Here is a 72,089-nt window from a genome sequence, read left to right as displayed (position 1 = left end):
ATACCCTGGGTCTGGCTGCAATTGGTGGATATGGACAGGAGGTCTGGCAGTAGCTTTCTGAGTGGTGGAAGGCACAACATGCAGAGGGAGTACTCATCTCTGCAGCACTGAGAATCAGAACCACACCTGCGATTCCAATAAAGACTAGCAATGCTCACAGACAGAGGAGAGCCCAGGTGAAATAATCACTGTGGAAGGAAGGTAGTGAGAAGTGCTGCAGCAGCATGATCAGAACAGGTCCTCCAGGCAAATTACACATACAGATCCATGGAGACAGCTGGCAGTGGTAAGTCAACAGGCAAACTAGACAGGTTCGTGACCCTCTTTAAGTACACTTTTTGAAAGGTCAGGCTCACACATGGCAACAATTGACACATTTGCACTCACTTCGAGGATTTGTGATTTTTCGAAGCACACAGTTGGTTCTGGTGTCTTACTTTTTTATACATCTACTACAAGCAGAAAGGCTTAAATCATCACAACTAGAACCACCAGTCATAAATTAAGGCCAAGGACTTATCCTATCCTTGCCAATTCGTGTAGTGAATGGCATATTGCTAATTTTTTGTTTCTCTAATGCTAACTTAGCTATAGATTTTTTTTCTTTAACAGGGTAAAAGTTGATTTTATATGGCCTTACTTAAGCCCTGGGGCATTGGCCTTCATAGATGACGTTGATGGCCTTGCATCAACATCATCATGACTGCTGCCGGCAGCTACAAGACTGGTATGTGTTTCCTGTGCTCCTATCATGTGACTGTCCTCCATACTCACTGCGTTCTTGCAGCAGTGTCACCCAGCAATTATAGTGCAGCTAAGTTGCTGCTAACGCACACAACCACACAAAAAAATATTTTTAAAACTATGGAAGAGCACCCCTGAATGAGGCAGCAGCCCCTTGATAAACAACACAGGCAGCAGCCCTGGTGCAGCTACGATGCTGATAAGTGTGGCTAACGTGCATACACACACACAGAAAAAAAACACTTTTATATTATTTTTTTTTACATTAGGGAAAGCACCCCTGAACGAGACAGCAGCCCCTTAATTAATAACACAGGCAGCTACCTTGTTGATAAATGCAGCTAATGTGAACAAACACACAGAAAAAAAATGTTTTATTATTTATTTCATTTTTTTACACTGGGTGAGAGAGCACCCCTGAATGAGGCAGTAGCCACTTGATAAATGACACAGGCAACACCCCTGGCACAGCTACATTGCTGATAAGTGCAGCTAATGCACACACAGAGAAAACAAATATTTATTTATTTATTTTACACTGTGGGGGAGAGAACCTCTGAATGAGGCAGCAGCCCCGTATTTAATGACACAGGCAACACGCTTGGTGTAGCTATGTTGCTGATAAGTCTGGCTAACAGGGCACACACACACAGAAAAAAACCCACTTATAAATATATATATATATATATTGCACTTGGGGTGGAAGACAGCCCCTGAACAATGCAGCAGCCCCTTGATTATTGACACAGGCAGCATGCTTGGTGCAGCTACATTGCTGATAAGTGTGGCTAACTCATATACACACACACAGAAAAAATGAAACAACTTTTTCTGCTTTTATCACATTGGGGGTAAAGAGCACCCTTGATGGACAGAGCACCCCCTGGACAACACAGCAGCACCCCTTTATGGACTGCAGTGACACAGGAGCCACTGGAGCCCCCCTCTTCTTCTGTCTGCAGTACAGCTCCTATAGACAACAATACAGCCCTTATTGACGACAGCACAGCCCAGCCAGCCCCTATGGACAACAGCAGCCAGCCTCTTTGACAACAACAACCATCCCCTATGCACAGAAACAGCACAACTGCTATGGACAACAACAGCATAGCCCCTCCCTAGTTTCCTCTTCACTCTAAACACCCGGAATGAAAATGGCGGTGAGCGTGGGGACCTTTATAGGATCCAAAACCCCATGAGAATCCGACAGTGGGAGTCTGACATATTGCTTCCTATGAGATCCGAGTATGGCGGGAAAATCTGAATCAGACTCGGTTCTCACCCCAGATCCCAAAGTTCAGGTGGGTCTGGTTCTCGGGAAACCGGACCCGCTCATCTCTAATTTAAATAGTTGTATAATGCAATAGTGACTTATTAAAATAACATATATAAATAGAAATAAGAATAAATTAATAAAATGAAAACTAAAATAAGACATGAGGACTGAGGGTCTGATTCAGACCCGCTCGCTATGGGTGATTTTTGACCATCTGCAAATGCGTGAGCCAGTCTGTGTGAAAGTGAATGCTCAAAGCCCGCTTATAGAACACTACTTTGAGTAGCAGGTAGTGCCATTTGTGGGTGGAAACAGGAGAAGATCCTGGAAAATGGGGTAGTGAATGTGTGAACACAGGTGTGTCTGAGAGTCAAAATGCCATATCTTCGGCTTGCATACTGTATTTAGCATGGCAGCACAATTGTACATGTCACCTGGGTGTATTTCAACCTGCAGAGATTGCAGTGCTTGTGGCAGGGTAGGGTCTACCTCAAGGGCTGTGAGCAGCTCTGATGGTTCTCGATGTTACTGATTAAACATACACTTCCTGGAAATGACGTGTGTTTAACAAAGAAAAGTGGGTGTCTTTACACCGGTGTGCGATCACTCTGCCATCGCTCTCTAAGACATATAGGGCATCCTTAAGCCTGACCATGCAATCACGGAATTTGCATACCCGGCTCCAGTCGGCAGCAAGCGATTGCAGCCTAGTGAGCAGGTCAGAATGAGCTCCTGATTTCAAAGACAAAAGAAGGGGTGTTCACTTGGATCGGGACATCTATTATTTACCAATTAATCACAGTGTGCACTAGAAAACAGAGGACACACTTTGCTTTTGCTGTTTGATGAGGAGGTTCATTGATCTGTAAACTCCATGGACATAAGTATATGTAACTATTACAATTTTTTGCGAAAACCTACATTTCTTATTATATTGCATTTTTATATTGAACAATTTGAATATACATATGTTTGTAAACTATATTTTATATGTGTAATTTAATTTATATTTATGTGGTTATATTTATCAGGTTTATGTATGTACTGTGTAATCCCAATTTGCTTAAGTTAATATTATACAGAGAACTCTGTGGGTGTTTTGCATTATATCATGTGGTGAAAAGTATAATTGGGAAAGATTTATAAGGTAGATTGTGAGTAGGCATATGTGCTGGACCTTTTTGCAAGATTTGGATTTGGCTCTGATTCGTCATTCAGCTTTGCATTTTAATTTGACAAACCTGCAGTGACTGGTTTTGGATTTGAATTTGGATTTTTTACAAAAATTGACAAAAAAGTTAAAATGACATAATTCAAGCTTTTTTTTGTTCCTATAGTATTACTAAACAAAATAACATGAATTTCCAGTCACTTCCAGTCAATTTAGACCACCTCACAGCTTACAATATTGTTTTCACCATTATTGGCCAAAGGCTGCAGTGAGCTGGCTGGTTACTAAGCAAAAGAGCAGCAGAGTGGCACAGACACAGTTTAAAACACATCTATGAAACATTACCACACAGCAGTGGCAGAAATGAAAGGCAGTGCAAGATCGAATTGTACCCCACCCACCCTTATGTTGGTTAAAAAAGACATGCACACTGTAACAAACCAAGCACTTCAGCGACAGGGACTACCACTTTTGTGGCTAAAGTGCTTGGTTTGCTTAGGCCCCCACAAAACAAGCTACCAATCGGCTTAAGGCAACAGCTCTACAGTGGCAAGATGTCATCATCTTTGCCATCCTCACCCTCATCAGTGTGGACATCATCCTCACACAATATTAATTCATCTCCACTGGAATCCACCATTACAGAAGACTCTGTACTGTGATGTAATTGCTGGGAAAGATCTTCCTCATGGAATTTCCAGTTCATTTTGATGAATATCATATTTTCCACATTTTGAGGAAGTAGCCTCCTACGCCATTCACTCACAAGGTTCCCAGCTGTGCGGGAAAGTCTCTCTGAGTTCACACTGGAGGGTGGGCAGCTTAATGCAAAGCCAGTTCATACAAGGGCCTTCAAAATGCCTTTTTTTTCCAGTACTTGAAGGGACTCTGTGACATGTCTATTTTTATGGTGTCATGAAAATAATCCTCCACCATTCTTTGTATGGTGAATGTATAAAATGGAGTTATGGTAGAGGTGTCACTAATATTGGGCAATTCTTTTAGTCCCGACCAGATGTCAAAGTGTATAATTGACCACTATTTGCATCACCACTGGGTCTTTTGGGAAAGGTGATTTTTTTTCTGGCTGCTGCTGAAGAAATTGAATAAAGAGTTGTCATAGTGCTTGTGACACTTGCCAACTTTCTCACCAGTAGCTCTTTGCATCTTTTAAGATCTGGGTCAGTTGGAAAGAAAGACACAGCATACAACTTAAACTTAGGAACAAGCATGGTTGCTAAAATGTAGTGATCAGATTTCAAGATCATGGCCACCTGTGGATCCTGGTAAAGCGAATAAAGAACTGGGGTGCCTCGGGACACTTGCACGGGTGCCTCCGGATGGTGGTCCAGCACCAAATCAAATAATTTATGGTCAGTGTAACGTAAATATGTTGACAAACAGCAGCACAATCCTGTCCACCACCACATAACTGAACCTAAGGATGACATTTAAGCACAATTTACTTCACTTTACTAGTTTACTTAATTTTTTCAGAATTTCTCAATAACAAACCTTTGGCTTAGGGGTGCCGTGAAAGATACTCAAGGGTCCCATGATTCCAAAAAATTTGGGAACCACTGGCTTATATATTTACCTTTCCATGTGCCTGTTGCAATTTGTTTTATTTTTTTATACATACTCACATATGTTATTCATTTAATAATAAAAAGTATTATATATCTGTCATGTCCTATATCATATTTAAAAATTTGGATTATTTATATATATTAAGATTATATTATTCAAGCATTTTATATTTACACACTAAATTAATTAAAATAAATATTATAGCAATAATATTTTATAGTGTAGGGGTTGCCTAAGTACAGCACTCTAGTTGTTGTGGATCTACATATCTCAGTATACAATACCACAGTTACAGCATGTCATAACAGCAAAACTGTGGAAGGGCATCCTGGGGTGTAGATTCACAGCAATTGATGTGCCACACAGATTCCCTGGAGAAGTCTTTCACAAATGAGAAAGATTCCTTTAATATGCCGAGGATGTAACATGCAGAGACAGTGGTTATCGCTACCTCTGTCCCTGCGAGTTACACTTAGTACATGACCAAAACAGTTTAAAAAATTAAAAAGTCTGCAGTGAGATGGACTGTCAGTAATTGCTGCACTGTTTCAATTATTGATACATTGGCCCCTAAGTTTGGGACACATTAGTCTCTTTATACATAGTTTACACAATAGCGAAAAGTTTAATCCATTTTATAAAAATAACTACATCATGTATGAACTGAGGAAAGCAATATATCATATTTCTATATGACTATTTATCTAATTTAGCCCTAAACACATCACTAATTCTGGGCCTTCCTCCAATTTTAAATTTGGGTCAACAACGGCACTTTGCCTGTGAGGGGGCGGGGCTTAATTATGCAAATCACCAGCCCCCCCACCACCTCCCTCCACCCATTGCCACCCTCCTGCTTCTCTTACCCGGGCTTCTCCCAGGAAGAGGAAAAAAAAGGTAGGCGAGTATGCTCTAGTGGGGTACTCAATACAAATCCTGATGGGTTCATCACTGGCATACTGTATATTCTCATATCACTACATAGAGGATTGCAGTCACACATGCATAAGCGTGTGTGTAGACAGGAACCTGGCCCTGTCATCGGCACTTGCTGAGAACGCGTGTTTTTTAATAATTAAAGTATAGTAAATAATTTACCTTTTCTGCCTTCATATTAGGATTATTCGCTGGTCACACCATTAATACAGTATATACAGATATTTTCCACTGAAAGTGTATTATGGTCAGCGCTACAGTTTCTTGAGCTGCTAGTATCCAATTCATTCAGTACATAGAATATGCTTGCTGTCATCATTCTACTAATTTAATGATCTCTTTGTCTCTAGCTTAGTAATGCACATGCTGGGCTTAATCCTTAGATATACATATGTAAATCTAATATGTACTGTATGTAAAATTCCAATTTTTAATGATCTATTAATGCGCAGGAGTTGCGATATTCATGTTCGGTTCTGGTCCAGCGTTGACACTCACAGTGCCCCAAAATCCTCAGCAATATTGAGTTGCTGCTGGTGTTTGGAGATGGTAAGGTCTAATATCCCAGAAAACGGGGGCTTGTGGGCCCCATTTTCTCGGCCTGCCAAAGCGACATGGATGCAGACTCACTCACTCTGGCAGCATGAGTTGACATCCGGAATAACCTCACTGTTATAATACAAATAGAAAAGGAAATACCTGCACAGACTTCAGTTGATTAGGATTTTTTATTTTGCTATTATTGTAAACATTAGTTTTTATAGGGAGGTGCTCCTAGATATAATTAGGTAATTATTCAATAAAGACACAGTATTCCTATATAGGGCATTCACAAACTATTCATAGATCCAATATGACAATATTTCAGTTCAACAAGGGATATAGAAAATTAAAATATAAATTTAATTAAATACTCTTAATATATTGAGGCTAGGAATATATTTGATAATACAAGTTCAAATGTGAATATGTGATAGAAGTATAAACTAAAAGCTTATAACTCTCAGACGTATTATAGTCACATTATTTCAAATACTCAGTGATTTATCAATTTTACCCATAAAGTAGAGATGTGCACCGACCCCTGTGTTTTGCTTTTGGATCTGGATTCAACTTTGTGTTTTGGCTTTAGTTTTGCAAAACCATCCTCACGTGTTTTGGATCTGTATTTTAAAAATAAAATAAATAAATAAATCAAAAACAGCTAAAATGACATCATTTTGACATGATAGCATGCAATCCAAAACCCAAGTTTGATTTTTAAATCCGAACCAGGATTTGGTTTGACACGTTAATGCAAAGGGATTCTGAAGTCAGGCTTGGATTTACTCAGAACCTCTAAATTCGGTTGTTGTTGTTTTTAACATTTTTGTTACAAAAATTATAATGACAGAATACACTTACTTATTTTGTGCAAATGTGGTCTGGTCTATTAACATTTAAACTACACAGATTCAAAATACCTTGCCCATAGTGTACCAAGTATTGATAGTTCTAGACTGGATGATCTTTGTAATAGGTCGGTATAACTTAGTGTAATAGGTGGCATGGGTCCCACTGTGAGGAAGATGGGACAGACACTACAGCAGAGGGGGGGACCTTTGGGAGGTAAGCATGTATGTAGCCATGGGAGAGAGGAGGCAGGATTGAGCACATGGTGGGGGGTAAGAGCAGGTAGCGTGATGGGGGAAATATAGCTTTATAGAATAGTGGAGTGAGAAGGGGTGAATGGTACAGAGACGTGGTAGGATGGATCCAGGGTAAAGTAGAACCTACCAGCTAACAGCATGGTGGAGTAAAAGAACAGGGGTTGAAAGATCAGACAGAGTGGGGGAGGGCAGAACAGAGATGGGGATGGAGGATCAGGGGGCATATACTAAGGTGACTTTTTATGATTAATGAGTTAATGTGAATATAGTATGTATTTTAAGGTTAATAAAAATGAGACTCTTAGAATGTAATACATGTGGCATCAGGGGTTCAGAGATAGATGTTAACGATCTGAGCATCAATATATCACAGCTCCAGATAATCAATATTTTTGTGAAATTAACACTTAATGCCATTGTGTTGTTCCACAGAGTCAGTATTGATTACCACTGAGACAGAATTTGCTGTTCTCTGTACAGAATTGATGGGAACAACCTTTTAGTAGTTAAAGTAATATCCACACTTATTGCTTTGAATATAATTTGCCAAAACTGATATTAATTGTGAAACAATTGTTACTATTTACTTATTTTCCTATTGCTAAAGTGCATATACTCTCCTATTACTTTAAGTAAAGATAACTTTATCTCACTTTCCTCTATGTTGTTCACTATGTTGGGATCTCCTGCCTCTCTGTTGTTGTGTGGGGAAAAGGAACTACAAAAGGGTGCTACTGATGTCTGGTGCTGGAGCAAGAGGCTGAATCCTCAACTTCTGCACCCTGCTGCCTCTTAAGTAACACTGGGCCTGTACTAATCACATCTTATGACATCTGTAAGGGTATTTTACAATATGTGCTCGTTATGTGGTGATGTGATGTGAAAAAAACATCAGCATTCTTGTAAGTGAAATTTCTTTGTGTGCTTTCCATGTACCTTTGTACCTTTATGGCTAAATAGGACTTAAGTTGTTTTGTACAAGTAATGCCACATGCCTTTGTACCTGTAAGACTACATAAGCTTAAGATGTTTTGTACAAGTAAGGCTACATACCTTTGTACCAGTATTATCCTAAGCTGATCTGTACCAATCAGATGTGTTTATGTTAGTGCCTTATATGGTAGGAGTATTCTAGAGAGCCAACTTCTAATAATGTGTTAAAACCTAGTAAATGGGGCAGCTCATTAGCCTCAACCTGTGATGGTGCTCAGTCAACTTCTCATGAAATACACCTGTCAACAGACAACAGGGCTCCCTGGAATTCTCAGAATGCTTGAACTGTACATCTGAAGCTATATAAACAAAAAAACATATTTAAACTGTCATAATTGCTGTAAGTGTTTATTTATTATTCACTTGCTAATACATTGATATTCATAGACCAATAGTTTCACTGGGAACAACATCTATAACTATTTGTGGGCCCAGAATTTCCTTATTTATTTTTTCAAACTATTAACACACAGTGCTACAGAAAAGAAACAAGTGAGAGATTGCCGGAAAAGCTTTATCCTCTGCACATTTGCCAATTGCCATTTTAGTTTTTTTTTTTATTTGTATTATTATGTGATTAAGAAAAATATTAACAATTACTACAAACAACTTTTTTTATATATAAATTTTATTATAAGATATGTACGGTGTGCGGAGAAACACGTTGAGGACATTGAGTACTAGCTGAGAATATTGAGCCTAGCGATTATTACCACTCACCCCTGGGATTCAAACATACAGGCTTCCCCGGCTCATTTACTTATAACAGCAGCTACCCCATGTGACCCGTGCAGCTTCCTGGGAGTGAGACACTCAGAGGACTGCAAACAGAGAATCCACAGAGAGGGACGGCGTAATACCATGCCAGGAGACAGTCCAACACTGCTGGAGCAGACAGCACATGAGAGCCGCTGGAGCGGCAAAACTTTCAGGAGGACAGTGAGTATGGTGGAGGACTGAGTGATCCATACTCCACATTATCATGCAGCAATCATTGTGAGTGAGTGTACACCCAAGCTATTTAGTTTCACTGCACCGTTTATCTCAAATTTCATTAATTTATTGCTACAATTGTTGCTTGTGCATTCAGCGTTCATTTATCAAAAGGGATCGGATACATTGTCATCGATTGGGTCCCTTCTGACTTTGGGCCTGATTCAGACCCACTCACGAGCGGCTGTCCGCTCGCAAGTGGGTCGATGTTATGGACTGAGCATGCGCATGACGGAGGGAGCTCCGTCGTGCGCATGCGCCAGACACGACGAGCGAAGGAAAGTCCTTCGCTCGTTGTGTCTGATCAAAGGGGGCGTGCTGTCGATGTTGATTGACAGCACGCCCCCTTTGGTAGGCGTGTCGGGGGCGTGCCTCCCCGACGGGGGCGTTCCCACGGGAACGCCTCCCGTCAGAAGCCGGCCCACTGACATCACTAGTGATGTCAGTGGGAGTGATTTTGGCTCTGATAGAGCCAAAATCACTCCGGAGCTTGCGGTTGAAAACCTCAACCGCAGGCTCCGGCTCGCAATTTCGATGGTCGCGATGGTCTCGACCATCGCGGCCATCAAAATGCACGCTCGTATAGCCTGTGGGTGGTGACCCACAGCTATACGAGCGTCCAGAAGGACACTCCATTTTCATGGAGGCCGGCCCTCATTCAGAGCGTGCGCTCTGCTCAGAGCGTACGGCTCTGAATGAGGGCCTTTGTCAGCTACATTTTATGCAGATGTATTGGAGTTAGCTGTATATCTACCAGCTGAGATCTATCCGAGAACTCTCTATTATATAATTCATATATTTATTTATTTTATTATCTGACATTGTGTTGTAAGTATATGTAGTACATATATTTTTACTCCCGGGAGTTTCATTATATGCTCTTGGATTTCTATTTCTATTCAGATATATGAGATTTTAATAAAGAATTACTTAATACTCCCCGCTGTGTGTTAAATAGGTGCTGCCCACTTCCTTGTGTGTACCAAGGGGGAAGGTTTAGGTTTAGGCACTAACGGGGAGTGTGAAGATGCAGGGTGGGGAGGGTTAGGGTGCAAGAAGGGAGGGTTAGTTGCAGAAGGGAGAAGGGTTAGGATAATTAAGTACTCCCTGTTGGGACACTGTTTCATACCAAACTCAACCAGTTAATGGCCACTACTCAGACCTCCTAAATATTCCCTTTGACAGCAGTAAGTAGAATCAATTGCTTATAATCAATGAGATCACTCTCTACTTTTCTGTCAAGTAACTCGCAGGACCTAATTACAAATCCTTAATCAGTGAGGGTCTTTCTGGCAAAACTTTCATCATAAGTAAATGCATGCAGCCTATCATTACCAGCTGTGTAATAAGTGGCATTTAAGGATCCAAATACAATAAAGTATCCCCCTGGTTTAAGCAGCTTTGACATCTTCCTCAGGTTTCTGATATATTCTTGTTGGTCCTGACTAACCGCATCCAGCACCCACGCTGTGACGAAACAGTCGGCTTGTGGTTACATCACCGGATCTGTGAGGTTTTCTTTTCTGAAGTCAAATTTTACAATGTGTTTAATTGTTTCCTTTAACTTTTCTTCCTTTTCTTGTTCTTGGTCACTAAAAAAAATTAAACAACTACATTATATAATACAGAATCGATACGGGTGACTGACGGACTTCGGCGGTTCAAATCCCGATGCCGGAACACCAGCAACAGCAGATCCCAACAGGTAAGTTTTTTCACTATTCCTAACCCTCTCCCCCCTACCAAAATCCTCCTTTAGGGGTGATTAACCCTAAACTCCCTCACTAGTGCCTAACCCTAACCTCCCCATGTAAGTCCCTAAACCTACTCCCTGCACCTTACACCTAACTCTCCCAGGAGGGTGCCTAACACTAACCCCTCTTCCTCTAGCCTGACCCTCACCCTCCCAGGGGGGGTGCCTAACCCTAAGTCCTTCCTGGGAGCCTCTAACCTAACTCTCCCCCCGACATCTGTCCGCACCTCCCACCTGGCTTTCCATCATTTGGAATGCCAAGCGTTGGGATTTTGGCAGGTGGATAATGATAGATGTTGATATTTCTATGCCTATCATTAATCACATGCCAGGTATTTGGCATTTCGACCACCGGCATCCTACCACCGACCACCGAAATACCATATAATACACTAGGACCTTGTGACCATGTTAGACCTTTATGTTTTACATGAGTTATTTAATAGCTAATACACTAAAACATATTAAAATTAATCAATCATGTCAAAAAGCATAAAAACTTAACTTTACAATATGTTCTTTATGTGTTTGGTATCTAAATAATTTTCTTCATTTACCACAACATGCATAATTCAACTGGAATTGCTAAACCTTTAAGAATGCTGCCACCAACTAGGAAATATTTACTATCATCATGTAACTCTCTGTTCTCCATTCAAATCTAAAACGGTTATTCTTTGTTATGATTTTAATTTAAATTGACTCATCCTTTATGTTCTTTTGTGTTTAGTCACATTTTACCTGTAGCCTCCCAGCTCGGTAACAATCTTAGATGCATGTTTCCAATCAAAAGCCCCAGTGCGGGTGTTCACCCATTTGTTGAGTTCCATAATACAGGACTCTCTTAATTTTAGTATAATGATCTCCTTGAAAAAATCACTTGTAACAAAAAGATGATGAACAATGGATCCGATACAGATGTCAATCAAAGTTTCTCCTTTAATACAACCTGCATTGAAGATACAGATAAGAAGAGAAGCAACATTATATATAGTTACAGTGAGTTAGCAGCAAAGAAAGATAATGTGAGTCCCAGCATTGGTCACATACTGATACAGATTTCATGGTCTATGTTACATAGCATAATACTGGGTGCCTTTATCTTTGAAAATGACTGGGAATCTGAGAGTTATTGAGTTCTCACTGCAGTGTGAATAAAGTAATAGACACATGGTATACATAAGATATGTTAGCAAATATGAGAAAATAGCATCTGTGTGATATACCTATTGTTAACTATCTATATACCTAAAACATTATATATTATTCTTCAATTTTCTGTGATGCACTAAAAAGAAGATATTTCTATGATTCATAAGTTTACTGCCATTTCTCTGTATTGTGCATAGTTAGCGCTCTACCAGCTTAGGGCCTGATTTACCAACAAATTATATTCTTTTTATCAATTGTTACTAATTTTAAATGGTGCTCCAACCAATCAGCTCCTAACTGAGAGACAAAGCACCATGGGTGGGAGTGATGTCTGTAGTTAACATCTCTCTGTGAGGAGGAAAAGTTCCTATTATGCAGAGCAATTTATCCTGAATACACAACTGTTACTAATGCACTGTGCAGCTTCTCCATAACAAATACCACTGACTCATCTCTGAATGCACTTTCTGCCTCAAAATAACTTTGAAGATAGTCCCTGGAATCCATCCCATGCAGATGATAAAGTTTCAACTTGGGTCTGGCTTCCATTCTCTTGTCTTCTGTCACACAGGACGGGATGAGTCTCTGATCTGTATCTGTAGCCTTATAGTAATATATATGGTTGTTCTATTATATGCAGCAGGAGCCAATAGTCATTTACTCTCATTAGAATGTTCTCATACACAGCTGAATATAAATGTATCACTATGCACTGAAATCTTATGACAATTCTATATGGAGATTAAATATTTGATCTAACCAGGTGATTATGCCACAATGCTACAATGTGATATGAATTATTAATGTTTTGTTTCCCAATCTAAGTAAGTTTGTAAAGTCTAATTAGATATTGGTCTTTAAATTAAAAATATAGAGAATCTGGGTGGTTACTATGGATTACAGCAATTATTATTATTATTATTATTATTATTATTATTATTTTTTTTTATTATTTATATGACATCACAGTTTTTGCAGCACCAGATAATCAGTTTTACAAATTGCCACTTACAGTATTTTTATAAAATTTATGATGGACTAAATATAGATGCAGCAGCATTTTCAGTATCTAGAGATTGTTTTTTGGTTCCACATACTGAAATGTGTTTTGATCTTACCAGGATCAGTACGTTTCCTGCAATAAAGGTAAAGAGAGAACACGTGTAATTATTTACAAAGAAATGGATTTCAGCAATTGAATTTAGCCTCACTCTGAATACTACAATTTTCATTCTATTTGAATGAAACTTCCCAAGACTCATGGAATGAAGTTGTATATCTGTAGAGATTGTATTAGAATATAATTATGATCATGATATTATCAGGTCATATCTAGTCAGTTTGGGTGATGAAGTTTTGGGTCATTTTGAGGGTGTAGTGTTCAATGTCTATATAGAATATGATAGAACTGTATTATTCTTATGTCCAGTAGTTATGTCATGTTGAGGGTGTCGAGTCCTGTGTCTTTATAGAGTGTAATAGAAGTGTAATATGATCATGTACAATGTTTAGGTCATGTTGGGGGTGTAGTTTCCTATGTCTGTATAGAGTGCGATTGAAGTGTATTATGATCATGTGCAGTGGTCAGGTCATGTTGGGGTGTAGTGTCCTATGTCTGTGTAGAGTGTAATAGAAGTGTATTATGATCATGTACAGTGGTCAGGTCATGTTGGGGATGTAGTGTCCTACAGTACGTCTTTATAGATTGTAATATAAGTGTATAATGATCATGTACAGTGGTCAGGTTATGTTTGGGGTGTAATGTCCTATGTCTTTATAGAGTTTAACAGAAGTGTATTATGATCATGTTAAGTGTTTAGGTCATGTTGGGGGTGTAGTGTCCTATGTCTGTATAGGGTGAAATAGAAGTGTATTATGATAATGTACAGTGGTCAGTTCATTTTGGGGGTGTAGTGTCCTATGTCTGTATACAGTGTAATAGAAGTGTATTATGATCATGTACAGTGGTCAGGTCATGTTGGGGGTGTAGTGTTCTATGTCTGTATACAATGTAATAAAGGTATTATGATCATGTACAGTGGTCAGGTCATGTTGGGGTGTAGTGTCCTATGTCTGTATACAATGTAATAAATAATTATGATCATGTACAGTGGTCAGGACATGTTGGGGGTGTAGTGAATTTGTCCTGTATTTGTCAATATATATATATATATATATATATATATATATATATATATAATATATATATATATATATATATATATATATATATATTAACCTGTAACCCAGCTAAATACTTGAATAATCTGCACAAGATTATGTTTGTTTGTGCAGTATTCTCCTATGTTTCATAACCTTGGTATCATTTGGCTTTGTTGCTATGGTTACCGTTATGTTTCAAGGTTGCTATGGAGACTGTTATTACTAGTTCTGGCTGTCCAACGTCACTTCCGTGTGTGACGCCTGACTGTAAGCCATTGCTATGCCGCCTGAGGAGTGCGTCCTGGCTTCTGACTGCCTGGTGTTGCCTTTAGTTGTGACGCCTGGCTGTTGTTGCCATGACGTGCTTGTTGTTGATCCCGGTGCGTGTATGTGATGCTGGTATTCATCCACAGATGCAGTTACTTGTGCAGGTGAGTCCTCTTGTGTTAATTGGTTTACAGGTATATGAGCACAATTGGGGCTATGTGTATCTATGCTCTTGATGAAGGTGTATGTTTGACACTGAAACGGCTGTTGTCAGGCACCATACATATGAAGGGGACCTTTCTGACTGATTGTCTTTGCTTGATAAGTATCTGACTTGGCTACATCATTGTTTATGCTGCTAACAGGTCTCCTGATATATAAAAAACAAACAACTTATGTTATGGATGGATGTCACTTTTTTGCATTGGATATAAAGATGTTATTTAATTATTTAAATATGGATGTGCTGGCTCACTTAATATATATATATATATATATATATATCCATATTTTTGCTATTATATAGATAGATACAGTGGATAGATAGATGGATGAAATAACTTTCCTTCCATGCGCAGCATTTGTGTCCAGTCCAGATAATATCCATACAGTATGTTGAAAATGTATGGTTCCGCTCTCCCAGATGACCCTCTCCCAAAGAGTAAATTTTCTCCAACTAAATCATCATTTCCCAATGACCACACAACTCCCAGCACAACCAAATGCCTCAACTGCTTCCCACCGTGACAAAAACCCCATCACAAAGCCACAACAATATCACTGTATGGATGCAATTCAATTTTTAGTGCTCGCAGCTGGAAAATTTATGGCTGACAAGATGGGCCAAGTGGTTCTTATCTGCCATCAAATTCTGTGTTTCTATGTTTCTTTGTTTCTATAACTAATGGGCACCTGGAGGAGCAATTCAATTGCTGCTCCATTCGGGCATGAATAGTCATAGGAGCACATGGGAGCACAGATTTCTGCTCCCACCCTAACAATAGAGAAAGGTTGATTGGCTGCACATTAAAAATCACTTAAGATCCCACATAAAAATAAAAATAAACATTTATTAAAAATCAAACAATAATAATAAATACTCAATACAATGTACTAGTTAATAATTAATGTTCACCTATCACATACTGTATATTGTAATGCATATAGAATTGTATCTCATACTAAAATTAACAATATTGTATCTCAACTATGATGTACAGTAGTGGAGGGTGATTTAAAATGAGCTGCAATCCAATATGCTGCACAGAGATATGAATCTCCTCTCCACCAAAAAGACTTAAAATATACTGGGGTAGTTGTAAACTTCAGTTTCCGCAGTGAGTATGATGTATAGTATGTCAATTAGTTATTAAAAAAAGCACCTAAAATTTAGACAAAAGTACTTATGACTGCAAATTTTACTTGGATTGTCTGAGAACCCCCGAGGCTGGACAAGGTATTCTAAAAATGATTCAGTAATGCTGCATGGAAGAACGATGTCCTTTCTAAGTGACCAGCAATTTACAGAGTAAGTGATGCTCTGTCCTTGGTCTTCCAGGAGCCGTGGACAATAATGAGGGCAATCTGTGCTGTAGGTCTCATTGGTTTGCTGGGTCTATAAAGCCGTGCCCTCTAGCTCACCAGAGTAGTTGATGTTAGTGACAATCTGTCAGCACAGCAGGGGCTGTGTACTTGCCTGGGTCTCTGCTGCTCACAGAGATATGCAGTAGAGCGTCAGCATGTAGCTCTGGGAGGGCTGTGTACGTCCCCTGGATCTCACTGACTCAGGAGCGGTGGTGTGATGTCAGCAACAGCCCCAGCTGTAAAAGGCTATTCTGTTACCCAGATTCTTTTGTATAGCTTCACACTGAATGTGGCTGTGCCATATGAGTGTTCAGAAAGTAGCCTGATGCTGTATTGTTTCTAGTACAAATTGAGAGAAAAATAAACTCTGTATTATTGAGGGCACTCAAATATTGTATTACAAATTAACTTTTATTAGTCCATTTAAAAGATTTATGAAATATTTAAACCAACATATAAGATTAAAAATATTTTTGTATAGCTCAATCACTGGCTATATAAAAAGCAACAAAATATTGTCAGTAATAGTTCAAAATAAGAAGTTCAAATACTTCAGTAATGTGACGGCGATCACAATCAAATGAAATGTAGCAGAAATCTGCGCCGATCTATAAAAATGTATAGCCGTATTGTCACTAGTTGCTCTCATCCTCCACAGAATATACCGTAGATGGCTCACCGTGTTTCTATGTCTATGGACACCTTCGTCAGGAACATGTGATCCATGGATGTGAGGAATAGGTCATAACTGGCCTGAAGGGATATTGTGTAGCCATTTGGAATAATGGTTACTGTTAAAATTTATAAAATTATAGGAATTAGTTTTGTTCTGGTAGGTGCATGTTGATATGTATCTTTGATGGAGAGAGTGATATACAGAAAGTTAGTGGATTGGATACTGATGGTACTGGTAAAGGTGAGGTGATTTGGATTGTGATTGAGGTATTCAACAAACAAATTAGCTGATTCCTCATCTTCATCCATAAAAAAACAGGTCATCTATGTACCTGCCGAAGAGGACCAGGTTTGCCGAGATCTCACCACCCCAAATAAGCCTCTCTTCAAGGAGACACATATAGAGGTTGGCAAAGCTTGGGGCAAATCTGGTCCCCATAACTGTGCCACATGTCTGAATGAAAAATTGATGGTTGAATAAAAAATAATTATGTTTCAAAATAAAATAAATACTGTCCAGAATTAACCAAATAAAGCCAATAGAACATATCTGTTTTGTTTCTAGATGATGTCTTGTGGCCTAAATGCCCAGGTCATGTGAATTGTTGGTATACAGGGCCTGGACATTGCATGTCAAAAAGAGATGTGGGCTGCCACTGTATGGTGTTAATCACTATAACAGAGTAAGTGCTCTGTGGTATTTAGGATGTATTCTATTATTGGTGGTAGGTGGATATGTGTATAGATCTAAAATTTATATATATATATATATATATAAAGGCTAGTGAAATAAGTCTATTGAGCAATTACTGTAGGCAGGGTGTTCGTCCTGTGTTGCAGACTAAAGTCCTGTCCCACTGTGTTGACTGGAACAAATGTCCTTAAAAGACTGGTAGGCAACAACTTTAGGCAGGGTGTTCTGCTCTGGATATATTTGTCTTATATAAACAGGGTGATCTTGATCCTTATCCATGTGTTTGATCTTGGTTGCAGCCCGTGTGTACCTTGGGGATAATTGGTGCAGTATCAGGGTGTGTGCGTACACTAGTGTGCAGAGTTAAACAAAATATGGATGTTACTCACCAAAAGTTTTTTCTGCTGGTCTTCTGATCTCCACTGTACTGCTCACCTGTTGGTATTTGCATGCAAGTATTGGGGCTGTTAATAGGCGTGTTACCAATGAAAGTGAGGCAGATGCATAATCAATAACTCACATTTATTGAACATAAAACACTAGGTTCATGTAGTATACAGCTACAGTACTAAAGTATAGTCAAGTCAATGGGGTATTTCCTGATAGCTCTCAATTGGTTTCATCCAAATGGGGACAATGGGGACTTTTACAAGGGCATGTAGACATGCTACATGCCCTTGAAAAAGTCCTCATTGGGATGAAACACATTGGTAGCTATCAGGACATACACCATTGACTTGACTATACTTTAGTACTGTAGCTGTATACTACATGTACCTAGTGTTTTATGTTTCTAGACATCACCCCCTCCTCCAAATTGTGCGAGCAGGGTCTTGAGTTCTTTTAAAAATTTGGGATTTGGATCTTGTTCTAATTCTCTATAAAAAGTTTGGTTTCTTAAATGATGATACTCCTCCTCCAGATAATACTTTCTATCCTGTATTATGTGGCCACGGCCTTAATAATTAATGATTGATCCGACATAAGTTTTTGGAGTGCTATGCGTTCTGGACCTGATAGATTATGTGAATAATATGTTTTTTTTATTTTCATGTTCGTACATTATTTTAAAATCCTCCAATGTGGTTTTGTGGAAGATGTCTATTTGTGCACTTTTACTGTGAGTGGGTAAAAAGCAAGATTTTAGTTTATAAGGATTAATCTCTTTATTGTCATTAATACTAGTATTAATATCAAAAATAGTCAGAGAAGAAGGGTCATCTATTTGGTCTGCAGGTTGATTCTCATGAAGAAATTCATCCAATAGGTCTAAAATTGGTACATCTGTAGAATCAAGTAAAATGGGTTGGACTGTGTTTTCAATTTTCGATTTGTTTACTTGTTTTAGGAAAAAATATCTCTTTCTGTAAAGACAATTAGCAAATTTGTTAAGTTCTGTAAAAAGTTCAAATAAATTTGGTTTGTTAGTGGGTACAAATGTTACATTAGGCACCCATTACTTAGCTCACCTAAAATAACAATTAAATCCCTTTCCTCTACAAGTGTAAACAATAGCATCACTCACAAAGAGACTGTTCAAAGAAAAGCAACACATCACTGTCATACTTTGACAGAAATACAAATATCTTACAGAAAAATTGTAAAAAATGACAGAATTACCAAATGCCTCAAAGGACCTGACATCAATCTTCACCAAAGCCTATTCTGAACTATTTTTTCCTCCTATTCTATATGTTTCACCCTACATTATCTTCACTCATAACTATTTTGTCACAACAGGAGCCATTTTACAAAACATAGAAACATCTCTTGGGTGTGTGGTCACTCTCCGAAATATGCACACCATGGGTGGTAAATGCAGCATGTGTATATCAGAGTGTGACCACACATGAGTGGTGTATCTTTTATATAGACACACACACTGCCAAACACCACACATTATTGTGCATTAATCAATTACTTGGTTTGCAGCTACAATGAAAATAAGATGCTAAATTCAGGAAAAAGTATTACTGCCCAGAATCCCCTGCTCATGGCAAAGCATCTATTTTGCACCATTTGTCTTGCACTATATGGTACCAATAGGATAGGTGTATGAGTAAACATCTGTAACTAAGAATCTTAGTTCAACATTAGGTCCCAATGAGTCCAGTTGCTTTGACACAACATTCTGAAGGATAACAAGGAAAACAGAGTAGAGGGTATATTTACTAAAGTTTGTGTTTTATATGTCGAGTCAGATTCTAGCTATTATCTTCTGGATGGTGTTAGATAAATGTGAAGTAGAATCTGATTGGTTGCTTACTTCTAAAAACCTGCACTTTAGTAAATATATCCCTAGGAGTTTACACCCAGAGACAATAATTCAATTAATTACATTTATCAAATAGCTATAGTTCAAACAGACTTGACAGAATATGATTTCCAAACTAGTACCCAAAAATAACACACTGATCCTGGTCTTTTACCACTTTTAAAAACCCACCATAAACCTGTCATGGGAAAAATCCTCTCCTAGTGATTCTTGGTGTTCCAGTTGGTAGTCACTACTAGTATCCATACCCTTTGCTAACCAGTGTGGTGATTTTTCAGTCAAATGTGTATATTTCGTCAGGGGTACTTCCGGTGACATGGTATATTGACATTCTGATATACAGCACCCACCTATTTATAGTTTAAAATGGCATAATATATTATTTATAACAATAAATAGTACATGTTTTTGTCACACTATGGTGATGATGCGTCAAGCCTTGCCCAAAGCAAATATTCAGCTTCTGTTATTTAACTAACACAAACTTTGAATGACAGAATCTAATTGGTTGCTTTTTGCAAGGCTTGATACATCTCCCCGCATGAAGGAATTCCCAATGTCCCTTGCAACAGTGTACCCATGTACTATTGTCAGCTGTGTGATATGTGCTATTTAAGTATTAGACTTTTTTTCACCGCATCCAGCACCCAAGTTTTAGCTGACAGTAGTCTTGTGGTAACACTACTGCATCTTTGAGAGGTTCTCTGCTGAGGTCAAAATTACATTTATCTTTACATCCTTTTCTTGTTCTTGATTAATAAAAAAAAGAGTTATATAATACAATAGGCCATTGCTCTATTGTAAATATTATATTTTACAAGTCAGGTTTTTACTTATACATACAAATAAGATAAAAAGAAAAAATATGAGAAATAAAATTTGTAACTAAAAATCTCAAATTTTAAGTGTATAATATTTTAATAAAATATCTTATTTTAAACTAGGGATGAGCGGGTTCGGATTCCTGAATCCGATCTGAGGCCGACCCGAGTCAGGCTCGACTTTTCCCGCCTGACTCGGATCTGAAATCGAGGCAAAACGTCATCATCCCGCCTTCCGGGTCTCGCGGGTTTTGGATTCTATATAAGGTACCCGCGTCGGCGCCATTTTCTCACTCGACTGTGGACAGTGAAGAGGGAGGGTGGAAGTTAGGGCTGGCAGGGCTGTGTAGTGTAGTGTAGTGTAGTGCAGTGTAGTGTTGTGCTGTGCTGTGCTGCGATGTGCTGCTGTTGTCCATAGGGGCTGTGTCCACTCCTCCAAAGTCCATAGGGGCTGGCTGTGTTGTGCTGTGCTGCTGTTGTCCATAGGGGCTGTGTCCATTCCTCCAAAGTTCATAGGGGCTGGCTGGACTATGTTGTGAAGTCAGTTGTCCATAGGGGCTGTGTCCACTCCAAAGTCCTGTGCAGTGTTCCAGTCAGAAAGGGGTGCTATAGTGTTGTCCAGGGGGTGCTCTGTCCATCAGGGGTGCTCCCCCCAAGTGCAAAAAAAATATTTTTCTGTTTGTGAATTGAGCGCGCAGTAGCCGCACGTGCATCAACAAAGTAGCACCAAGCGTGCGCCTGTGTCATAAGTAAAGGGCCGGCTGGCTCATCCGTTAAAGGGTGCTGTAACCCCCAAAGTGCACTCCAAATAATATATATTTTTTTCTGTGTTTGTGAATTGAGTGCGCAGTAGCCGCACGTGCTTCAACAAAGTAGTGGCAAGCGTGCGCCTGTGTCATAAGTAAAGGGCCAGCTGGCTTGACCGTTATAGGGTGCTGTAACCCCCAAAGTGCACCCCAAACAAAATAAAAAATAATTTTCTGTGTTTGTGAATTGTGTGCACTGTGGCTGCACGTGCATCAACAAAGGAACAGCGCCAAGTATCCCATAAGTAAAGGGTGGTCTGGCTTGTCCATTAAAGGGTGGTGTAATCCCCAAAGTGCACTCCAAAAAAAATAAAAATATATATTTTTTGTGTTTGTGAATTGTGTGCACATTAGCTGCACGTGCATCAACAAAGTAGCGCCAAGCGTGTGCCTGTGTCATAAGTAAAGGGCCGGCAGGCTCATCTGTTAAAGGGTGGTGTAACCCCCAAAGTGCACTCCAAACAAAATGAAAAAATATTTTTTGTGTTTGTGAATAGTGGGTCTCATTCAGACCCTCTCGCGAGCGATGTATGCTCACAAGCGGGTTGATGGTGCCCAAGTGCACATTCGCATGATGGAGGGAGCTCCGTCGTATGTATGCGCAAGACCCGGCGAGTAACGGGGAAGCCGTCGCTCCAGGCCTCGCTCCAAAGGGGGCATGCTGTCAATGGTGAGTGACAGCATGCCCCCTTTGGTGGGCATGTTGGGGGCGTGACTGCCCAGATGGAGGCGTTCCCATGGGAACGCCTACCGTCTGGAGCCGGCCCCACTGACATCATTAGTGATGTCAGTGGGAGTGATTTTTGCTCTGATAGAGCCAAAATCACTCCAGGGCTTGCGGCAGATGAGACCCTACCGCAAGGGTCTCGTCGCAAGCCCAATGGTCGTGATGGTCTTGACCATCGTGACCATCATCATGGATGCTCGCATAAGCTGTGTGTGGTAACCCACAGCTATGCAAGCGTCCAAAAGGCCACTTCGCAAATAAAAAAAACATGCCCTGATTCAGAACGGGCGCTCGTTCAGAGCATCCAGCTCTCAATCAGGCTCTGTGTGCACTGTGTCTGCACATGCATCAACATAGGAGCAGCGCCAAGCGTGCACCTGTGTCCCATAAGTAAAGGGCCGGCTGGCTTGTCTGTTAAAGAGTGCTGTAACCCCCAAAGTGCTCTCCAAAGAAAATTAAAAAATATATTTTTTTGTGTATGTGAATTGTGTGCACAGTAGCCGCACGTGCATCAACAAAGTAGCTCCAAGCGTGCGCCTGTATCATAAGTAAAGAGCCGGCTGGCTTGTCCATTAAAGGGTGGTGTAACCCCCAAAGTACACTCCAAACAAAATAAAAAAATATTTTCTTTGTTTGAGAATTGTGTGCACTGTGGCTGCATGTGCATCAACAAAGGTGCAGCGCCAAGCGTGCACATGTGTCATTAGTCTTTTAAAGGGTGGTGTAACCCCCAAAGTGCGCTCCACAAAAAATAAACAATTCTTTTCTTTCTGTTTTTGTGTGTGAAATGTATGCGCAGTAGCTGCACGTGCATCAACAAAGGAGCAGCGCCAAGCATGCGCCTGTGTCCCTTAAGTCTGTTAAAGGGTGGTGTAACCCCAAAAGTGCACTCCAACAAATAAAACATTTTCTTCTGTGTTTGTGAATTGTCTGCACTGTACGTGCATCCTCAAAGAAGCAGCGCCAAGCATGCATCTGTCTGTTAAAGGGTGGTGTAACCCTCAAAGTGCGCTCCACAAAAAACAAAAAAATTCTTCTTTTTTTCTGTCTTTGTGAATTGTGTGCACTCTAGCTGCAAGTGCATCAACAAAGGAGCAGCACCAAGCCTGCGCCTGTGTCCCATAAGTAAAGAGCTGGCTGGCTCATTTCTTAAAGGGTGGTGTAACCCACAAAGTGCACTAGTCTCCAAAAATAATAAAAAAATATTTTCTGTATTTGTGTGCGCCTTAGACACATGTATATATCAATATAACATAAATGGAAGACCAAACTTTCTCTGAGAAAAATAAAATAGGGAAAGAACCACTTCCTCCTTCTGCTGAAGCTGCTGCCACTAGTCATGACATAGACGATAACATGCCATCAACGTCGTCTGCCAAGGCCGATGTCCAATGTCATAGTAGAGGGCATATACAATCCCAAATGACAAAGTTCAGTAAAATGACCTTAAATAAAATATTTAAATCATCTGAGGAGAAACGTAAACTTGCCAATATGCCATTTATGACATGGAGTGGCAAAGAACGACTAAGGTCTTTCCCTATGTTCATGACTAGTGGTTCAGCTTCACATGATGATGGAAATGAGTTAAGCTGGCAAAAGCACAGCGAAGAACTGTGCGTTCTAAGAAGATATCACAAATCCCCAAGGAGAGTCCAAGTGTGGTGGCGGTTGCGATGCCTGACCTTCCCAGCACTGGTCGGGAAGAGGTGGCTCTTTCCACCATTTGCACGCCCTCTGCAAGTGCTGGAAGAAGCACCCACAGTCCACTTGCTGATATGCAAATTGAAGATGTCACTGTTGAAGTACAACAGGATGAGGATACTGGTGTAGCTGGCGCTAGGAGGAAGTTGGCGAGGAGGATTCTGATGGTGATGTGGTTTGTTTAAATCAGGCTCCGGGGGAGACAGTTGTTGTCCATGGGATGAAAAAACCCATCACGGTCATGCCTGGGCAGAAGACCAAACATTCCACCTCATTGGTCTGGCAATATTTCTATCCAAATCCAGACAACAACTGTCTTGCCATATGTACCATATGTAAAAGTGAAATAAATAGGGGTAGGAATGTTAACCACCTAGGAACATCCTCCCTTATACGTTACCTGCAGCACGTTCATAAAAAGTTACTGTCAAGTTCAGAAACTTTGGCTAACACAGTAAGCAGTCCAGGGACACCGAAAATCCCTTCATTCTGTTGTTTCCAAGTGCCTGCAAAACACACCGTCAACTCCCTCCTCGTCAATTTCCTCCTTAGTCAGGATCGGAAGTAGTCCTGCAGGCCATGTCACTGGCATGACTGACTCTCCTATCCGGGATTCCTCCGGAGGATCCTGCATTGCTACGCCTACTGCTGCCGCTGCTGCTGTTGCTGCTGCTGGGAGTCATTCATCATCCCAGAGAGGAATTAGGAACACCACTACTTTTACTAAACAATTGACCCTCCAACAGTCCTTAGCGAGGAGGATGAAGTATGACAGCAGTCATCCTGAAGAAAAATGTATAACTGAGGCCTTGACTGCTATGTTGGTGTTAGATGTGCGTCCAGTATCCACCATTAGTGCAGTGGGAATTAGACAATTGATGGAGGTAGTGTGTCCCCGGTTCCAAATCCCATCTAGATTCCACTTCACTAGGCAGGCAATACCGAGACTGTACAGAAACGTCAGAAAAAGTGTCCTCGGTGTCCTGAAAAATGCAGTTGTACCCAATGTCCACTTAACCACGGACATGTGGACAAGTGGAACAGTACAGACTAAGGACTATATGAAAGTTGACAGCCCACTGGGTAGATGTATCACCTTATGCAGCAACAACAGCAGCATCACCAGTAGCAGCATCTCAGAAATGCCAGCTCATTCCAAGGCCGGCTATGCTGTGTATCACAGGTTTAAGTAAGAGGCACACCGCCGACAACCTCTTAGAGAAACTGAGGTAAATCATCGCCCAGTGGCTTACCCCACTAAGAATCTCCTGGGGATTTGTGATATCTGACAATGCCACCAATATTGTGCGGGCATTACATCTGGGCAAATTCCAGCACGTCCCATGTTTTGCTTACACAATAAACTTGGTGGTGTAGAATTTTCTGAAAAGTGACAGGGGCGTGCAGGAGACGCTTTGGGTGGCCCGAAAAATTTCTGGCCACTTTCACCATTCAGTGACTGCGTCCCGAAGACTGGAGTGCCAGCAAACACTCTTGAACCTGCCCCGCCATCACCTGAAGCAAGAGGTTGTGACGCGGTGGAACTCAACCCTCTATATGCTTCAGAGGATGGAGGAGCAGCAAAAGCCTATACATCCACCTATGACATAGGCAAAGGAGGGGGTATGCACCTGACTCAAGTGCAGTGGAGAATGATTTCCGTGTTGTGCAAGGTTCTCCAGCCCTTCGAACTTTCCACACGTGAAGTCAGTTCAGACACTGCCAGCTTGAGTCAGATCATTCCCCTCATCAGGCTTTTGCAGAAGCAGCTGGGAGAAAGTGAAGGAGGAGCTAAGACGGAGCGATTCCGCTCGGCATGTGGGATTTGTGGATGAAGACCTTCATTCGCTTTGCCAGGATTCCAGGGTGGTCCATCTGTTGAAATCAGACCACTACATTTTGGCCACCGTGCTCGATCCTAGGTTTAAAGCCTATGTGGTGTCTCTCTTTCCGGCCGACACAAGCCTGCAGAGGTGCAAAGACCTGCTGGTGAAAACACTGTCAGCTGAAGCGGAACGTGACACGTCAACAGCTCCTTCTTCATTTTCTCCCACAACTGGGGCTGCAAGGAAAAAACTTAGGTATCCTAAGCAACCCGCTGGTGGTGATACAGGGCAGGAAGGACCAAGTTTGGACATCTGGTCCAGACTGAAGGACCTGGCAACAATTTCTGACATGTCTACTGTCACTGCATATGATACTGTCACCATTGACAGAATGGTGGAGGATTACATCGGTGACAGCATCCAAGTAGGCATGTCAGACAGTCCATACCTGTACTGGCAGGAAAAAGAGGCAATGTGGAGGCCCCTGTACAAACTGGCTCTATTTTACCTGAGTTGCCCCCCCTGCAGTGTGTTCTCCGAAAGAGTGTTTAGTGCAGTCGGGAACCTTGTCAGCGAAAGGCGTACGAGGTTGATTCCACAAAATGTGGAGAAGATGATGTTCATAAAAATGAATTATCAACTCTTCCAGGGAGACCAGCCTCCAGAACGTACAGAGGGACCTGTGGTGGTGGATTCCAGTGTACACTGAAGAGGGTGAAGAATCGGTGGATGAGGAGGATGAGAATGACATCTTGCCTCCGTACAGCCAGTTTGTGCAGGGACAGATTAACTGCCAGCTTGTTTTGTGGGGGCCCAAACAAATCAATCATTTCAGCCACAGTCGTGTGGCAGACCCTGGCGCTGAAATGATTGGTTTGTTAAAGTGTGCATGTCCTGTTTATACAACATAAGGGTGGGTGGGAGGGCCCAAGGACAATTCCATCTTGCACCTCTTTTTTTTCTTTGCATTATGTACTGTTTGGGGCCTAGTTTTTCAAACTGCCATCCTGTCTGCCACTGCAGTGTCACTCCTAGATGGGCCACGTGTTTGTGCCACCTACTCGTGTCGCTTAGCATAGTCATCCAGCTACCTCAGTGCAATCTTTTGGACATAAAAACACTATTGTGAGGTGTGAGGTATTCAGAATAGACTGGAAATGAGTGGAAATTAAGGTTATTGAGGTTAATAATAGCATAGGAGCAGAAAAACCCACACATTCTGTGATTTTAGCTGTTTTTATGGGGTTTTTTTTCAAAAAGTACAGATCAAAAATACAAAACCCAGAACCCAAAACACGGAAGGGTGGTCTTGGCAAAACCAGTCCAGATCCAAAACACGAAGAATGATCCAGATCCAAAACCAAAACACAAAACACGAAATGTGGCCGGTGCACACCCTTATTTTAAACAGTAACAATCTTACTTAAATGTCAGTATAATGTTATTTGATAAAGTGTACTGTATGTATACTCCCATAATTAAGCTAAATGCTTAGTCCTGTAATTCTTTCATAATTCTGTTTAGAAAATGATCAACAACATTAGGACAATAGTTTAACTGGCAAATGAATCCAATTTATTATTGCTCAATATTTTGTTTTTAAATTTGGCCAGATTTATCTTTTTACATTTTTCTTCAAAATTAAATTTTTTATGACAGCTTTGGTACTATATTATTTTTAATAATGTTTCCTTTTAGGATACTGATATAATTTATTAAGCACTTACTAGATAATTATCAGAATAATCTTCTATTCAAAAAATAGTGACTTCTTAGAATCAACTGTTTTAGGAGATTCTAAGAAGTCACTACATTTGTCCTTGGCCTGGCAAAATTACAGACTTTGGGATTGCAGCCTACATTGACTAAGTATTATGTAATGATTATTTTATATTGATTGTTTTAAAGAAATTAGCACAGTGTGGGTAATTGTGAATATATATATATATATATATATATATATATTTTTTTTTTTTTATTTATTTTTTTTTTTTTTCGGTTGTAGTTTTGCACTCTGGCCAACAAAGTGTACATTGTTCAGGGTGCCTTACCGATACTTGTAGTATGGTGCTGTTACCTGGGATATTCTCTCCTTGTCCAAGAAAAAACCTTTACCTTGATTCAGATAAGCTAATTTTACTTTTCTGCATTATTTATTCCCTCTATATTTATTTCTTCTTTTATTTATTTATGTATTTCATTTGAACTGGCTATTCATTTCACTTTGCACATAAGATTTATGCTTATCCCATAAACCCTATGTTTACATGAAACCACTTTGTACATAAACAAGCGGAATTGTCACCCAAAGTCAATCCCCCTGTGTTTTTAGCTAATTAGTAGTATGTCACCAATACTACACTTATTGACACGGAGCTGATGCCCAATTATAACATTGGGCTTATCCGCAGACACTTATTGAAGTTTGACATTATTCACTGTCACTTTCTATTGTGAGAAATTTACTGTTGCCGAATCCACATATATCTTTGTATATCTTTGTATATCTATCTATCTATCTATCTATCTATCTATCTATCTATCTATCTATCTATCTATCTATCTATATCAAATTGTACGATTATTATCAAGTAGTAATAGTGAATAATCAATAACTGCGTTTAAATTATAAAGACATTGTGATAAATCAGGAGTGCAAAGCCGACTTCATTTGAGCCTGACTGATTACAGCAAATTGAATGTAAGCCCTGATTAGACCTTGTCATTACATGTAGAAGATTTGGGGTACAGTCAAATAGCTGAGAGATACACAATCATCAGTGAACCTTGTATCGCTAATTGTAAAGTGGGTCGGAACATTCCTAGATGTACAGCACAATAATACCATACAATCAAAGGAGTCATAAAACAATTGTTGGGCTTTTTAATATATGCTGTAATAATCCCATGTCAACCCTAGCTAAAAAATATATCTGGCACAGCAAGTGAGAGATATACATTAAGTGGAATTATACAGCAACCTCTCATATAATAACCTTGGTTAAGGAATATATCTGAGAGAACAAGTGAGAGATATACCCCAAGTGGAACTATACAGCAACCTTTTATATTACAACCTTGTATGCTGAGTACATCTGACACAATAATATCACTTTCAGACCAAAATCCCAGGTCCAACCCAGGTTATTGAACATGGTTAACCTGTATGACACCTGCTTAATCCTCTTTCCCACTGCACCATGGACCTGGATTATTCCCAGGTTGTCTCTGTTGACACTGCACTCAGGTTTGTCCTGCATGTCACTCTCTTGAGGAAGGCCTCTGCATCCACAGCCAATGAGCATCTTTTAAACTTAACTGGTGACCCCCTTTCAGACTGCATTGTATCTGGGGTGGCCCTGGGTTGGACCAGACTCGAAGTACTGTGACAACCATTCTGGGTTGACCCTTTCCCCCCAATCCATTACCCAGGTTACCCTGACAATGGTAAGTGTAGCACAAAGAAGCACTGTTGAAGCAATACACAGGAACTCCATCAGCTGTCAGAAGTTAAGTGTGAAAGGGTAAAAGTGAATGATATACACCAAGTAGATATTTTGAGTAGAAAGGAAACTGGTGTTAATTACCATATGAACTCTATGTAAATTTAATGTAAACTTTGCAATCTTGTTGTAGATTTATCCTGAGCTCACTGAGAATCTTCTCATAATAATCCCACATAAAAATCTCATCAAGTGCTGAATGATCTAGAACAGTGGGTTCTCACATACTGTAGGTCACATTTTCCAGATCACCCAGCAGGTGCAATAGTGTAGTCATTACTCACTGACATATTTTAAAAGATTCACAGGTGGATATAATTATTTCACTTTTGATTCTGTGATGAGTCCTGGAAAACCTGCACTGCATGGGGTCCTGTGGACAGAGTTTGAGAACGTGTGACCTAGATTGTATAAGTAGCAATTATTATCCAAGTGCCTGTAAAAAATCCATAACTCTCCATCCTGTAAACGGGACCTGGGATGGATGACCCGGGTTATCCATTTACAGTGCAGGGTTACAGTGGTTTTTCCTGTGTTAAACCCTGCAAACTAACCGGGTTGGATTACTGGGCCACTCCACCAGGGAATCCAATCCTGGCCACTTTTACACCTAGCATCCAACCAGATTAACCAGCAATAACCCCGGTTTTAGCTGTGGTGTAAAAGGGGTATTAGTTACTGAATATTGGAAAACAACTATAATGTATACACACTGATTGAACTTTGTGAGGACTTTCACTGAATAATACAGAAATCCACTCTTAATCCAAAAAGGAATTTCCTGGATCCTGTAGTATTATCATAAAAATCCTTAAATTCACTCTTTGGGCCAGATGTACTAAGCTCTGAAAGTGATAAAGTGAAGAGTGATAAACCATCAGCCAATCAGCTCCCAACTGTCATTTTTCAAACATAGCCTGTAACATGACAGTTGGGAGCTGAGTGGCTGCTCGTTTATCACTCTGCACTTTTTCACTTTTCAGAGCTTAGTACATCTCCCCCCTTTATGAGACTTTACTAAAATGCTCAAATAAATTGTAAAAACATATTGGGTGTATTTTGTGTATTTGAGGAATACATAAGACAAGTATCAATACAGGGTAATTAACCAAACAATATTTTAAGAGACAAACAGATGGTCTATTGTTTAAAATATTTTTTTTTTATTTTGTTTTAATCACTATTTCATACTTTATAAACATTTCTTACTACAGTTTAAATATATTTTGTTTTTTTTGTATTATTTGATATATTATTTTTAAGTAATTTAATAAAAGTTCTATTTTAATTTTAGTGCGGTCCATAAAGATCTCTGTTGTTCTTGTGTTTGAGGTGGGGCTGCAGCACAGTCCAATATTCAAATAGGGGAGCCACACCAACTGCCAGTGATATTTGGCATTTGGGGTGACAGTTGGCGTGGATCCCCTATTTGAATGCAGCCCCATGTCTCGAGTTGTCACTGCTAAGGACTTAACACTTTGACCAAGTTTTTTTCCATTTGGATATTTCACTTGCTTTTTATCTGGATTTTTCATTTTCTCGAACATGGCAGTTGAGGTTTTGAATGTTAAAGGGGAGTTGGTGCCTCGCACCATTGTCTCCATCACAGGATATGTTGCCTGCCTGTTCTGGTCCCTCTCCTATCTCATGTATGTCACTCAGCTAATGACTAGGGAGGTGCGTGAACTAACTGTGAGGTGCATGCTGGTCAACTGGGAGGAGTTTATGTCCCACACCAGCAAGGAGGACAACTACACCAGTTCCGATGAGTACATCCTTGACATGTCCCAACCCTTTACTTCTGGTGGTTTATGTGAACTGGTGGCACCTGGGCAACTGTTCGAATTTGTCTTTGCGGGAAATTAAAATATCTAAGGTCTACCCGGGTGAAACCAGGTACATCAGATAGTAAGATTACAAGACAGCAAAGTAACAGTATTCCGTATATAGGGCACTCACAAACTATTCATCAATCCAATATGACAATATTTTAGTATAACTAGGGATATAGAAAATTATAATATAACTATTATTAAATACTCCTAAAATATAGAGGCCAGCAAAAAAACAAGTGCAAATGTGAATATGTTATAGAAGCATAATCTAAACTAAATCTTATAACTCTGTTGTATTATCATCACATACAATTACTCAATGACTTATAAACAGCATTAAATAATGTTCTATTTGATACAATATAGTATGCATTTGCTTCATTTTATTTTATGACACATAACTTATTAGTTCTTATTAATATTGTCTTATTGTTTAAACAATTGTGATTATTTTCAAATATAATTGTATTCATCAACAATAATTCCAGCTTTTATTGTCGTTGAAGGATTAATTATAAGCCATCACATATGGGTAATCATAAAATGATACTCTCTTATGTGTCATAATAGTAATATTAGAGACACATAAGAGAGTATCAGAGATTAGAAAGATACTTTATTAGTTGCTATAGTTGCAACTTAATATTTAATGTTGTGTCAAAATGCCATAAGAATGGTAAAATGGGGCTGAAATAATCATTCCCTCTTCAGCCATTGATCTAAATAGTGTGTAGTAAATTCCCAATTTGGCTTTATAAAACTGGAATATACAGTATATACATAGCCTGAGGATCTGGTGATTGTGTTTCATGTGCACAAACTCTGTAGTTCGATGTTCATATCACAGTTCACCTCCAACTGCACCCATATGCTACATAGCGAAGATCCAACATGTATTGCATTGATATTTACAATTAGAGGGGGTTCAAATGATTCTCAGTCCATAGTTGCACTATAACCATCTCATTCTCATTCACTACTATACTCTGATCTCCATGAGAATCTCATCAGTGTAATATGGATCACTTTTATCATTTTAACAACAATATAATGTAATAGAGTGTTCTAAAATGTTAAAACAACAGAACTTGCTGTATTTGTGTGCCAGATGTCATCCAGATGCACGTTTTGGAACAAAGCTTAATTAAATCCAACCATTAAGAAATTAGCTGGTTTTCCATAACCCTTACCACTTTACAGCAAACACCATTAGCTGTACTGCCATGTGATTCACAATGCTTGCACAATACAGGGTCAACTATGATCAGGGGCAGCCGTGCAGCTACTGGAGTGGATGGCATGCCCCACAGTGAGGATAAATAGGTGTGTGTCATGACTGTATGTCCCTGTGATGATTTACTATACCAATTTTTTTATGCACACCATAAAGACTTTTGACCTATTTGCACCACTGCTCACCCCTCACCTCATTGATTGGGTACCTTGAGATTTCAGCTATGTCACAGTTGCTCAGTGTCCCATCCATGCCCAGAATAGTATTGTAAACAGGAAGATCACTCTCCCATCCTCCTCTCCTTCCCCGACCAGAAGATCCCTGCAGCAGTACAAGACAGGCACAGTGTAAACATGTGTGGCATTAGGCCCTAAGCTACACTCCATTGTCATATTCCTGCTGGCAAGCCGCCTGGACAAGGTGATGTGCTCCGTGCATACTATACGCCTCCACTCTGTGTTATATGACATAGTAGTCTCTAGTTTGACATTGACAGTCAGCCTGTGTTCCATGTATAACCTGTCACTAAGCACTTCTGAATCTCGGACTGCTGGGTTCACTCCCAGGTGGCTGTTCAGTGATTACACTAGTAGTGATGTCACTGAATGGAAGCATCTACAATGATCACACAACTGCCTCACAGACCCGATAAAACATTTAAATTAGAGTGCTATCTTGGCTGCTATTGTAACATTATGCACCCACAAACCCAAAACACTGCCCATGTACAGTATGCCCAAAATCACAACTACTTCTTATCCTACTGAAAGAAGAAATCTTTAATGGGAAGAGAGGTCAGCCATATTGGTGCTCCCAAGTGAAGCAATTTACACTACAACCAGCACAAGCAGCTACTTGACATGCACAACATTATACATATCCCTATCCTATCTTTAAAATGTGGTATGTTTTACCAAATTAAAAAAAATACTAACTCAACAAGCTTAATCTTAAAGGGTCCTAAACTGAAAGAAGATCTGACAAAAAGACATAGTCTTAAATCATTCTCCATTCTGAGTCACAGAAAGTACAGGAGAAGCAGTGACTTTTTGAACTTTAGATTACTTAAAATATCTTATTTTTACTTTATTTGCCCTTAAATTTGGCATGCAGCACAGAGTAGTGGTTTTACATGGCAAGCCAAATTTTGTATCAGTACACCTAATAACTTTTGATTTGTAGCCCCTCAAACACCATGATCCCCTCTCACAAAATAGTGATGGTGGAATGATGTTTATTCTATTCAGATTTAAAATAATATCAAAATAGCCCCAGCAGTGCACTTATTATGCTGAATCGTGGGCTGGTCTACAGACATTTGTGCTAAACATATTCAAAATAACTTGCCAATATTGTTTCCTAGGACTGCTAGTTTAGTGGTTCATCCAGACTGGATGGTCCTTGAAACTGCCACCCATCCAATGTCTCCCACTGTGAGGGAGGTGGGACAGACCCTAGCAAACCTGCCAGGAGGTAAGAATGTACTGTATGCAACCAAAGGAGGGATGTGGCAGGATTGTGCATGTGAGATGGCAGAGCAGGGAATATGATGGAGGGGGAAAATATAGCATTATAGCACAGTGGAGTAAGAAGGAGCGGATGGTAGAGAGTGGGGATTGTGATACAGAGCAGGGGGAGCCCAATTCTACCAAACATACTGCCTGGATGCCAATAAGAGGTAGAGAGCTATGAAGAGTGAATGAGATGAACTCAACTTGATGAATTGATGGATCTGTACACATTTCCCAATCTCAGAAGGAACTTTACCCTATATAGCTACACCAGTTAGTTGGGACAAATTGGCCTTGGCTGATACAGACAATTGGACTATACTTACGAACTTGACAAATAACCATTTTACTAACACCAAGCTATCCTTGTATATGGTTACATGGACAGCCCTTCCTTGGTGGTAAATGCTCAGGGCTGACAAAAATCAATGCATTGTTAAGATTTGTAGTCTATAGTACTCCACTAACCAATGTATAAGTGTGAATGTTAGCACTCGTTTAGGTATTATGTAGGGTATTGCAGTCAGTGAATTAAACGTTCTAGGTTGTTACTATAACCCAGGCTTATAAACCTGCACAAGTATTTTGGAAATGGTTGTTGAATGATACCCAAGAATATGTAAACAATGGTACCAATGGTTTCCCAGAAAAATCATCTATAATTATTTGTGGAACCAGATTCTGTTTCTTTCTGTATACTTTGAAAAAATGAATAAGTGAGAGATTGTTGGAAAAGCTCTTTCCTCTGCCAATTGCCATTTTAGTTTTTTTTTTTTAAATAATTTTGGATTATTAGAAATTTGTGAAAAAATAATCAACAATAACTGAAAACTACTTTTTTATATAAACATTATCTATTACACATGATAAGAGCCATACGGTATGTAATATTTAGTAAATGGCTGAGGGCTATAGAGGGTAAGAATTACAAAGGTAGATTAATAGATATTAAGAAGCTTTTAAATGAATCAACCATAAAGTCAAAGGCCATGACTCAGACTTCCTAAATGTTCCCTTTGACAGCAATAAGCACCATGAATTGTTTGTAATCTATGAGATCACTCTCTACTTTTCTATCAAGTAACTCACAGGAACTAATTACAAATTTTTCATCGGTGAGAGTCTTTCTTACAAAGCTTTCATCATAAGTCAATGCATGCAGCCTATCATTACCAACAGTGTAATATGTGACACCTAAGGACCCAATTAGAATTAAATGTCCCCCTGGTTTAAGCAGCTTTGATATCTTCCTCAGTTTTCTGATATATTATTGGTGGTCCTCACATACCACATCCAGCACCCACACTGTGACTAAACAGTCGGCTTGTGGCAATTCCACCGGATCCGTGAGGTTGTATTTGCTGAAGTCAAATTTCACAATGTGTTTAATGGTTTCCTTTAACTTTTCTTCCTTTACTTCTTCTCTGTCACTAAAACAATTAAAACATTAAATTATGTAATATACGAGGTTCTTGCAACATTACAGATCTTTATTTAATTTCAGTTACTTTATACCTCATCCACAAAAATATATAAATAAAACAATCTCAAAGCATAAATACTTTACTTGTAACTCTCTATTTGTTCTTTATGTGAAATCTTTATAGGTTACCGCCGGATGTCAGCCTGGTGGTTGAAATTCTGACGCCGACAGCTCGATGGGTGAAGATATGGCTATCCCTACCCCACTAGCCCTAACCCTCCCTAGGGGTGCCTAACCCTAACCTTCCCCCCTAGTGCCAAACTCTAACCCCCCCAGGGGTGCCTAAACTTAACCTACCCTCCCCACACCCTGCACCTAACCCTCCTGGGAGGTGCCTAACCCTAACTTCATCCCAGGGGTGCCTATCCCTAACCCTTCCAGGGGGATGCCTATCCTAAATTCCCCTGGGAGTCCCTAAATCAACCCCCCCCCTGTGGCTATGATCTCCTGCCAATGCCTGGCTTACCTACATTTGGTATTCCGGGCATTGGGATTTTGGCATGGGGATAATGAGAGGCGTCGGTATTTAGTTATCGGTATCATTAGTCCTATGCCAGGATTTCACTGTCGGGAAGCCGGCAGTCGGCATTTCAACTGCCGGCTTTCTGACTACATACCCTTTATGTGTTTCTTAACGTATTATTTTACTATTTTATTCACTTGACCACAACATGCATAATTCAATTTGAATTGCTGAACCTGGAAGAATGCGGCCACCAATTAGGAAATATTTACTATCATCATCTAACTCTCTGATCTCCAAACATTTATTCTTTGTTATCTTTTTGTTATGATTTTTTTTTAATTTGACACATCCTTTATGTTTTTTTATGTTTACAGTCAAATTTTACCTGATGCCTCTCAGCTCGTTAACAATCTTAGATGCATGAGTCCAATCAAAAGCCCCAGTGCGGGTGTTCACCCATTTGTTCAGTTCCATAATAAAGGACTCTCTTAATTTTAGTATAGTGATCTCCTTAAAAAAATCACTGATAACAAAAGATGATGAACGAATGATCCTAAACTGATGTCAATCAAAGTTTCTCCTTTTATATGACCTGCAGGGAAGATTCAGATAAGAAGAAAAATAACATTCTATAAAGTTACAATGTTCTAATGGCAAAGAAAGATAATGTGAGTTCCAGCATTGGTCACATACTGATACAGATTTCATGGTGTAAGTTTAATGCAACAAACCTGGGTGCCTTTAACTATAGGCCCCCATACATCAGCAATCTATAAACCAAAATTTAACAATTTGAAGATTAATAGCCCGATTTTAGGATTTCCCAACTAGCAATCTGTGCCTACACATTACAGATCTTTTTCAGTGATTTGCAGATCGATTGCAGCAAAAACAGATCTGCCAATCTTGAAAGACACATCCTTTTACTAGTAACGGTCTGCAAATCTGCTGATCATCTACGTACACTACCAATCTACAGCCCCAATTGATCTGTGAAATCCAACGAGTTGGACAAACTGATTTAACAATTCCAATCACATTTTGGTCGCAATCTGCAATCTGTGAAGCTCATACAGTACATTGCAGATTTTTATACACAATCATCAGCAAATTGCATTATTGCCACACTCTATTGCTGATGTATGGGGACCTTTAGCCAATGAAACAAATTACTGGAAATCTGAGAGTTAATGAATTGCTTACAGCTGAGTGAATGAAGTTATAGACATATGTTAAACATGAGACATTGTGATGACAAAAAAAGCAAATATAAGAAAATAGCATCTGTGTGTCATATAATATACATCTCTATATCCAAAACATGTATCATTCCTCAAATTTCTGTGATTCAATGTAATATATGGCTATGAAGCCTGGTTCCTGATTCTGCTGCAATATCTCTCCTGTGTGCATAATGTTTGGTGGATTAGCACTCTTCCACCAGACAGGCAAAGCACCATGGGTGGCAGTGACATCTGAAGCTAACATCTCTTTGTAAACAGGGAAAGATTCTGCTGTTCCCATTATGTCCAACAGAGGAACAATGTAGTCATCCCTTTACACTATAAAGTCACCCTTTTAATTGCTCTGTTACTCAGAATAACCATTTTAAATATCTGAGAATATACTGTATATTATCCTGCATACAAACTTGTAGCTAATGCGCTGTGCAGTTTCTCCATAATAGATACCACTGCTTCATCTCTGAATGCACTTTGTTCCTCAAAATAACATTTAAGATAGTCCCTGGAATCCATCCCATGCAGATGATAAAGCTTCAACTTGGTCTAGCTTCCATTCTCTTGTCTTCTATCACACAAGATGGGATGAGTCTATGATCTGTATCTGTAGCCTTATAGTAATATGTATGGCTGTTCTCTTTATATACAGCAGAATACTATAGTTATTTACTCTCATTAGAATGTTGTCATACACAGCTGACTATAAATGTATCACTGAGTGCAAAAATCTTATGATATTTCTGTATGATTATTAAATATTTGACTTGACCATGTGATAACGTTCAATGCTACAATGTGATGTAAATTATCCATATATTGGTTCTTTTTATGTTTAACCCTCTACACTCTTAGGTGTATATTTACTAAAGTGCAGGTTTTTAGAAATGGAGATGTTGCCCATAGCAACCAATCAGATTCAAGCTATTATTTTCTAGAAGGTGCTAGATAAATGTTAAGTAGAATCTGATTGGTTGCTATGGGCAACATCTCCACTTCTAAAAACCCACAACTTAATAAATATACCCCTTAGTATGCTTGTAAAGAGCCAATAGATTTTTAATTTTTAAATAAAAAAATCTGATTTGTTACTATTGGTGACAATGCCTTCTTTTTATTATTATTATTATTATTATTATTATTATTATTATAATGATGATTATTATTATTATTATTATTATTATTATTATTATTATTATTATTATTATTATTTATTTATATGACATAACATAGTTTCAGCAGCATCTGAAAATCAGTTTTACAAATTGCCACTTACTGTATTATTATAACATTTATGATGGACTAAAAATAGAAGACTCAGCACTTACAATATTTGGAGATAATTTTTTGATTGCAGATACTACAATGTGTCCTTATATGACCAGAATGTTTCCTACCATAAAAGCAAAGGGAGAACAAGTGTATCTATTTACACAGTAATGGTTTTTGGCATGTGAGTATAGTCTTACTAGTGGCGTAAGTTCATACTAGGAGCCTGGAGGTGAGAGATAGTTGTTTGGTGCACCTTCCCCCCAGCATCACTCACACACACTGCCCCTACAGCACATTAACTTCTAACACCCCCAATAGTACCCAGCCAAAACCCCCTGTATTCACTTCCAACACCCCAGCACCACTCAAACTACCTCCCCCCCTACATTACCATCCAACACCCCAGCAGTACCCAGATACACTCTCAACCCTTCACATTCATTTACAACACCCTAGCAGCATACACACTCACACACATACACACACACACTCCTTTATTTCACTGCCACACCACATATGCTCCCACACACACACACACACACACACACACACACACACACACACACACACACACACTATCCCCTACTTTCACTGCTAACACCCAATGAAGTATCCAGATACACATTCCCTCCCCCCCTCTACATTCACTTCCAACAACCCAGCAGTACCAAGACACACTCTGTTCCTCCTGCATTTACTGTGAACACCTCAGCAGCCTCAAAATACACAACCTCCCCCTGTATTTAATAGTAACACCATGGTAGCATCCAGTCACACCCCTCCCACTGCATTTATATCCAACACCCCAGTACCACCCAGTCACACACTATCCTCCCACTGCATTCACATCCAACACTCCATCAGCATCCAGATACACTCCCACCCCATTTGCATTCCGTTCCAGCACCCAAGCAGCCCTCAGACATATACTCTTCCCCTGCATTCACCTCCAAAACCTCCTCAGGATACAAACACACACTATCCTTCCATAGAATTCACTATCAACACCCCAGCAGCACTCAGGCACACACCCTCCTCCACCTGCATTCACTACTAACACACTAGCATCACCAGACTCTCTATCCCGTACTTCCACTGTCAGCACCCCAGCAGAACTAACACACTCTCTCTCCCTGCATTCCCTGCAAACACACAGCAGCACATAGACACATGCTCCCCTCCTACCTTCACAGCCAACATCCCAGCAGTATCACCCAGATTCATCCTTTTTCCCCAATTAACTATCAACACAAACACTGGCCCTCATTCAGAGCCGTACACTCTGAGCAGAGCGCACGCTCTGAATGAGGGCCGCCCTCCATAATTATGGAGCGTCCTCCTGGACGCTCGTATAGCAGTGGGTCACCACCCACAGCCTATACGAGCGTGCAGTTTGATGGCCGCGATGGTCTTGACCATCGCGACCATCGAAACTGCGTACAAAAGCCTGCGGTTGATTTTTTCAACTGCAAGGCTCGGAGTGATTTTGGCTCTATCAGAGCCAAAATCACTCCCACTGACATCACTAGTGATGTCAGTGGGCCGGCTTCTGACGGTAGGTGTTCCCTTGGGAACGCCCCCGTCAAGGAGGCACGCCCCCGGCACGCCCACCAAAGGGGGCGTGCTGTCAATCAACATCGACAGCACGCCCCCTTTGATCAGACACAACGAGCGAAGGAAAATCCTTCGCTCGTCGTGTCTGGCGCATGCGCACGCCCGCCGTCATGTGCATGCGCAGTGCACAACATCGACCCACTTGCGAGTGGACAGCCGCTTGCGAGTGGGTCTGATTCAGGGCCACTATTCGTTGCTGATCAGCATCTTCTGATCTTGCCATTTACTGCTTTCTCCACAAAAGCAGAGGAAGCAGGTTCCACATGTGTGAGGGTGTAGAACCTGAAAATGAGGGAGGGGCCATGCACTCCAGGCACTATCCTGAACCTTTCATATACATTGGTGCAGTCTCCTTGCTGGAGATCTGTCCCTAGAGACTGGAATCCAGGGTTAGGGCTTATTTCCGCTTTTGGATGCAAAAAGCAGAACCTGGAACAATGGTGAAGGTCCTCGTGCTCCCTTCATGCCTGGCATCCAGAGGTGACAACTTTTATTGTCTCCAGTATTTACATTATTGGAAGAGAATATGATCATGATAATATCAGTTCATAAGGTCATGTTGAGCAATGAAGAGTCTTATGACATAAAACAGTATAAAAGACATGTATTAGTATAGTGGTCAGGACATGTTGGGGATGTACTGTCCTATGTGTGAATAGGGTGTACAGGTTGAGTCTCCAATATCCAAAATGCTTGGGACCAGGGGTATTTTGGATAACAGAATTTTCCGTATTTTGTTATATTTGCATATCATAATGAAATATCTTGGGAATGGAAACCCAATATACGCACAGAATGCATTTATGTGTTATATACACCTTATAGACACATCCTGCAGGTAATTTTATACAATATTTTCTATAATTTTGTGGCTCTAACAAAGTTTGTGTACATACATGAAATTCAATTATGTTTCATATATACCTTATACACACAGCCTGAAGGTAATTTTATACAATATATGTAATAATTTGTGCCTTAGACAAAGTTTGTGTACATTGAGCCATCAAAAATCAAAGGTTTAATTTTCTTAGTCAAGCCAAAAAAGTTCCGTATTTTGGAATATTCCGTATTTCGGAATATTTGGATATTGGAGACTCGACCTGTAGTAGAATTGTATTACGGTCATGTACAGTGGTCAGATCATGTTGGGGGTGTAGTGTCCTATGTCTGTATACAGTGTTTTATAAGCATAGTATGATCATGTACAGTAGTCAGATCATGTTGGGGGTGTAGTGCCCTATGTCTGTATAGAGTGTAATAGATGTGAATTACGGTCATGTACAGTGGTCAGGTCATGTTGGGGGTGTAGTGTTCTATGTCTGTATACAGTGTAATAGATATGTATTATGATCATGTACAGTGGTCAGGTTATGTTGGGGGTGTAGTGTCCTACATCTGTATACAGTGTAATATATGTGTATTATGCTCATGTCCTGTGGTCAGGCCATTTTGGGGGTGTAGTGTCCTATTCAGGGGCGCCGAGAGGGGGGGGAGCGGGTACAGTTTATCCGGGCCCGGGCTTCCAGAGGGGCCCGGCGGAGGCCAGGGTCTGGCGCCGCCCACCCTCACTTCCTCCCTCCCTCCGTCTGCAGCAGCCCAGCACACAGCGTGTGCTGGGCTGCAGCGGGAGATTGCTTGCGGCTGCTAAGTAGCAGCCACAACAATCTCCTATGCCTGAAGGGGGGAGCGATCACACTGATCGTGCCCCCACTGGCTTTGCGCCGTGCTGAGGGGCTCACAGCGCCCCATCCCCGGCGTGCAGCACCGCTTTGTGGCGCTGCAAAACTTTTTTTTTTTCAAGGGGGTGTGGCCATGCCTTCTGAAATTATGCCACGCCCCCTCTTTACCGGGGCCCCACGTGGCTCTCTATGCCCCTGGTCCTATGTCTGTATACAGTGTAATAGAATTGTATTTTGATCATGGCCAGTGGTCTTTTTATGTTGGGGGGTTTAGTGTCCTATGTCTGTATAGAGTGTAATAGAATTGTATTTTGGTCATGTACTGTGGTCATGTCATGATAGGGGTGTAGTGAATTATGTTTGTATACAGTGTAAAAAATGTGTATTATGGTTATGTACAGTGGTCAGGACATGTTGTTGGTGTAGTGTCCTATGTCTGTATACAGTGTAATAGATGTGTATTATGATCATGTACAGTGGTCAGGTCATGTTGGGGGTGTAGTGTCCTATGTCTGTATACAGTGTAATAGATGTGTATTATGATCATGTACAATGGTCAGGACATGTTGGGGGTGTAGTGTCCTATGTCTGTATACAGTGTAATAGATGTGTATTATGGTCATGTACAGTGGTCAGGTCATGTTGGGGGTGTAGTGTCCTATGTCTGTATACAGTGTAATAGATGTGTATTATGATCATGTACAGTGGTCAGGTCATGTTGGGGGTGTAGTGTCCTATGTCTGTATACAGTGTAATAGATGTGTATTATGATCATGTACAATGGTCAGGACATGTTGGGGGTGTAGTGTCCTATGTCTGTATACAGTGTAATAGATGTGTATTATGGTCATGTACAGTGGTCAGGTCATGTTGGGGGTGTAGTGTCCTATGTCTGTATACAGTGTAATAGATGTGTATTATGATCATGTACAATGGTCAGGTCATGTTGGGGGTGTAGTATCCTTTGTCTGTATAGGGTGTAATAGATGTGTATTATTGTCATGTACAGTGGTCCGGACATGTTGGGGGTGTAGTGTACTATGTTTGTACACAGTGTAATAGAAGTGTACTGTGGTCAGGACATGTTGGGGGTGTAGTGTCCTATGTTTGTACACAGTGTAATAGAAGTGTACTGTGGTCAGGACATGTTGGGGGTGTAGTGTCCTATGTTTGTACACAGTGTAATAGAAGTGTACTGTGGTCAGGACATGTTGGGGGTGTAGTGTCCTATGTTTGTACACAGTGTAATAGAAGTGTATTATGGTCATGTTCTGTGATCAGGTCAAATTGAAGGTGTGATGTCCTATGGTATGTCTGTATATAGTGTAAATTAATCACATCCAGTAAACAGGTCATGTTGATCATATTGTTCTTACACCCTATTTACATCTTAGTCAAGGGGGAATTGTGATCATGCCGCACTGACAGTAATTTTTATATACGTATATATTTTTATAATTATTATATCTTTGTCAGAGAAAAAAAATATTTCTCATTGATTCACTGTGAAGCTCCTCTAAATATAATCACCTATGGGTAATAGGTATGTATATGTATATAAGTGGAGTGCCACCAGACCTTATTATAAATTTAATACTGTATCACTTCGAAAAAGAAAATGATAAGAAATATGGTTTGCTTCACATACACAGGTTTAGAAAATGTTACCTCTTATATTCTCTGAAAGATTCCAACTCTGGAGGAGAATCATCACTGTCAAATTCTGTTCCTGACCCCGTCTCAACTTGAGGCTGGTGGAGTTCTTGTTCCGCAACTGGGACGGTTTCTTTGGCTTCACCAGGCATTTTGTGAGAAGAGGGCCAGATTCAGAGCTGAACGCTCTAACCAGAGTGCTCGCTATGAAACAGGGCCCTCCTCCCTCAACTTGGAGCGGCCTCATGGATGCTCGCATAGCTGTGGGTTACCACCCACAGCTTTAGCGAGCGTCCATGATGATGGTCGCGATGGTCAAGATCATCGCGACCATCGGGCTTGCGATGAGACCCTGCGGTAAGGTCTCGGTGACCGCAAGCCCTGGAGTGATTTTGGCTCTATCAGAGCCCAAATCACTCCCACTGAAATCACTAGTGATGTCAGTGGGGCCGGACTCAGACGGTAGGCATTCCCATGGGAATGCCTCCGTCTGGCAGCCACGCCTCTGGCACGCTCACCATCGACAGCACACCCCCTTTGGTGTGAGACCCATAACGACGGCTTGGCCGTCGTTATTCGGGTCTCGCGCATGCGCACGACGGTGCTCCCTCTGTCGTGCCCATGCTCAATTCGGCACCATTGACCCACTTGCGAGCGTCCTGCACTCACGAGCGGGTCTGACTCAGCCCCCGAGTTCAGTTCCAAGATGGTGGAAAAAAAAGAACGCCCAGAGCTGAGTGCTTCTTATAACATTTATTAGTCACTCTAAAACACGGTGTACATGATTTTTGGTGAATTATTAAAATAATCTGCGAAGAGCAGATGTGAAAGAAAAATATAGAATATATGGTTAAAACACTTCCTGATGTTGTCAGTCACTAAAATTAGTGATATATAATCAATTGATCTAGTTGTAAATTTAACAGGCCAAAAGATTGTTAATTATTTGCTGTTACTAGTATCTTGGAGTTAAGATCTCTTTAGATAAGTATTTCTTATAAAAAGCAGAGTCTCAGTGGTAAATGATTTGCTGTTTTTACAATATGCTAGAATGTTAGTATTTATTTGTAGCTATTATGTGTATTGTATGTAAGTAGCAAGTACATTGTCTGCAAGATGTGGTATTGTTAATGGACTGTAATTATTATAACCAGTACGCACTTATCAAAATTTCAAGGTGATATTGTTATATATAAGGATTTATAAATATCAGATTAGGTGCTATACTGGTTTCAACAAACCAGTGTGGTTTATGTGTCTTCGATAATATGCTGGTGATTCTCACACTGAAGCAGACCAACCAAAGCAATCCAGGGGACCCACTCCCCAAAAATCAACCCAGGTAAGAGCAGCTATGGCTTGGTTGGTCTGCTTCAGGGCATCACATTATAACACATTCTTTCTTTTTTGCACTATTTTAACACTTTACTGTTTGTTTTTATTATATTTGTATTTTCACCTTTCTATGCAGCCATAGCTGCGCCGATTTAGGGGTGTCCTGAGCTCTGGATTTGAACACTATTATGTTAGGGACCTATACCCTAAAGAGGTTACATGGATATGGTGGGTAGGCCAATAACTTTGGCCATGATTATTCTATGTATATGCAGCAGGAGCCTATAGTTATGTACTCTCATTAGAATGTTCTCATACACAGCTGACTATAAATGTATCACTATGTGCAGAGATCTTATGACAATTCTATATAGAGATTAAATATTTGATCTAACCAGGTGACAATGTCACAATGCTACAATATGATATGAATTATGAATATTTTGTTTCTGATTTTGTTTAACCCTCTACACCCCATCTTAGTACGTTTGTAAAGTCCCATTAGAAATTTGTCTTTAAATAAAAAATAAAGATAATCTGTGTGGTTACTATGGGTTACAGTAAATAATAATAATACTAATAATAATAATAATAATAGTTACATAAATAATATTATTATTATTTATTTAAATGACATCACAGCTTTTGCAGCACCTGAGAATCAGTTTTACAAATTGCCACTTACTGTATTATTATAATATTTATGATGGACTAAGCACAGATGCAGCAGCATTTTATGTATTCAGAGATAGTTTTTTGGTTCCACATACTGCAATGTGTTCTGATCTTACCAGGATCAGTACGTTTCCTGCAATAAAGGTAAAGAGAGAACACATGTAACTATTTACACAGAAATGGTTTTCAGCATTTGAATATAGCCTCACTCTGAATACTATGATTTTCATTATATTGGAAGAAACTTCCCATGACTCATGGAATGAAGTTGTATATCTGTAGAGATTGTATTATAATATAATTATGATCATGATATTATCAGGTCATATCTAGTCAGGTTGGGTGATGAAGTTTTGTGTCATTTTGAGGGTGTAGTGTACAATGTAAATATAGAATATGATAGAACTGTATTATTGTCATGTCCAGTAGTAAGATCATGTTTGGGGTGTAGTGTCCTATGTCTGTATAGAGTGTAATAGATGTGTATTATGATCATGTACAGTGTCAGGACGGGGTGTAGTATCCTATGTCTGTATACTGTGTAATAGATGTGTATTATTGTCATGTACAATGGTCAGGACATGTTTGGGGTGTAGTGTCCTATGTCTGTATACAGTGAAATAGATGTGTATTATTGTCATGTACAATGGTCAGGACATGTTGGGGGCGTAGTGTCCTATGTCTGTATACAGTGTAATAGATGTTTATTATGATCATGTACAGTGGTCAGGTCATGTTGGGTGTGTAGTGTCCTATGTCTGTATACAGTGTAATAGATGTGTATTATGATCATGTACAGTGGTCAGGACATGTTGGGTGTGTAGTGTCCTATGTCTGTATAGGGTGTAATAGATGTGTATTATGATCATGTACAGTAGTCAGGTCATGTTGGGTGTGTAGTGTCCTATGTCTGTATACAGTGTAATAGATGTGTATTATGATCATGTACAGTAGTCAGGTCATGTTTGGTGTGTAGTGTCCTATGTCTGTATACAGTGTAATAGATGTGTATTATGATCATGTACAGTGGTCAGGACATGTTGGGTGTGTAGTGTCCTATGTCTGTATAGGGTGTAATATAAGTGTATAATGATCATGTACAGTGGTCAGGTCATGTTTGGGGTGTAGTGTCCTATGTCTTTATAGATTGTAATAGAAGTGTATTATGATTATGGACAGTGTTTAGGTCATGATGGGGATGTAGTCTCCTATGTCTGTATACAGTGTAATAGAAGTGTATTATGGTCATGTACAGTGGTCAGGTCATGTTGGGGGTGTAGTGTCCTATGTCTTTATAGATTGTAATAGAAGTGTATTATGATTATGGACAGTGTTTAGGTCATGATGGGGATGTAGTCTCCTATGTCTGTATACAGTGTAATAGAAGTGTATTATGGTCATGTACAGTGGTCAGGTCATGTTGGGGGTGTAGTGTCCTATGTCTGTATACAGTGTAATAGAAGTGTATTATGATCATGTACAGTGGTCAGGTTATGATGGGAGTGTAGTCTCCTATGTCTGTATAGGTTGTAAAATAATTGTATTATGGTAATGTCCACTAACATTCCCTGTGTTCAAATAAAGAATACAGTTTGGAGTGTGCTGGTAAATGCAGAGCTTCTGTGACATGTGTAATATATATTCATATATACTGTATCTTATGAGATATATATATATATATATATATATATATATATCGTCCCTGAGAAGTGGCTTTCTGTATATTAGGACTAATTTTGAGAATCACTGGATGGATTTTGATGCAGTTTTTACTAATATTTGCAGCATTTGTATGACAAGTTAATGTATGACAAAACAGAGCCAAGCCGTGATGATTTTATTGAAGCAAGTTAATGAAAAAAATGATGTCTGAGCACTTCCTTTAGCTTACACCACAGGTTCTCAAGTCCTTTGGACACCAAACAGTGCATGTTTTCCAGGTCTCCTCAAAGAAACACAAGTCAAATAATTAGCTCCACCTGTGGATCTTTTATAATGTATCAGTGAGTAACAAATACACCTGTGCACCTGCTGAGTAACCTGGAAAATGTGAACTGTTTGGGGTCCCAAGGACCAAATTTCAGAAACACTGGCTTATGCAAACAATGGACATTACTGTATGTTATACAACAGGTTCTCAAACTCGGTCCTCATGACCCCAAACAGTGTATGTTTTCCAGGTCTCCTCACAGAATCACAAGTGAAATAATTAGTTACACCTGTGGATCTTTTAAATTGTCAGTGAGTAATGACTACGCCAGTGCACTTGCTGGGTGACCTGGAAAACGTGACCTGTGTGAGGTCCTGAGGACCGAGTTTGAGAACCACTGTGTTATACCATGCAAAGATTGGTAGATATCATCCAGTTTCTTCAGAATAATTGATGTTATCCCTGTTTACTCAAACCAAATGTCAGTTTTTCCCTTTTATTACCATTCCTATTTCATTTATGTGAAAAACGATATTTTAATTTCAGACAAGTCCAAGTCCAAGGTCTTACCATCATAGTGCCTTCTTCATTATGTAGTCTGAGAATGCAGCAAAATATGTGAAGTAAGGGTGGAGTGGCAATAGTGGGAGTAACAGCAGAGTTGAATAGGGTAGACTACAAAGCAGTCTGTGCACAGCGCACTTAGGTATCTATTTATTAAGCAGTGTTAGGAGACAGAGTGAAAAGTGATAAGGTGCCGGCCAATCAGCTCCCAACTGCCATCTCACAGGTGTTTGAAAAATGACAGTTGGGAGCTGATTGGCTGGCACCTTATCACTTTTCACTCTGTCTCGTAACTGCCACCTCACAGGTGTTTGAAAAATGATAGTTGAGAGCTGATTGGCTGGCACCTTATCACTTTTCACTCTGTCTGCTAACACTGCTTAGTAAATAGACCCTACAGTGACATTGGTGTGAGTGATTGGTTTATGCACTTCAGCCATCAGTCTGTATAGCACTGCTGTTCACGTAGGACACTCCCCCAACAGGGCCCCCACATGCAAAGCTATCGTCACTTGAATACCTCTAATAAATAAAATATAAAATCCCAAAAAATCCAGCACTCATTATTTTACTTCACCCCTTTGCCATCATGAACGCATCCTGTCCAGACCTGCTGCAACTAGAAAAAGTGAAACTGAGGAACAAGTTTTATAGAAGGGACTTAGCTTTGTGCCCACCACTGTCCTTGACCATTTTTTGTGGAGAACCAAGACCTACAGTGTGAACTCAAAAGGCAACTTAAACTTCAGGATTTTTTTTCACTTCACCCTGCAAGAATTCCTATGAACCCGCTTCCTAAAGAACTACATAACTTAGCACATACTGTAAATCTCATTTTCATCCTCAGTCTGGCAATGCGTCCATAAAAACATTTGTCGGACTAGTAGATACAGAAGTGGCTAACTAGTGGATACTGAATTTTAGACTACCTCTGAATCTAAGCATTATAAGAATCTGACTTCATTAGGAGGATATGGGGAGAGGAACAATTGCACAGGAGTATAAACAATTGCTGTAATAATAACAAAAGGGTTTAAGGTAAGCAGCGGGTGCTCCCTGAAGTAATGTATAGTAGGAACAAAACAAGAAGAATAAAGGACTTCATAAATGAGGCACACCCCAGACAAAAAAAGTTAAAAAGAAATAGTGTAGGATTGCTAGATGAGTGAAATAAAACAAATACCTTTATTAAATAATTCTAAAATAGAAAAGTACAACTAAACCAAAGCACAAAATATCAAATGACATATAACTACATAGCAAAAACGACGAAGACAGATATCAAAGTGATTCAAAATTAGTGACACTGTAAGTCTACTCCCATTGGTGTAAAGACAGAGTCTGGGAATAGGTATTCATATACATCAAAGCATTGATTAATGAAAAAAAGATATATATATATAATAGAGTATATCTAGATAATCGAATACCTTTCAGAAACCCTCTGTAATATTAATCGCTATATAGTGAATATATGTTTATATTATACTATTGTTATGTGGATCAATGGTTTTATTTTGGTACTCTTTGCTGTATTCTATATTCACTATATAGTGATATACATCTTAACCTGTTTTTTGCGGTTATCATGGTAATGACATTGGATCCTGCCCTTCTACACAGATCATAATGTCTGTCTGCCTCTGTCTGTCTGCTTCTATTTTAGTAGTTAACTTCACAAACCATAAAGCAGACAGCCTGACTATATATTGTTTATATACTATATTATAGTTAATATTTTGATTGTCTCCATATTGTTTACATAGACAATGTACCATGATATATTAGCTCCCGTGGTTACCATGAGGATGACATTTCATTCTGCCCCCTCTGAATTAATGTATGGCTCTTACTTCCTTGTCAATTATATGACTTGTTTATGTATCGTGATGTTACAGTTCCGTAGTTACCATGAGGACGGCCTTTCATTCTTCCCCCTCTGATTTAGTGTATGGCTCCTACGTCTATGTCAATTATGTGACTTGTTTAATCAACCGCTCGCAGGTATTGTTTATATCCGGCTCTTGGTGTATAATTGCCATGACTACGAAGAGTACGGTACTTTACCCCGCCCCCTCCAGTTTTGCTTAACTCCTATTGGCACCTGCTAATATGTCAATCACAAGACTGGTCCAATCATGCGACCGCCGCTACTATTTACATCTGGCCACCAGCATTAACGGAGACAGCTTCCTTGAGAAAGCCCGATTCCGGCGAAAACGCGCATCGGCTCACCAGCTGGGGGATCCCAGTGCTCACTGAGGAACCCTTCACCCCACACCCCTTGGAGAGTGTTTCTGTCAGGTACTGCCTTTACCTTTCTCCCTGCTCTCTCATTAGTTGCCCACCATGTGGGTCCCTGCGCTGCCTTGAGCAACAGGGACACTACATTGATTGTGGCACTAACAGTAGAAGCAGGCTGCACTGTTTCTATGAGTGCCATGTGACAGTGATACTCATTCCTCGTCCTCTGAATCTCATGACGTGGAACAGCAGAGTCTGGCCAGTAAGAGCACTTATCCTGTCTTTCATATCTATTTAGATATTTATCCTGTCTGATTATTATACACTCTCCTATATTTAATAGAGGGACACCTCTTTATTACATTCAAGCATTATTTCTGGTCCAATATGGGGTGTGGTGTGCAGCTTTTTAATACTATGTTATATATGTCATTTTGTCTGGTTATGTATGTTTAGTTTTTGTCTCATTTTCGCCTACTGATGAGGATTTATTCTCTTCAAAATCTATATATATAAATATATGTATATCTTATTCTCTGCAAGCTTTATTGCCAGGTGTGGCACATCATTAGTCTACTGAATTACTGCTATATGGTCCCTGCGATTAATATTACAGAGGGTTTCTGAAAGGTATTCGATTATCTAGATATTACTCTATTATATATATATATCTTTTTTTCATTAATCAATGCTTTGATGTATATGAATACCTATTCCCAGACTCTGTCTTTACACCAATGGGAGTAGACTTACAGTGTCACTAATTTTGAATCACTTTGATATCTGTCTTCATCGTTTTTGCTATGTAGTTATATGTCATTTGATATTTTGTGCTTTGGTTTAGTTGTACTTTTCTATTTTAGAATTATTTAATAAAGGTATTTGTTTTATTTCACTCATCTAGCAATCCTACACTATTTCTTTTTAACTGTTTTTGTCTGGGGTGTGCCTCATTTATGAAGTCCTTTTTTCTTCTTGTTTTGTTCCTAAGAATCTGACTTCTGCAGAATATACAGCCCTTAAAGCACTTCAGGGTCTATTTACTAAGCAGTGTTAGGAGACAGAGTGAAAAGTGATAAGGTGCCAGCCAATCAGCTCCTAACTGCCATCTAAAAGGCTGTGTTTGAAAATAACAGTTGTGAGCTGATTGGCTGGCACCTTATCACTTTTCACTCTGTCTCCTAACACTGCTAAGTAAATAGACCCCTTAATTGCCAAGAGGACATCATCATCAGGAAGGCCGACAAAGGTGGTTTAGTCGTTGTACAGGACTTTTTGGATTACAAAAAGGAAATTGCATGACAATTGGTGGATAACACCTAAAGACGTCTGAACCAGGATCCTACAATGTGTTTTAAAAAGGAATTGGATGCACTCCTATTAAGCGCTTGGGAGTACTCAATCATTTGCAAAGTAGTTCTTATGGCCCTACCTACTGAGCATCCAAAAAAGCCACTTATCTGTGCTTAAGGTGCATAATCGCATAGATAATCCCCCCAGGCAATTTTTCTGCCCAGGGGTCTCTTTTCCAGGCTATTTCTATCTATTTGGACACATATCTCCAACCTTGTGTCCAAAGGGAATCTTTATTTCTTAAGATACTACGTCCTTGGGGCAAATAGACCAAATACCGCAGGGTCATATTCTCCTCAGTATAGAAGTCAATTTTCTTTACATGTGTAACCCACATGCCACCAGCATTCATGCCACAGAAAACTCATTAATGACAATCCCCGATATAGTGGGATAGATATTGGTTTCTTTTGTGCACTATAAGAACTGATTCTCACAAGAATTAATTTTCAATATAACAATCAGTTTTTCCTTCAAACATCGGATTGTGCGATGGGGTCCAATGTGGCCCCATCAAACGCGTATGCCTATATATTTGAAGTAGAGAAACAATTGTTCTGTTTGGTTCCAGCTATTTATGCTCAGGTATTTTATTATACCTGCTATATTGATGACATTTTGTTGATATAGACAGTGTCTGCACTTACATTGAGCAATATTTTAGTTAATCACAATCAAAGTGAAAGCCCAGTCAATCTCACATACAAAATGAGTAAATAATTCATTGATTTCCTTGAAGTATCTATATACATCAGAGATGGTAAACTTCAGATGACACTACATATCAAAAGCACTGACCATAACACACTGCTTTCTCCAAGCAGCTTTCATCTGAAATTCACTATACACAGCCTGCCATATTCTCAATTTTTAGAGGTTCGCAGGATTTGCAGTGAACAGACCGAATTGGACAAACAATTGGACATAATGTGTAATAAATCCCTTGAAAAGGGATGTGTTTGGTCATACTAAATACAGCTAGATACGAATCATTGGGTATTTCACAGGAACAAACCTTCTTATGAATGACAAAATTATCGGGCCCACTAGATTTAATGTTAACAGTCAACAAATGCGCAAATCCATTAAATCTAAGTGGCACATCGTGACTACTGACACTGAAATGTTAGCATTTAAAAATAAAACTATTTTGCCATGCTTTTTGCATGGCAAAATATATTAGGGATCACCTAGTTAAGATAGATATCAGCAACATGGGGAAGAGTCCTATAACTTCCTTCTTTATACCCCCTAAAAAAGGTTTGCAATAAATGCATGGGGTGCATTACCTGCAGCTATATGCTGACAGGAAACACCATTAATCATCTTCTGTCTGGCTGGATGTTTAATATACAACACAGGCTATTTTGCAATAGTTGGTTTGTAATTTATTGTTTATTTCTCCCTGAGGCAAAATTTTGTCGATGTCAGATTATTGGCTGAGACAATCTTACAAACTAATATCTATCGACGCAATTGTGCGACTCCTGATAGCGGGAGTCTGGCATGCTACTGCATGATAGTGCGGATATGCACAACGGACATTAGCGAATACAAACATACATACACGCAGAACGCATATTTGCGTTGCACATATACTCATATGCACAATGCATACTATCGAATTTACACAATTATCTCACAATCACACATAGACACACACTTATAAAAAGGTTCCCTTCCATTATGCTTAATATTAGAGGTTTTGTTAGCTAAATAATTGTGATGTAAAATGTAATGTAAATGATATCTAAGGTTCAGAATATTGTAGACATGTCATGTTTGGTGCCATTCTAAATCCCTGTTTATTTGCAGATCTCTGTTTCTATTGGCAAAGGATTCGTATCTTGCGTTCACCTGTTATGGATTTTAGGGAGTTATTGGTTAGAATGTAAATCTTTGTATGCAGTTATGTAGTCAGCTTAAACCTTACCAGACTGACCGGAAGCAAGAACCAATTAAATCTGGTTGCTTGTCTCTATTGTTATTGTTGAAGCCTGTAGGGTATATAGCTTGTGTACTTGAGCAAGTATTCCGTCATGCCCAAGTGACCACAGATGTCAGGAGTGATGGCTGGATACTGGATCCAGTGCGCACACATATGTATTGGTTTGTACCTTTGAATTTACTTGCTTTTTGTGCTAATTGTTTAAATCAAAGCGTGTACCTTTTTCTTGCAATAGTATAACTTTTTGTGCTTTGGAACCACACGATTAGACTGGAAAGCAAGTATTTCACTTTAGCGTCTAAACGGTATTAATAATTTACATAGGGAAGATGGAAAGACATTTCAAAGAGAGGATAGTGTTGCACAGATAAGTGATCAGAACAGCCATCCTTTCTGGTGGCAGCAAGCAACTCATGGCTAGGCACTTTGTCACCATGGGGCACTCGCTGACCTTCACAAAATTATAGATCACATACCCCCTTTGATAAGAGGTGGAGACCTAAAAAAGTTATTGCTGCAGAGGGAATCCCATTGGATATTCTGACTATACTTTTTGGCACAAAAGGGACTTAATATGTTTCTTGGGTACCAAAGTTTTTAATAATTAATACTTACTTCCTCCCTATATGCTGGGACTCTTTTTTACATGTCACTTACTATACTTTATCTGTAACCTGCCATATGTATTTTTGGCCAATAGATGGCAATATATGCATTATTTGCTTGATTACTATATTATATTATATTATATTATATTACCTCTCTGATGTTTCCTGCATGCTTGCAGTACCTTAAATATTTTACATTACTGTAATAGTTATTTGGTGTTTTCATACTGTTATATTCTTAAACAACTTTTTTGCATTTTTCAGTCACGTTTCTTGTGACCTTGGTGATGTGGGCACTTGGGTGACATCATCAGGAGCGCGCCCTCTGATGTGACCAGCAGGATGCAAGCATGGTGAATGGGGAGCACTTATTTAAGGGTGAGGCTTTTTTTCTTTGTCCTGATGAAATGATATGTCATTGAAACAGTGACCACAGGAAGTAAATCTGTCTTGAATATCATTACAGCCTCTGAGGGCCACACACATATATATATATATATATATATATATATATATATGACCTACAGACACTCTCTCTTCTTGGATTCAATGAACATTTTGAGATAGCACCTTTCTTGTACACCATTTTATCTTGCTATTAATTATATAGATTTTTTAATCAGAATATTTAATGTATATTCATATTTATACATGCTATTTTTACTATATTATGGAGCTTCCCCCTTTTCTCCCATGCTCCTTTCTGTTTCTCATTATATATTTTATATTTTTAGATTTACATTTGCCTATTCTCATATGGTTAGGTATTTAATCAATTAAAGACACATTAAAGATGGCCACTGGATTTTCCTGAAACCAAGATGACTGCCTCAGACTCTTAAGATGGCCACCCCCCTTTTTTGTCTAAAAAGACTTATTGAAAATAATCTCTGGACCTTTTCCAGAAACAAAAATGGCTGGTCGTAATTCCTAGATAGTTGCCGCTTGCCCAAAGTAAACAAGAAAGAGTCTAAGAAGTATCCACCTGCCATATGGGACTTTAGCCTCAGTTATTTGTTATTTATCTTGCCTTAGTGCTACATTAGAGGTAGGAGTGAGAGTGATGTCATCTTTCAAGGTGGCCGTTTCATTCCACCTGGGATGTATAGTACCTCTGACGTGGTTGTGTTCCACCTGGGATCCACCACTGGAAGTGACACATCTCAGATGTGGTTGCACGTCAGATGTGGTCCACCGGGGATTTACTGCCGGATATGGATGCATTCCACCTATCCCTGTTTTCTTTTTCTTGAGATTTTCTTTTGATTCTTTGGTGATGTAATTGTCACTTTGTGTTTATTACCACCCATAGATGGCTCTATACTGACTGTCTTTTGTATAGACCTTACCATTAGGTTTGATTAGTTAGATGTTTTTTTTTTGTTAGTCACAGGAAGTGATGTCTTACTGGCTTTACTTGTGTAGTCTCCATTTTTAACTGACTAGGGTATAAATACAGCACCTTGTTATATTGTCTCTATTCCCTTGATAAAAACTTAAAAGAGAAAGACAAAACACGTTGGGATGATATATCTGGGCCCCCCTAAATGGACAGATAAGCATTTAGTGTATATATTTCTTGTATGTGTGTTTTTTTACCATTGTTTGTCACTGTATTATTAAACCTTGTTTTTTAAATTCGTTATGACCCTGGAATGTGTATAAAAAAATATTTGGGGGAAAGAGATGATACTAAAAGGGTGTTATTACTCACTTGGTTGTATGAAGCAATATACAGTGCGGTATGGTACACACTATGTTGTTTTTCTTTTTATTTCTGTTCCATAGCCCTCCTATAATGGTCATATGACCGAAGAGCATCTTACCAGATAAGTAGTGCCTCTATCACCAGTTCCTCTCACTTTGGTGTTTAAATTAAACTTCTGACACTAGTAGACGCTTCTTTTTTCACTATTTTATAATTGTTTATTTGAGTACCAAACTCTATCACTATTGGAGCTGCCACTCAATTTTTTTTGAGGTGTGTTACATATTATATTTAGTATTATTTATTTTTATAAATATATTGGAGTGTCACATTACATTAAGTGTGCATCTATATCTCCTACACTATATATAGTATATATATGAAGTTCTGTTGTGTTGAAACATGCTGGGTGCACATACTTCTTGCCACATGAACTATATTTCCTGAATTCAGATAAGCATTTAGAATTTCTATTAAAATACTTTATTTTTTTAAAAATAAGAGTTTTTATCTGTCTTCTTTTGTCAAAATGTTTGTTAATGAATTGAAGAAATGTTTTATGAATTGTTTTTTAATTATTTTTTTTTGTTTCACGTTTTTTAATAAATAAATTGCAATTTACTTAATAAATTATTTATGTTCTCCTTGTTATTTATACTCTGCAAGCTATTTTCACTTTATAAGGTCACGTTTACATATATATATATATATATATATTTTTTTTTTACACACTGGTCGCTATTCAACAATTTTGCTATTTCCATATATATATCTATATATTGTGATAAGGTCGGGATAGGGGTCCCTCTCCTAGGGTAGACGGACTCCCTCTCTACACACAGCAGCCGGGAAACAGTAGACCAGTCTGGGGTCCTCGTGTAAGCTGGTCAGAGCCAGTCTTTATTGTGCCAGATAAATATAACAAAACATAAACCAATATCCTAGCCCTTCTGGGCACTAACTAAACAGTAGGTACCCTCACTACCAGAACGGTAGGGCCTACTGCCCTCACCATCAATAACACCACATGCACAGTACTTACAGGGTTATCATACAGTGTCTCTGAACATGCTAGCCATGTTAACTTCCCCAGCAGCCACATCTAAACACAGCTTAAATCAGCCATTTCCAGGTTCAAGTCCTTAGGAGCCTGCTGTCAGGCTGAAAGACCCAACACCTGGAGTGGCCTGTGGATGGAGCCCTCCGTCTCCTCACATACACCCCCCCAGGACCCAATCTGGCTTTTATCAAAAGCCGCCACTCTGGTCTGTTAGCATATCAGACTTCTCCTGAGGGTTTTAGAACACATAGGCCAAAAATCTAGGACAAACATATCTGCCATTGACCACTGTACCAGTGCTTCTATCACAATGTGTATATATACATATATATATATATATATATATATATATAGATAGATAGATAGATAGATAGATAGACAGATATATTATAAGGGCAGAGTCGTGCCCTTATATTAAGGCTGCATCTAAAAAAATGGATTTCTCTATAGAGAATTCCGAGGGGCGGGGGATGGTGTTTAAGGGGCTACACCTCAAAAGCTATAGGAGGTACCAAGCTGAAATTTGGCATGGGCAGGTAGAACTGTTGCTCGGTGCTGCATGCCTAGTTTCAGGGCAAAAACATAAAAATGAGGATTTGGAAGTAATCTAAAGCTCCAAGTATCACCTTTTTCTGACATTCTCAAATAGGACCTTTTTTCTTCTGTTCTCTGAGGGATTTTTGGGAAACCATAACTCAGGGTAGGGGGTGACTTGGGGTTTGTTTAATTTGGCAGCTATTGTTCCAGGGTACATGCTTTTGGGGTTCAGGTAAATTAGAAAGTTACAGTTTTTAAACTATTACCTCAAGAATGCGCCATTGAATAGATAGGAAATTTCAACTTGTTGCGCAGCCTCTGTAGGAGCCTTCAGCAGGTGTATTCACAGTGGCTTCACTTGGGTACAGCACGATGGCTGCTTTTTGCGGGTAGTAGTGGGGTCCAGGTCTGGGGGGGAGAAAGCTGGCATTTGCTCCAGCTGGGAGGTGGGAGAGAGAAGGTAGGGGTTAGCTGGTGTTACCTGCGGCCAGATACCAGGTACTGTAGTGGGTATTAGTGGTGGTGGTGTGGAGGTGGTGCAGCAGTGCGGGTGGCAGTGTAGCAGGCGTTAGGACCCGGGGGAGGTAGCAACACACAGATGCAGGCTCGGATCTGGAATATCCATAATACCTGCATCTGTTTTTAAAACAAACAAACAAACACAGAAGCAGTGATGAGTCAGTGAGACCTGTCTGTGCTTCTGTGTTTAATTAAAAAAAACTTGTGCAAAAAAATGCTGTGGCCCCCTCCCCAAAAACAATAAACAGCACCGGGCTTTGGAAAGCCAGTACTGGTTGTGCTAAATACAGAGGACAAATGATGTAGGGGTGCCCCGTATGAAGCACAACCAGCACCAGGCTTTTCAGAACCAGACTTGGCTGCCAAAATATGGGGGACAAATGATGTAGGGGTCCCCTGTATTCAGCACAACCAGCACTGGGCTCTGAGCCAGCCTTGGTTCTGGCAATACTGGGGAAAAAATATGTAGGGTCCCCCTGTATTCCCAGAACCAGGGCTGGCTCGGAGCCCAGTACTGCTTCCGCTGAATACGAGGGACCCCTATGTCTTTTGTTTCCCATATTTTGGCAACCAGGACTGGTTCTGAAAAGCCTGTTGCTGGTTGTGCTTCATATGGGGGACCCCTACATCATTTGTCCTCTGTATTTAGCACAACCAGTACTGGCTTTTCAAAGCCCGGTGCTGGTTGTTGTTTTTGGGGAGGGGGCCAGGGCATTTTTTTTTACACAAGTTTTTTTTTCTATTAAACACAGAAGCACATACAGGTCTCACTGACCCATTCCTGCTTCTGTGTTTGTTTTTTTTGTTAACACAGATGCAGGTATTACAGATATTCCAGATCTGAGCCCTCATCTGTGTGCTGCTATCTCCCCCGGGTCCTAACACCTGCTACACCACCACTAGCGCTGCCGCTGCACTGCCACTGCTAATGCCCACTACCATCCCCAGTTCCTGGCCACAGCAAATGCCTGCTAACCCCTACCCCTTCTCCCCCGCATCCCAGTAACAGCACACTTTTCACAATCAACCTGGCACCCACTGCCCAGGGGTGCCGGGGATAGCCCTGGGCTATCGGCCTGGGGTGCCCTGGAGAAGGGGACCCCTTCTATAGCATCACCCCAGGCTATAGCATCACTGACCCACTTGAAGGAGTCCGGTGCTGGTTCTGGTAAATACAGGGGGACCCTATGCATTTTTTAAACATGTATTTCCTAAACCAGGGCCGACTCAGAGCCCAGTGCTGGTTGCGCTGAATACAGGGGACCCCTACCTCATTTGTCCCCCACATTTTGGCAACCAGGGCTAGTTCTGACTAGCCCAGTGCTGGCTGTGCTTAAGTACAGGGGACCCCTACATCTTTTTTCCCCTGTATTTAATCACAACCAGGACTGGCTGTTAAAAGCCTGGTGCTGGTTGTGCTTGGGTGGGGCACCTTTATTATTTTACACATTTAATTTTTAACATAGTTGCGTAGATCGATCTCACTGCTGCGTTCGTGCATCTGTGACTTATTGATTTTATTTTCTCAGGTGCATGTGCACTACCAGTGAGCCTTCTGTCGCCTGCTGATGCCCCTTTGCACCACCGCTGCTACTGCTACCCCACCTGCCTACAGCCATCTCGCTTTCTGCACCACCCAAACCCCTTCTTTTGTGCTGTCCTCTTTTCCACCTGCTTTAGTGTACCATTTTGTTAACATTCTCCTCTGCAGGTGGCCTGGTTTGCTCATATAAACCCCGATAGTTAATACATTTTAAAAAAGCTATGAAATTCCATAGACAAAAAAACCTTACGGTTTCATATGTCCCATTAAGGCTGCTTACACATGATCTGAAATTTCACAATACCTTCTGAATTTGTACAACTCAAACTAAAAAAGCAATGAAATTATGATCATTAATCTGACATCTTAATGGGCATGTATCTTGCATAATACAGATATGGTATGCCATCACACCATGTGGTAAACTGCAGATTCAGCACTCTCACAGAGTGAGATTGCTGTCTCTCACAAAATGGTGGCGCTGCTAATTCACAGGATTGTGTGCTCATTGGAATACACACATGCAATCTATGCAACTGAGGTCTGATTAGAATATAGAGCTGCGCAGATGAGATAAGAGTATGGTGGATGGGGGGAGAAGACAATGGCATTGTGGATGGGGCAGACAGAAAGGTGTGAAGAGTGGAAGATTAAGCAGTACAGATGGGGGCAAGCCAAAGTGATGCAGATGGGTTGAAGACAGTGATTCACATGGGGGGAGACTGAGTGGCATGGTTTGGGGGAACAGAGCAACATGAATGGGGAATACAGAGTAACATGGATTCCTGAACATAGAGCAGCACAGATGGGTAAAGACAGATTGGTGTGGATGAGGAATACAGACTAGCACAATGGGAGAACACACAATAGGGATTGGGGAAGACAGATTGCTACAGAAGAGAGGGGAAAGACAGAGTGGCATGGTTGGGAGGGACAGAGTGGTGCAGATGGAGGAAGAAAGAGCGGCAGAGATGAGGGGAAGACAGAGAGGTGCGGGTGGGAGGGGAAAGACTGAGTGGTACGGTTGGGGGCACCCGGTAGGTGCAGGTGGGAGGGGAAAGACAGAGTGGCACGATTGGGAGGGACAGAGTGGTAAAGATGGTGGAAGAAATAGTGGCAGAGATGAGGGGAAGACAGAGTGACATGGCTGGGGGCAAGGCAGTGGAGCAAATGGAAAGAAATACAGTGGCACGGATGCAGGAAGATAGGGTAGTGAACATGGGGAAAGACATATTGGTGTGATGAGGGCATGCAGACTAGTACAGTTGGGGGAACACACAGCTGTAGGGATTGGGGAAGTTATAACAGCATGGAGGCGAAGTTAGTGTACATGCATAGACAGAGTATGATAGTTTTAGCAATTAGGGAGCTGAATGTGTATAATAAATGAGATAGATGTATTGAGTTAGAAGGATGTTGCAACCCAGTGGGATTATTGAGGTGACTGAAGGGGAAGATTGTGGGCACTGAATGAGATGTGGGAGCCACATAACTGCTCAGACCTCAGTTGCATAGACTGCATGTGTGTATTCCAATGAGCACACAATTCTATGAATTATTAGCTCCACCATTTTGTGAGTGACATCAATCTCACTCAGTCAGCCTTAATGATTGTAATTTCATTGCTTTTTTTAGTTTGAGTGGCACAAATTCAGAAGGTTTTGTGAAATTTAAGATCATGTGTAAGCAGCCTTCATGGGACATGTGAAACTGTAAGGTTTTTTGTCTATGGAATAGATAGATAGATATTTAAAAGGCTTACTGTCTGCCTCACAGTTACACATTAGAGCATTAGAGAGCTTCATGGATACCCCATTCCCTCCATTTCCCTTCCCTCACATCTCTCCCTGGCAGACGGATGGGTCTAAAGCTGGTGGCCACTTCAACGTGCTGCCATTCCACCCATGGACTCCATACCAGGACAGAGATGAGAGTAATAAGATTAGTTTCACCAAGATGGACAGAGATGAAAAAGAGAAGGGAAAAAGAGAAGGGAAGAGATATAAAAGAGAGAGACAGACAAGCAAATAGGAGAGGAAAGAAGTCAGGATGGGAAGGTTGGGAATGCACTTTTCTTGGAACTTGTCCCCACCACACAACCCACCGCATGCCTCCCAGTTTGCAATCTCCCCTGCAGTCCCAACCAAAACATCCCTTTCAATGATTGTGTGAGGGCAGAGAGTACATAAAGAGCTAGAAGGAAAGTGGGGGGAGGGAGACAGAGATGAAAGAGAAGTGGGTGGTCAGAGATGACAGAGGGAGAAATGGAGGGTTGACAAAGATGAAAGAGGTACAGGGGTTATGACACCCAATAAGCAGGGGTGTCATGAGACTGAAGAGACCCAGGGGTGGTATGAGGCTGGAGAAACACAGAGAGTGGGATGAGGCTGAAGAAAAACAGGTGGGTTGAGGTTGGAGAGACACAGTGGGGTAGGAGGCTGGGGAGACATTTGGTTGGCATTAAGTTGGACAAACCTGAATGCACTTTCTGCTCCAAAATAACTTTTAAGATTGTCCCTGGAATCCATCCCATGCAGATAGAGCTTCAGTTTGGGTCTGGCTTCCATTATCTTCTCTTCTGCCACACAGGAAGGTATGAGTCTCTGATTTTTAAAGGAAGACTTATAGTAATATTTATGGCTGTTCTCTTTATATCCAACAGGAACCTACAGTACAGTAATTTACTCTCTTTAGAATGTTCTCATGTACAGTTGACTAAAAATCTATCATTACAGTATGTGCAGAAATCTTCTGACAATTAATTGTGATTAAATATTTGACCTAACCATGTGATAATGTCACAATGCTACAATGTGATATGAATCATCAATATTTTGTTTCTGATTCTATTTAACCCTCTACACTCCATATTTGTAAGCTTGTAAAGTCCCATTATATATTTATCTTTATATTCAAAATAAACAGAATCTAGGTGGTTACTATGGGTTTGAGCACATTTTATTATTATTATTATTATTATTATTATTATTATTATTATATATATGTAATATTTTATATTTTGTATTTTGAGGCACTGATTATGTACCATATCTTAGATATCGATCTTGATTTTGCACCCTCAAAGTAAATGAAGGACCAGAGATTATAACTACTTCCTCATTTATCCTTTGGACAAAGTGGAAATATCAAGTTGACAGCACCATCATCTTGCACATGCACAGCAATATGAAAGAAACCTCTTGCCCAAAATTAGGATATGGCACCATAATGCAAACCGGACGTTATGTGACCGCATGTGAACCGGAAGTCACGTACCAATACTGACATGTACCAGAAGTTGTATTCAGAGTTTCTTATGTTGGGCTATTGAATGTATATTTTGACTATTTAGATCAGGGGTCTTCAAACTTGGTCCTCCAGCTGCTGTGGAACTACACATCCCAGCATGCACTGCCATAGTTTTAGCATGCTGTTATATAAAAAAGGTGGCAGTGCATGCTGGGATGTGTAGTTCCACAGCAGCTGGAGGGCCAAGTTTGAAGACCCCTGATTTAGATTAAGATGTTTTTGTTCACTTAGAAACTTTGCTAGTGAAACAGTTAGAATTATGGAGTTATGGCTTGTGCCATTTCGGTGGCCATATTGGATGTGGCATAATAGTAAACTCATGTTTGAATCTGGAAGTGAGGATCTGTTTTCTGTTCTGGTTAGTGGGCATTCTCACTAATTAGTACACACAATTAGTTATGGCATATAAAGGGCTCTAGTAGCATTCTGTATAAATAATACTACTAGAAAACAAAAACATCAATCCACACTGATATTGATCCTCATAAAGATCAGTAGTGTGTATATATATATATATATATACTCTCATCATCCCCTTATATTTTACAACTTTAATTAATTGTAATTTGGAGACAGGAGGTGCTATCACATGAAAATAATTAAACTGTATAGATAACAAAGAAGAATATAGATATGTCGCAATTTAATGCACTTGGATTAAAACATAACCTTTTCTTTATATATATATATATATATATATATATATATATATATTATATATATAAATATATATATATATATATATATATATGAGATTTTCCCCTAGAGGAAGGATGACCTCTCCTTTTTTACAAAAAGTCGATTTTATTGGTACTTAAGCATCATGCTTGGATGAACAGATACTCCAAACAGCGTGGAACAGGTTGCAGTCGGATGACGTTTTGCTTCTTGCTTGAACCTTTATCAAGACCTCAATTTTCAGATTCAATTGATAACAACTGATACAATGAATAAGGATCTATGAGGTAAACAGAAAAAAAACTTGTGACTTGTCTAATAGGCTCCTAAGACACTGTAAACAAACTGAAGGAAAGATGAATAAATAAACTGAATGGCACCAGGTGACCTGATGTCTGTAAGCAACGTATGTGTGTAATATGGTGCCTAATCTCTGGTCCCAAGTGATAACACCGCAAAGTGCTAATGGATGTGAAAGCAATAAGTGCCTTCATAAGTAATAATAATGGCTTAATATACATCATCCAATAAATAGACTAATATTCTTATGTACTGTAGTATAGATATTCCTCCTTGGGTATAAATTGTATAGTGCTGTGCAGTCCAAGAAATACTCTTTACTATGCGGCTTAATATTAGTGGTACATAGGTGGAATAGCCTGTGCTTGACCACGTCCCCATGTAGTGTCAGTATGCTATATTATAAAACAGACGGGGAAGATACAGTAGTCTGTCTTTAGCTGTTTCCCTGTGTAAAGTGATTGCAGTGTTAGTTAGAAAGGGGGATTCTTATATCTCAATTCCCCTTAGAGAGAGAACTGTGTCCTGATCTCTCTTCCCCACTACACACTGTTAATATGCAGGAAGCACCATTCAAAAGAAACAGTCCGTGTCCCTCATTATATCGCTCACATAGTATTCAAATCCCACTAATGGTAAGGTCATTATCTATTTAAATAACATGTTACTGCTTTATAGACATAGGTCCCTGCAGAGCTCTGTGTGGTCGGTACTGTAAATTTCTTTTAGCACATTTCGAATAATTTGCACCTTACTCTTCTGGTATTTTTGCACAGTTCTGATTATTTTCTCCTATTTTTATGTTTTTAACTATTTTAATGCAACTATTGTAATACATTTCTATATATCATCATCTATGGACATTATTCAGGACTCTACAGTGGATATGGATTTTATCCTAAAAAGTGACTTTCCTACTCTTCTGGTATTATGGTGTGCCATTTAGAAGTTTTCCTTTATTTGGGACGATATCTATGCAACTTACGGTGGCTGGAACACAACTGGAATGCATGGTTATATGGAGATCAGCGGTGATGTATTGTGGGAAGAGCACAAATTACCGGTGAGTGGGATCACCTGTAAGAGGTTCCATAGAGGGTTTAAATAGGGTTATGTTAGAGCCTAGTCCACACTTCTGACAAAGGACAACAAGTGTCTAGAATGCGTTAAGAGTGGCTTTAACTACATGTGTTGGATTCTCGATGTGCAGCAGTATCTGTGTTGTGGAGGATTTTCTTGGACTTGACGGGGGTATCCAGAGCTCTGATCGGGTGTGTCCTTATACTAACTAGGACTATTGGGACTCCAATCCAGACTGCCATTTTGGGATTATGTGATACGCTTTTATTCCTATTGTTCTGTGTAAGTGAAACTTGTATATTAAACCTATGCTTTTAAAAGGTTTTTGCACTATGTTCTCTGTTTTTTCCATTAGGCCTTCCTGTACCTATGTGTTTTAATGAGCACAGTGGAATGGCAGACATATTTTACAGATTTTTAGAACATTAAAGAAGAAATCTACCCGGTGTCACATCCGGATACGCAGAGGATTAAATACTTCTACCTGCAACTTTGTCTTAAACATACATTTTAAGGGTGATTATTGCCTTTTTTTATTCTGCACTCTTTTGGAACTTGGGGCCTGATGCAGAGCCGCTCGTAAGCGGCTACTCGTTCGCTCCGAGCGATGTTCGCACAACTGCGCATGCATATGGGTTGTAATGCGCATGCGCAAACCAGTCATTGCGGTCGGAAATAGTGTGCTCGTAAAACAGCGAATGCCTGCTAATTTGAGTGACAGGATGAGGCGTTTGTGGGTGGTAACAGGGGAAGGTGCTTGAAAACGGGGGAGTGGAGATCCGAACGCAGGCGTGCCATATGGTCAAAACGGCGTTTAATGGGTGTACATAATTAACAAAGCAGCGTCATCGACCACGTCACTTGGTTGTCTTTTAGCCTGAACTGCTCTCAGTGATAGCGGGAAGTAAATCCTACCACAAGCACTGCGAGCAGTTCATACGCCTTTCGATATTCCTGATTAATCTAATAAGTACAGGAGATGACGCATGATGCGAACGGCAAAGGGGCATCTTTACAAAATAGCGCATTTTTCGGACGCTCACTCAGACATAGAGGACGTCAACAGACCGCAAAGAGCGAGCGCTCAATTTAAATATCCGGCCCCTTTTTCAGAACGACCGTCCGCAAATAGCATCCAGCTCTGAATCAGGCCCATGGTACCTAAATAGTGCCCCTGTGTTGGTGTATCTGCATGCTATTATCTCTAAAACTTTCTAGTATATTTTGGATGTATACTTTTGTACACTGACTGTGGCTGCACTTTATGTTTTTTATTGCACAAATTTGCTTACTATTTCTATAAAAAATTATTTTATTACCAGAAATATAAAAACATAATATACTTCAAAATTCAGGTTACATGGGTTTTCAGTTCATGGATCATGTGGATCAAAATAGATGATTCAAAAGAACAAAATCACTACTGTTGGACAGTGACAAGAGATGCCCCAGAAGAGGAGTACAAGCAACAAGCAAAGAGAAAGTACCCCCATGACTAGGCCACTATATTACATAATACTTTCCTATGCTGTATGTTTGTTTCGTATGCTGTATGTTTGTTTTGTATGCTGTATGTTTGTTTAATTTTGTGTTCTTATTTGTGATTGATTGAATTAAAATAACTCTTATTTATTTTTTATCAAGAAAATAACAGATTATTTTAAAATAGCTTTTAACTATGACTATATTACTAATGTACATACAGTAAAGTGCAAGTAGTGTAGCTCAAAAAATAGAGCTACTAAAAACATTCTGAAATCATTTTAGTTTTTCTTGACTTCAAATTAGTAATGTATGACTATTTTTAGAAAGGAAACAAATTAAAAGTATTAATTTGTTGTACAGTGTAATTATACTTCTCTCTACCGATTCCTGAAGTGCCATACTGGCACTGTAGAGCAGCAAACACTTACTGGGAAAATGGCAGCGGCCATTTTCCCAGTGAGCTGCGCATGCACAGAACAGATGTCCCCGGGAAAGTAGGCGCCATTTTCCCGGAGACCCGCTCATATGCTGAGCGCCGTCAGAGAGGAGGGGGTCCAAACAAAGGCTGCACATGAGCCCCCTCCTCTCTTAAAACACCCCTGTGCACCACATTACCCATACAATTGCTTTCATGCAAGCAAGCGTGTACCATATGCTACACCTCGGCATGCATTCCAGCCAGGGAGAAGAAACTCACTTCCACCCCAGGATCACACCAACTTCCGCGTTCCACTGAACCCGAAGTAGCGGGAAAAGCAGACATATGTGTCTGAAACAAGGATATGTTAAGCTGTGTTCAACAGGCAAAAGGGACATCCCCATCCAATAGGGAGAGACACATATCAATAAGCACACACTAATAACAGCAAAGGGTATCAATGCCAGGGTTGCAGGTGAATAGAGAAAAGAACAGATGCAAATCTAATAAAATGTAATCAAAATACACACCCATCGCCCTAACAGAACACTCAAAAGAGATATATACATGTATAAAACACAGCTAATAAAAATGAAACAACAGAAAATGAACATATACTGTATATACGCACAAATATACCAAAAATGAAATATGCATATAACAAAAAAAGAATATATAAATATGTACACACATACACATTACATGTTGAGAGAGCACAAATACATCAAAATCATGATGCAAAAAAATAGTATCAGTGTAAAAAAACATTTAAAGTATTGTGTTCATTCTGTTCGTGGGGTGATAAGTCGCCAAACTAAATATCCACTTGGCTTTAAGTTTCCTTAGGAGCAATGCTCGATCACCTCCACAATAGGGTTTTGGTATCCAGTCTATGATTCTGCATTTAAGTATAGCGACTTGGTGTCCCGGATCCAAAAAATGTTTTGCAACCGGTTTGTTGGACACACCTGACAGCAATGCCTGGTGAATAAAACTGCAGTGGTTAGCCATACGCTCACAAAAGGTGCAGGTAGTCATGCCTACATATAACAGGCTACATGGGCACGTTAATAAATAAATGACAAGGTCCATGCGACAATGTAGTTTATAGCATATGTGTATTGGTTTACCACTCCTGGGGTGTGGAAAGGTGCTTCCTGGGATGAGGGAGCGACAAGTCACACAGCCAGTACATTTGATGCATACTGGTTTCCCAGTGTTTTACCAGGTGGTATTACCAGGTGGTATAAAGCCAAGTGGATATTTAGGGATAAATTTACCAATCAGATTCTACTTAACATTTAACTATCACTTTCTAGAAGACAATAGCTAGAATCTGATTGGTTGCTATGAGCAACATCACTTTTAAAACTCACTTCTAAAAACTCTCACTTTAGTAAATTTACCCCCTATACTGGGGACCGTGTCACCACATGGACTGAATGAATACAATACTTTAATTTTTTTTTTTTTGCGCTGATAGGATTTTTTACATCATGATTTTGATGTATTTGTGCACAATCAACATGTAATGAGTATGTGCGTATACATTTTATATTTTTTTGTTATATTTTTTGTATGCATATTTCATTTTTGGTATATTTGTGCTTATATATATATGTTCATTTTCTGTTTTTGCTATTTTTATTAGTTGTGTTTTTTGTATGTATATATCTCTTTTGGGTGTTCTGGTAGGGCTATGGGTGTGTATTTTAATTAGATTTTATTAGATTTGCCTCTGTTCTTTCCGTATTCACCTGCAACCCTGGCATTGATACCCTTTGATGTCATTAGTGTGTGCTTATTGATATGTGTCTCTCCTAATTGGATGGGGATGTCCCTTTTGCCTGTGGAACACAGCTTAACGTATACTTGTTTCAGACACATATGTCTGCTTCCCCGCTACTTCCGGTTCAGTGGAACGCGGAAGTTGGTTTGATCCTGAGGCGAAAGTGAGTTTCTTCTGCCTGGCTGGATATACTCCGAGGTGTAGCATGTGATACATGCTGCGAGCATAACAGCAATTGTATGGGTCATGTGGTGCGATTTGAGCCTCTACAGGTGAGATTGCGTTCTATGATATTTCCAGTGCAGGCTTCTAGCTTACATTCGGCGGCTGTGATATGTTAAGGTGTGTTGCCACTTGATTATCTAATCAGTGTGATTATGCTATAGGTGTTGAATAGGTATTTATGTGACCAGGAGGCATGGTTTCCCTTGCTGTAGGTGTTTTGGGTTTCTGTGCACGCTGCACCATGTTGGCTGTGCCTCCTGATGAAGGGCTCATTGGAGTCCGAAAATGTTTGAGCACTGTATTATTTCTGCCTATATGTGAGTTATGTATAGCAGCTTTGTATATGCAAGAAAAATCTGGTGAGGGCCCCATCTTTTAATATATATATATATATATATATATATACACTGTACATACTGTGTATATATATATATATATATATATATATACACACACCATGCATCTCGTGCATTAATCAGTGCCTTTGTATGCAGATTCTAAATTCAGGTAAAAAGTATGAAAGCACAGAGTTCCATTCCCTACCCATGGATGAGCATCTATGTCACACCATCTGTCTTGTGTTATATGACACAAATAGGATGGGTGTGGTGTATCAGTAAACATTTATACTGTAGCTAAGATTCTAATTTCAAAGTTCAGGTCCCCATTAGTCCAATTGGTTGAGCACAGAATGCTGAAGTATAATATGAAAAGTGAGTAGGAGCTTTGTTACTTTATAATATTTATAATTTTTTTCTTGTAATATACAAATTAGTGGTCATAGATATATTTTAAAATAAAAAATTAAAACTTAAATAAGTTTAAAGAAGTTTAGAACATAATTTAGAAGGATTTTTCTATTCAAATAATACACTAACTAAAGTCTAAACTACACCTGACAAAGTCAAAGATGCAAACTTTTTAGAAATAAATGGGAAATAATATTGCACAGCATATCTAAATAAAACAATGTTATATTTATGATTTACCTATACTACATTTTAATATGAGCTGATGTAAATCATAATGCTATTTGCAATCATTTATTTGGTAGAAGGGCCAAGATATACAACACCAATTTGGTAAATGTTCTCAAGAGTTTTGATCCCATGAGACTTCAGTATATAATGAAATAGTTGTAGAATGCAATAGTGACATATTCAAAATCAGTATAACATACAGTATGTAAATAGAAATGAGAATGAATAAAATGAAAAATAAAATAAGACATGTGGACTGATTTTACAGGCAGAAGTAGAAAACAGGTTTACTTAGATCAGGACCAGGCCTGGTGACAGGGGGGTGCAAACGGGACACTTGTACCGGGCCCCAAGATTCCGAGGGACCCCGGACCCTCAGGAATTACTGGAGCCCAGTTCACATGTACCCCTTGCCTTTGCCACGTGCTGTGTAAGCCGGAGCAAGAGCCACTACAATAGATCCTCCCAAGCCCCGGCAGTGACAGGGAGGCCAGGCCGGTGCAGCGTGCATGATGTCATGATGACACGCTGCTGAATCAGAGAGGAGCTGCCGGGTCTGCTGTCCGCCAGGGAAGACTGAGGAACACAGTCAGTGCAGCAGGTATGTATTGGCCAGGGCAGGGCTGGGGGCTAAGAGTCACATGGTGAGTGGTGGGGAGCTGCAGATGAAGGGGGCAGACACAGGGGCTGGGCAAGAGGTATGTGACAGACAGGGGCTGATGAAGAGGGGGAGAGTGTGACAGACATGGGCTGGTGAAGAGGGGGAGAGTGTGACAGACATGGACTGGGGAAGAGGGGGAGAGTGTGACAGACATGGGCTGGGGAAGATGGGGAGAGTGTGACAGACACAGGAGCTGGGGAACAGGGGAAGGTGTGACATACACAGGGGCTGGGGGAGAGGGGGAGGTGTGATGGACATGGACTGGGGAAGAGGGGGGTGTCAGACACAGGGGCTGAGGAAGAGGGGGAGAGTGTGACAGACACAAGCTGGGGAAGAGGGGGAGAATGAGAGTGTGCCATACACAGGTGCTGGAGAAGAGGGGGTGGCAGACACAGGGGCTGGGGAAGAGGGGGGGTGGCAGACACAGGGGCTGGGGAAGAGGGGGAGATTGAGAGTGTGCCATACACAGGGGCTGGGGTGGCAGATACAGGGGCTGGGGAAGAGGGGGTTAGTGACAGACAGTTGCTGGGGAAGAGGGGGGTGACAGACACAAGGGCTGGGGAAGAGGGGGGTGTGTGACATACACTGGTGCTGGGGAAGAGGGATATGTGTGACATACACAGGAGCTGGGGAAGGGGACATGTGACAGACAGAGGGGCTGGGGGAGAGTGGGAGGTGTGATAGACATGGGCTGGGGGAGAGGCAGAGGTGTGACAGTCACAGGGGCTGGGGAAGAGGGGGAGGTGTGACAGACACAGGAGCTGGGGAAGAGGGGGAGGTGTAATGGGCCAAGAGAGGGGATAGGGGGCCCAAAAAATATGAGTGTACCGGCCCCAAGATTTCTGTTGCCGGCCCTGATCAGGACATACTGTGTAGGGAAAGATTCTGTGGTAAGATAGTAAGGCATCATTGGTCCTATGCTCACTGAACTATGGATCTCATACTGTATATATCTGGGAAGGAGCTACTGTATAATCACTTCTCATATAGTATACTGTGTTATATTAAAGTTGGTGCAGTACCTCCCTCTTAGCTCACTAACTACATATTACTACTGCATTGAATCCCAATACCTTCTAAATATTTTTAGGATTACAAGAACTCAGCAATACAAATTCAAACTTAATGCATTTCCAACTAACCCCTAAGTCTAGCACCTAACCATAAAACTAATGTTGACATTTTCACAATGCTGACATGTTATATGTCTATATTTTGTCCATATAATCATTTTACAAATGTTGACATTTTAGATGTCAACATTTAATCATGTTGACATCATATCATTCATGGTAAATGTCAACATGGTGAATGCATACCCTAAAAAATAGGTCTATTTCCACCCTTCCTACCCCGACATTAAATTAATAGCATTAATTTTTAACAAATCCAACTTTTCTACCCTAATAACCATGCAATTAAATAGCATTCACACTTTATAAATCAGTTTGTAATCTTTAATGACACCTAACATTAAATTATAAGCCACAAGATTTAACATAGAAAGCATACTTTTTTTTAAACTTCCTACACATTTTTATTTGCTCTCAGAACCCCATTTAACAATGATACTGTAGCTACATAAATACAATAAAACCACAATTTCCTCAGTCTCCCAAGTCCGGTTTCTTAGTAAAACTCTTGAACTTCTTCTTTGCTTTACTCCTCACAGTCAGAGTTTCCCAGACCTGTCAATTCCATTTTTTTAATATCGCTAGATTACACTATTTCTTACCCAAGTAAAATAAAAATATGTCCAATCTTCTGCCTCAACTTTAACAAAATCTCCTCTATCTGTCCCTTCTACAATCCAACCATTTATCCTTCATACAGTATGTGTATTTATTTGT

General features: G+C 39.9%; 2 pseudogenes; both read right to left on the bottom strand.

Annotated features, from left to right (window-relative positions):
* Positions 1-10,517: 10,517 nt before the first annotated feature.
* LOC148509644 (nicotinamide N-methyltransferase-like) lies at positions 10,518-12,806 on the bottom strand (annotated as a pseudogene).
* Positions 12,807-34,885: 22,079 nt separating this feature from the next.
* LOC148509643 (nicotinamide N-methyltransferase-like) lies at positions 34,886-43,442 on the bottom strand (annotated as a pseudogene).
* Between the last annotated feature and the right edge of the window lie 28,647 nt (positions 43,443-72,089).

Source organism: Taudactylus pleione, unplaced genomic scaffold (assembly GCF_031769625.1).
Source record: "Taudactylus pleione unplaced genomic scaffold, aTauple2 ptg000318l, whole genome shotgun sequence".
NCBI lineage: Eukaryota > Metazoa > Chordata > Amphibia > Anura > Myobatrachidae > Taudactylus > Taudactylus pleione.
This window is presented reverse-complemented; position numbering and strand designations above follow the sequence as displayed.